The sequence below is a fragment of the Protopterus annectens genome, chromosome 11.part0 (assembly GCF_019279795.1).
Source record: "Protopterus annectens isolate FY-2018-M chromosome 11.part0, PAN1.0, whole genome shotgun sequence".
Lineage (NCBI taxonomy): Eukaryota > Metazoa > Chordata > Ceratodontiformes > Protopteridae > Protopterus > Protopterus annectens.
In genome coordinates this window covers 1436297484-1436369572 of record NC_056745.1, presented here as the reverse complement: position 1 = coordinate 1436369572, position 72089 = coordinate 1436297484, and positions in this window count along the sequence as shown.

Below are 72089 nucleotides of genomic sequence, written 5' to 3'. Positions count from 1 at the left end.
AATATAGCAATCATAAGATCAACCATTTCCTTCCTTCAGGAACTAATGTACAGGGCTATGGCACAAGTGCATAATGATAGCCTTGAAAGGCAACATTACCGTACAAGCTACAAATAACTAAGGAAATTTATGGACACCTTTGGCCCATTACATCCTGGTTATAATGACTTTAAAAAGAATTATGCATGCAAAATCCCACAAATATCTTTCTTTGGACACCTCTGGGTGTGGGATAGTGTCCAAGCATGGGTTGCTGGATGGATACACCCTATACAGTGGATTCAAGGTCCCCAAAAAGTAGGAGTACAATTATGTGATTGGTCTAAAGAGTTTAATCATCAACTCAAGAGCATTGTCTGAGAAATTAAAGAGCTGCTGTATCATCCTTCAAGGAATCAGAAAATCATCCTTCAGCAAGATGATTGGGTGATGCTGCACGTCATCCTGGAAGGCATCAGAAGATCATTCTTCAGAAGAATGATTGGGTGATGCTGTTTTACACCATCCAATAGCTAAGCTGTTCCACCACATGACCCATATTCAGATCATCTTTCAGCAAAATGATTGGGTAATGCGGCATTGCACCATCCAATAACTAGGCTCCTCCACTACATGACCCACATCCAGATGACCCTTCACCAAAATGATTGGCGGATGCTGCATTATACCATCCAATAGCTGGGCTACTCCACCATATAAAGAAAGGCACCACCTCAGGAAGCTGTAACCAAAAGAAATGCAGAACTGGTGGGAGAACACTTGGCCAAAACTAAGACCCCACTGTCTGTGTCTGATTTCACCTGAAAATTCAGGATGTTGTAACTCATACTGACTGAGGCCAAACATCAGCTCTCAATGAGCACTCTTGGCACTATCTATGTGGGACCTTGATATTTTATCATTGAAGTCCTTGAAATTTCTCTTATGGTCACAGTAGAGGTTATCAATATCCACAGAATCTGACTGGGTTGTCCACGTTTCAGTCTGTAACAGGATCAGACTTCAACTCTCAAACTGACATATTCATACCCAGTGTTGCTTCAGGTAAGGCACAAGCTTAGCTGGAGTTTTAACAGCCCTAGTACTAATAACCAGGGTAGGAATTTATTGTGGTAACTCATCTCCATAGAATGACCACACATCCATTTGCTGTTCATTGGCTGCACTCTCCCAGTTGTCGTGAATGTTCAACTTACTTCCCATCACCTCCAGAGAGATCCCGATGTGCTTCAGCTGCCTGCTGTTTACAACCAACACTTCCTCTGACAAACCACCTTTAAGAAGGTAGAATGGTATACTTTTTTAACCTGAGCTCCGATCTGTATTATTTTCATGTTGCCTCCTCAATTGACAGTCATCTTCTACAGATTTAAAAGCTAAACTATTCTGCACATTTCAGCTTTTTGTACTGAAATGCCTTTCATCTCAACAACATTTTCCATAATCCATATCTCTGGTTTATGTGATGAAACCACACACCACAGGTGTGAGGTTTATTGTCATTGACAGACTGTGATTCGCACTGTAAGCCCATTCCATGTTAACACCTAATTCAGGAGGTCAACCATGAACCTGAAACATCTTTTCTAGAAGCAAAATGTCATCATTCCCTTCTATACCATTAGTTAATCCAATAAAGTACAGACTGTCATAGTGTTTTCAGCATCTTCAGTACTCCTTAACACTCTGCCCATCTGCTCCTTCAGCTTGGCAATTTTTTCAAGAGGGCAATCAAGTTCCCTCTGATGATAGAAAAGCAATCCTTTTGTTGCTTTTCAGCCTTCTTTCAGGTCTTTTATTTATTGACTGACGCTACACAATGTGTTTTTCAGCTCAGGCATATCTGCTGCAATATCTTGGATCACAGACATTATTGTGTTGATTGCCTCATCAGATTTTAATACTATATCTGTTCCAAAACCTTAGCCACAATCCTAAATTGGGAATTATAAGCATTTCCCTTGCTATATTTGGACTCACTGTACACTGCAAAGGCAAAAATAAAAGTATCTCAATCGGGTGAATTTAATGATTTTGCACTTGCAATGCACAGTCCTAATCAGGACTGTACCGCCACTAAACTGCCATCTTGGTCACTGGTTCAATAGCATCTTCTCCTTCCAAAGAGAAGGCAAACTGCAGTGGGAAGAACCAAGTGTAGTTATTGCAGACCACAGCTATATGGAATGGAAAGTTCTAATTACTCTGAGAAATGCAATTGCTGGCCACAATCAAGCTTAGCAAAGTACACTTCACCATCACAAAAACTGCTCACCATCAATAAACTGCCGTCTCACACCTTGTGCTTAAATATCCTAACTCTGAGGTATCTACGTATGGTGACATTATGACATGGCTGCATTCAGTGTATATCACCCTTCTTCAGACTTTCAATGAATCATAAATCCTCTGTCAGTTAAATATTACATAATTCAGGTTTGATGAACTCTGATTTAACAGCATGTATGAATTCCTTTCCAAAAAACATTCTACATAGCCTTGTCCTAGAATCTTTCACATCACATCTTTTTTTTTTTCTCTTACTAAGAGTCCTCAGCAATGTTGATATGTTTTTTTCCAATTCTTACACAGTTCTGCTGTTGCAGTTATAGCAGACTTCACAGTCATGGAACAGTTTTCCTATGTGTCATCATATTCAAGAAAATAAACATCCTATTTGTAAGCTATCATATAAACACAGTCTGATCTCCTTAGTTTTCTGTTCAAGAGAACAAATTCACTTGAGCTAAAGTTTACAAAAAATCTGGCATTTTAGAGCAATTGCTGATTCATCTCACTGTATAGCGCAGTTTCTGGGATAATCTCTAACTCTGAAAATGACGAATTAGACAGGCGTCGAAGAAGTGAGAAGATAAGCAGAACCAACTCAATCCTTTTGAGAGAGCTAAAGATTTGTTTGTCCAGTACAACGACTTTATTCTACAGACAAAAGGCTCTAGCAAAAGCAACTGCCGCCTCTTTGAAAGAGAGGGTCGGGGGGGGGGGGGTAGTCAGCCATGTCAACATCATGCAAAAAGAGTGAGTAAATTTCTAAGACATCATAATATAGGTGCAGGACAATCAGGAGGATTTTTTAGATGAGGAAACGTCACCGGTTCTGTAACACTGAAGAAAGTTCTTTGTGCAACGTTACCATTCCTTCTAGGAATTAGCAAAAAACAACATGCACATTCTGCCCCCCCCCCATTTCTAAATACAGCTGTAGATGTAATTTTCTTTTTTGCTCTCATTCTCTTTCTTGACAGTCTGTCTGTCTGTCTCTCTCTCTTCTTTCTGTATGTCTCTTTTCTATATCATTCTCTTTCTTGACAGTCTGTCTGTCTGTCTCTCTTTTCTTTCTGTATGCCTCTTTCTCTATATCATTCTATTTCTTGACAGTCTGTCTGTCTCTCTCTCTCTCTCTTCTTTCTGTATGCCTCTTTCTCTATATCATTCTATTTCTTGACTGTCTGTCTGTCTGTCTCTCTCTCTTCTTTCCATGTACCTCTTTCTCTATATCATTCTATTTCTTGACAGTCTGTCTGTTTGTCTCTCTCTCTCTCTTCTTTCTGTATGCCTCTTTCTCTATATCATTCTATTTCTTGACTGTCTGTCTGTCTCTCTCTTCTTTCTGTATGCCTCTTTCTCTATATCATTCTATTTCTTGACTGTCTGTCTGTCTGTCTCTCTCTCTTCTTTCTGTATGCCTCTTTCTCTATATCATTCTATTTCTTGAGAAAAAGAAATGAGGGTGAAGAAAAACAGATTGCTGTAGACGCTTAGGCAAAAGTTAACAACATAAATAAAAATAGGTGTTTAGACTGTGGCTAGTTACTTTGGCTTTGGGCAATTAGATAGAGCAGTGAGTGGGCAGGCATCGACAGTGATAGAAAAGATGTGCAAATAATGTTCACCTTGTAGTGAGTTGAATTTTCCCAAAATAATGACCATTGCATTAACAAATTTAAGCAAAGGTAGCATGTCTTTCTATAACACAGATGATGCATATTAATCTGGCTGCCTTCACCTTTTAACACTCGTTCTATATAAATGTCATAATCTGTGACATTATATTTTATAATGCTGGGTTGAATACAAACTCTTCCAGACATTTCTAATGCCCTGAATACAACTGTACTTCATATAAGTGCAGACCAGAATTATAAAGTCAAACTCTGGGTTTGCACCAGCATTTTTGATCAGAAGTTACAATATCATTTTTGCATTTATTGATCGAGGAAGCTCTTATCTGCATTTTATTCTTCACAGCCCCTAAAGAGACATTTATTTTTTTCAGGCTTCTTTCTTATCCCTTTGTCCTTTCGGTCAGCTGTGTGATACTTCTCTGCTTGACAATATTTTGCTTGACACACACCCATTCTTCATGACCAGTAAACTACTGCTGCTGTTTACTTCACCCCTTGAGTACGGATAGTCTATTTTTTAACATGGCCTTCACAGTAGGTCTCTACATTAATGCTGATGTTGACTTGTTAATATCTTTGTTTCCTAACAAGAAGAATCTAGCTTCAGAGTTATTTACTTCTGACAAATATTTCATTCAGTTATGCTCACTCTGTTCACTGCAAATCTTTAAAAATGACCACTTTTATTGTTCCTTTATATGATCTTGTACTTTTAAAAGATAACATCATATCATGCATTTCACCTTTGATTTTTACTAGTTGCATATTGTTATACTATGCAGTTGCATTTCTGATAACTCTTACATTAATGCTTTTTTGCAAACCTTGGTTGCCAGTACACCCAGTGATCTTTTATTTATCTAAATAAATGAAAAAAGGGAAAAATAGATATCTGAGTTTATATCAGGCTAAATCTGGCTCTGAAAATAAACTGACTGAAAATAGTTATCTTAGCTGGATAAGTTTTAGCAGAGTTTCTAGTTATTGTAGGAATATTCTACAGCACTGAACAGACAAACGTGTAACCACTCTTCACTTTACTGCGAAATTCTAAGAAAATGAGCGTCCTTAATGTTTTCTTGAGCATTTTAATTCCTGATTGCATTAAAAGGGTGACAGGGAGTAAACTGACCAAGGGACTATATATCATTTAAATCCAATTTGAAGAGATCAGAATAATTACTGAAGAGTTGGTATGTTAATGTAGCATGCTAGCATTTGAACAAGGTAATGAAGGCATTGAAAAACAGTGAGTCGAAGAATTTCTACCCATTGCCTTAATTTCTCTACAGTAGCTTCATTTCTTTTCTCATCAAGTAACTTTGAAAGTGCACTTTATTCACACATCATTAACTTTTTTTGAGTTTATTTATGGTATTTTCATTTTGGTTTTATTTTACATAAACAACAGCAAGGCTGGTAGTTTATTATTTGCAAAGGATGAAAAATCACAGTAATTGGTTTGTTTTTATCCTCTTGTGAGAATCTAAAAGTCTTGCTTTTTAATTCAAGTAATTCTTATCTTTATCCAAAATAAAATTTAAATTGTTTTCAGACTATGTGTGGTTCTATCACAAGCATAACACTCACAGAATGTGGATTGCAAAGAACTCTCAGGAGAATGTTGAATATTAAAATGGGGATTGGTATTACTCTTATTTCTCTCTCTCTAGTAGAATAAAATTGTAATTATTATTTCATCAGCTCATGCATAGGCAATGCTGTCCATGTCAGAAATAAAAAAAATGTTTTTAGCTGTGATAGATTGAATCATTCTGTCAAATAAGATGCAAAGAGAGCAAAGGTTATCTTCAAAAATATCTTGCAAATCTAATACTGTAGTACAGAATAAAAAAGCTGAGGTGTTGGCATGGGAATATTTTTCAGGGGTTGTCACTGCATTTGAGTAGCAGCATCTACCAAGATAAGTAAACACATTCCAGCAATGGCAACGACTCCACTGCACCTGTCAGACAAGTCAGAAGAACAGGAAATTAATGGGCTCTGGCACAGTATGAAAAAGAAACAGGAAAATGCATAAACAGACAGCCTTGAGCAAATTTAGTAGGAGTCCACCCAGACTAAAACAGAAGATGAAACAAGTCTGTCTGAAGAAGCCATAGATGGTAACAGCATTTTTCCCAGTGGAAGTAATTAGGAAACTAAAAATTATTATCGAATGGCATTAGGATAACAATTTAAATGATGTGTATGTGAGTCGTTATAATATATACCCCCCTCATCAGTGCTGAATGCACATCTTTGAGGCTGTGCTCAATGTATGCACGCTATCAATTTTATTCTTATTGAAATATGCTGGTAACGTATGCACGTATTAATAATAGCATATTAATGTGATGTACGGTGTCAGAAGTGTGATTACTGCTGTCACAGAGTCTGTTAACATGCTGACATTAATTTACTAGGGGGTGACATTTGGAAATCAAAGTGTTTCATTGTGTATAGTATTTTCACTTAGGTTCAGAGGTTCATACATACTAGGCTAGCATGCAGGCCATTTCAAGCCTAGCCAGTTTCTCTTTTTGTGCTCAAATTAATCTATCCCATTTAGTTAGATATTGGCTTTGTCCATCCCATGGTTGATAATTATATAGTACCCCTAATGAGAATAATTGTAATCATACTATAGATAATTTGAGGGGGACTCATGCATGGGATAAAGCATTTAGTAATTGCCTCTGTCCATTAGTATTACAAGGGACAGTCCTGGGGTAAGTTTTCTGTTTCCTATCCATAGATATAAGCCGTGCTTGAATATGGACAGGATGGACTTTGTTTTATGCAGATGGGGAGTCTGTTCCACAGCAGTAGTATCCTCTGTGATATATACCTGCTTATCCAAACTGCTCTTTTGATGCTGTAGAAAATGTTTAAAGGACCACTACGGGCAAATGATGAAGAAAACATATATTTTTTATCTTGCCATGATTTACTACACCTCCCAAAGCTGCCTTCAGCAAAATAAGTACTCATTCCTAATTTTATTTTGTTTTTACTCTTGTCTGCCCGCATGGGGGCAGACATGGTGATTCCTTTGGAAAGCTAAATCTGTCCTATAATGCAGACTGTGAGGACAAATAGCCCTACCATTTGTTGTCAGACTAGACTTCCATTCACTTACAATGGAACTCCTGAAAAAAACTGCCAAGTTTGAGAGTCTGCAGCTCATGTGTCATTGACTGGTATGCGCTGAGTTTTACAAATGTTGTTCCTACGGATGTACTACACATTCACTGAAAGAAACTTGCAAAAGTATCAACAAATTACTGAGATAAAAAAGGCTTTTCACAAGGAGCAGTTTTGCAAGTTTCAGTTCCTGGCCAGGTTACTCCTCCCATCTCCCCTCCTTCAGTGGGCTACAGTCTCACATTTCCAGCTTTGCTAGATTCAACTATTTAGTCAGCTTTGCATGACAATAGAAATAAAAAAATAGCCTGGTGTGCCACTAAAACTGTTCCCTTGTATGTCTCTTCACTTCTGAATAGCAATTACCAAGAATAAAAAAAAAAAGCAAACTCATCAGTCCAGAGTTTAGGCTAGTCTACCCATTTTTTAAAATGTGCACAGTAAAATATTCAACTTGTAATGCATTTTGGCTGCTGACATGGTTATCTTTACATAGTTATTCTCTTTTAGTATAACCTGAACTTATGGTATTTAATGATAAATTTTACAACAATTCTCAGTTTCTTATCAATGACCTCCCAAGCCTCTGATGTGACCTAGTACTTTCTTACTATTGCTTTATGTAGTTTGTCTTAGTTGTATATTTGTAGTGTGTTTCTCATCCTCTCAGCAACAGACTCTTGGAGAAGCATATACTTGTATAGAAAGAGTACCAGCAGCTGTAGCAGTGATACCACCCTCCAAAACAATGCACTCAAACATAGTACTGACAAACACAAGGGAATGTATATGTCTGAATCAAGCAGTGATGAAATTGCTGGGGACTTCACTGAGCAAAATTTTACTCTTAATTTCTCCATTTCATAATGCATAACATTCACACCACACTTACAAAGGCACATCTCCACCTTCCACAAACACAACAACCCACACCCACACAACTGCTACGGTTTCTCCCTTCAGTTACTGCAAGCCAAGAACAACACTATTTAATAAGGATACCTACCAGACAAGTCTGCATAGCGCACTTGGTCTACCTGATACATTGCAGCTCCCCCCCCCCCCCCAGCAACTGCAACATTGCCAGATAAAACCACTGCTACAGTCCGGTTTCTCCCTACAGTTATTGCAAGCCAAGAATAACACTTTTTAATAAAGATACCTACCAGACAAGTTTGAATAGCACACTTGGTCTACCTGCATCATCGCAGCTCGCCCCCCCCCCCAGCAACTGCAACATTGCCAGATAAAACCACTGCTATGGTCCGGTTTCCCCCTACCATTATTGCAAGCCAAGAATAACACTTTTTAATAAGGATACCTAACAGACAAGTCTGCATAGCACACTTGGTCTACTTGCAACATCGCAGCTCGGTCTCCCCCCCCAGGGATAAACTTTGGTGCAGTGGTGCAGCAGTTGGGTTGTCACCTCACAGCAAGAGGTTCTCCGGTTTGACTCTCAGCTGGAGTGCCTTCTGTGTGGAGTCTGCATGCCCTCCCTGAGTTCGTGTGGGTTTCCTCTGAGTGCTCCGGTTTCCACCCACGTTACAAAGACATGCACCTGGAGTATTTCTCCCAGAGCCTCCACTGAAAATTGGCTTTGTTCCAAGTGCTGCTACTTTCAAAAACATTTACCCTCTCAAGTAACTGCTTAATGCTTTTCAGTGCAATTCTTTAAAATAGTAGTGATACTTCGATGGTCAGTGGAAAACTTAGTAACAAAGGGACAGAAATATTTGGAAAGAAAAACTGGCAGCTGTTCTGGAGTCATCCTGGTATTTTAGACCAGGTGCGAGACATGCCACAAATAGTGTTTAGGGAAGGTTCAAGCATTAAGCAGTTATTTGAGAGGGTAAATGTTTTTGAAAGTAGCAGCACTACTATTGGGACTAAAAAAATGTGGCTGTTGTTCTCAATTTTATTTGGTCATGAATTGTGACCAGATTAAGTTGAACCATACTACCATAAAACCTAATGGCAAATTTTCTTGCAACTCCAAAGGGGTTAGTTATGCTGTCCTGTGTCAGCACTGTAATATGCTCTATATTAGGAAAACTAAAACAAAGTTAAGGGACAGAATTTATGAGCATTATAAGGACATAAAAATGGTAATAAAAATAATCCCTTGTATAAGCTTATAGAAAAATATTCAACACGTTTTTTTATTTGCTGTTGTTGAAGGGGTCAAAGTAGATCCTAGAGGGGGTCCCTGAGAAGATTATTTAGAATTCAGGGAATTATGTTGGCAAATTAAGTTGAATGCCTGTGCCCCTCCAGGTCTTAATGACAACATCAATATTAGCAGCCTATTAAGGCTGCATTCTTATGTTATATAGTTTTTATTAGTTTTTACATGTTTGAGTTGTTTATTATGGTTTCTGTTTGTTGAAATGCTATCATAACATTTCTGTCAGTTTTTAGGTAACAATATTTTTTTGCTGTTTTACATTAGAATTTGTCCATGAATTTAAGTGTGATGTGTTAGATAGAGAAAGTCTGTGTATAATTAATGTTATGAGAAGTTTCATTGGCTTACTATGTCATGTGTTCTTACAGGTTTTAGTATATTTAACAAGAGTATATTATGTTTTGTTGTATTCTGATGAAGTCTTTGGTTACAACCTGATGAAAGTGCTCAATAAAAGGTTTTTGATTATCCTGGTGGAGTTCTTGTGACACTGTGTTCCTGGCTTGCTCATCATTTGGTGGTATTAGTCTTTTTTGTTTTGGTTCCTGATCCCTTTTTTAATTTCTCCAAATCCCTTGGGTTTCTAATACAATGACAGGAATGGATCCCATTCCTAAGTCAAAGTACGATTAAAGTTCATGAAATTAGTATTGTTTCAATCTTTGATGTCAGCCAAAAGTGCTCCTCGCAGCACCCGCAATGTGCCCAGTAATGACTCCTTCTGCAGTTAGTATGGAGTTACATGTATTGGTAGAGTATTTAAATAAGATTTTAAACTCTTTTTTATAACACCTACTACTATTGAACTATATTGGGTATCTTTCTTCCACCCTGCTCTCGTTTCTGTTTGCAGATCCTGATATTCTATAACTTTATGTCTCTCTGCCCGCAGGACACTGTAGTCACTGGGTGTGATGATTTCAATGATAAATGCTACTTTTGTCTTCTTTTCCTGGACCACTGTATCTATCTTTTGAATTGTTGGTAATGGATGATCCCATGTGATATAGGCTTCATCATTTTCTATGATGCTTTGTGGCTCATGTCTCCAGTGCTTTTCAGCCACTTCAAAACCATAAATTTTGCACAATCCCCAGGGCAACAGTCTCACCACATTATTGTGCCTTGCAGTATACAGTCCTTCTCCCATTAGTATGTCACAACCAGCAATGAGGTGTGTGACTGTTTCCAGTTTGGTTTTACAGAACATACATTTGTCTGTTTCCCCCACATGTTCAATGGAATTTGTAAACCAACGATTACATAGCCCACTATCTTGGGCCACTAATATTAACCTTTCATCTCTTGGTTTGAATTTGCCTCTCTTCAACCATTCCTGCATTCGTTCCTGATCAATATGAGGTTCTTCCAGAAGTTTTCTATACTTGCAACTATATTTATGCTTTCTCCCCATTTCTTGCCTTCTTATCGGGTCCTTCACCTTATATTCTTTCTTTTTATTTTTTGGCACATTCAGTTGCTGCCTGATTTTTATCTTCTTCTGGCAGGGGCAGCTCGTGGCATCGGGCTGCAGCCCTCTCAAAATAAAAAATAGAAAAAAAAATTATTTTTTAAATTTCACGGACTTCGCACATGCGCAGTAGTCCTGACTACTGTCGGTCTATGCACATGCTCCAGGCAGTCCCCATAGAGGGACACAAGGAGACGTCTGTGCACTTTTAAAGTGCACAGACATGCTGGGATTATGTGTCGCATCCGGACTGCAACAGCAGCAGTCAGGACAGTCTCATCATCAGGAAGGAGCTTTGGTTGGGATCTCGCGGGTCTTTGTATTGCACGGGCAGGATGTACGTTAGCTGGATATATTATTCAGGCAAGTGTATGGTGCTTTTTACTGTTATTTTACAATGTTTATACTGGATTGATGTGTGTATGGTGCTTTTTACTGGATTGACCTTCTGGTGTGTGTGTGTGTAAATGCCCCAGGTGCTCATGGTGGTGTGGTAGGGAATACCTCAGGCTTGAACCCTGTACCCTGTATGCAGGTGTTAAAGACTTGAGTTCCCTACCCACCACCATTTGTAAATAAATTGCAGATTTTTGCCTCATATTCGATCTGATCTGTTCCTCATAATATCTGTGGTTTGTAAATGTTGCAATGCTTGATATTTGATGGTGTAGTTGTAGCATTGTTGCCTCACAGCTGCAGGTTCTCAGGTTTGATTCTTGGCTGGGGTTCCTTCTTTGTGGGGTCTGTTATATTCTCCCTGTGTTTGTATGGGTTTGTTTTTATTTGATGGTGCACTGGTAGCATTGTTGCCTCCCAGCTGCAGGTTCTTGGGTTTGATTCTTGGCTGGAGTTCCTTCTTTGTGGGGTCTGTATCTTCTCCCTGTGTTTGTGTGGGTTTGCTTTTGTGTCCTCCCATGTTACAAAGACATGTCTGCATTATTTCTTCCTGGGCCTCTGCTAAAAATTGTTTTTTTGTTCCAAGTCAGACTGTCCTGATTAAAAAATGTTAAATAAAATTGACAGGCATTTGAATTTCAGACTTAAGGGTTTCTGAATGTTTAATTCCTTGCATATTTGATGGTGCAGTGGTAGTATTGTTGCCTCACAGCTGTAGGTTTTCTGGTTTGATTCTTGGTTGGGGTGGCTTCTGTGTGGAGTCTGCATCTCCTCCCAGTGTTTGTGTGGATTTACTCTGGTACCCTGCCATTTTACAAAGACGTGTCTGCAGTATTAATCCCTGCGTCTCTGCTGAAAATTGTTTTTGTTCTGTCAGCAGTAAAATTGACCGGCATTTGAATTTCATACTTCATGTTCTTCAGAATACATAGTAGCACAACCTTTTTTTCTAGCAATTTTCTATCTTTATAAGATGAATATTTTAAATTTGTCCCTATTTTTGGGACTGTATTCCCCCATTATTGGCTTCGTCCAGGTTTTTGTACTAAGGTTGACAGCTATGGCAAGAACTGAATTCACTGAATATGTTTGAGGGCTGTATTCCCTCATTACTGGGTTTGTCCAGGTGTTTTGTACTAAGAGGTTGACAGCTATGGTGAGAACTAAATTCACTAAATGATAGCCGTTTAAGTTTCAGTCTTCCTCTCTTTTACAAAGCAGCTGATGTGGCGTAGTGGTATGTTACTCTGACTGTTTTTTGCTCAGGGACCTTGGCAGTAAAATGTATGGTGGCAACACAACATTTTATTCTAGCAACTTTCCAAGATTATACAAGCAATGTTTAATGTGTCCCTGGTTTTTGGGCTTTTGACCCCCCCCCCAATACATTTTGGCTTTTTCCAGTTTTCTTGAGCTGCGAAATTGAGATGCAGTTGAGTATTGAGTAGATTTTACAAGGAGCTGAGAGCTGCAGGGGAATAGAAGTTTAGTGCTTTGCCTAGTTAATACTATAGCACAACAGGTTGTGTACTTGCTTTTGATGCAGAAGGCTGTGGGTTCTACTCCCACAAGGGGTGGATGCTGCCGTACTGAGAATGTTCTCCTTGGTGAAGATACTATGAGTCTGTTATCAGTTTGCCATCCATTTCCTCTTGCAATATTATTACTAGCTTATCATTTTTTAATGTAATATAGGCAATTTATTCCTGAGAGGCAACAGACACTTTATTTTTCGATGAAACCATGAAATATAAAGGTGGTTGTTAGCAGCAACCGCTTCATTAGTTACAGATTTCTTTAATGTGGAATTATTTAGATGACTTACTTCAGAGATTGTGCATATTTACTGATAATGGACTGTAGAATTGTGCATATTTACTGATAAAGGTGGACTGTAGAATTGTGCATATTTACTAATAATGGTGGACTGTGGAATTGTGCATATTTACTAATAATGGTGGACTGTAGAATTGTGTATATTTACTAATAATGGTGGACTGTGGAAGTCTGAGTAGACTTTTTTATGATAAATGTTCTCAACTGGGCAGTTTTGCCATTATGGGTGCATATGGTTTGTTTCATTGCTTACTGGAAAAATGTTCAAAACAAATTTAAAACACCCTGTAACAAGTGTACTGTATTGTACAAGGAATATAAGTTTAGTACAATGAGGAAGGTGTATCAAAGAGCACATGTATGTTTCATATGCAAGGGGCCTATGATTTGAAAACAGCCCAAAATTAATCTTTATCTGCCAGTGGCAAAATGTATTTTCTTTGAATGTGGGTTTCAATGCTGTTTCAATGAATGTGAGTTTCAAGGGCAGAGAAGTTTTAATGCTAAGTTTTCATTGTGAGACTGCATTGCTTTGTTTAACAGATTACTTGGTGTTTGTGCTGTAAAATACAAAATAAAACTTTCAAATGAAGTCCAACTCATCATAGAAGTAAAGCAGTATACACATTAGTGTTTATGGTAAATGGAGTGAAATAGCCAAGTAATGGTTCATTGGAATGGTTGCAGAGGCTCCATTCAACCATTATTTTGTCAGGGGGGGAAGGGCAGCAAACTCAGACAGGCCCAGCTGAACTATACCTCCCAACTGTCCAGATTTTCAAAGAATGAATAGATTTTGCTTCTTATTTTTGGTTTGTTCTTCATAAAATTTGTAGTTTTCTGGCAAATCATTTAGGAATTAAGTCACTAAATAATAAGTTTCAGACTTTATAACCTTCAGAAAAATGCATGTTAAAGTAAGAGCTGTTCTATCAACTGTCTCAATTTATACAAGAGCAATTTTTAGTACTGTTTATATGTGCCCCCAATATATTTGGCCTTGTTCAGATTTACTGTATTAACAGGTTGAGAGATACATGCAAATAAATTGCTTTATAGAATTAGGCATAGCCAACCTCTCAACTGTCCCCAGTTTTTGGCTCAAAATGTTGCTCTTCCCCCTAATAATCCCTCCACAAAATAGCAATTTTGGAAGAAAACATGGAGGGTTTACAATTAAGAAATAATCGTAATAATCAAAGTTAAGATTACTTGAAATGCATGTAGATTCTTTTATTTTGTCAGCTGCTCAAGGTAGCAGTACTAATATTAAAGTGTCCCTTCTTTGACAGGTAGCAGCTGTATTGTGTGTCTATTTTATATTTTTGCATCACATTTTTGGTCCATTTTTCATAAAATTGTGTTTTTTGGCAAATTAGTGACAAATCACTAAAGACTGAAGTTAGAAAATGACAGACATTTGAGTTTCAGATTTTATACCCTTCAGAAAATTCATACTAATGCACGACCTATTCTATTATCTTTCTAAGTTTATTGGAGCAATTTTTAAAAATTGTCCTTATTTTTGGGCCTTTGTCCCACTTCTGTGTATGGCTTTGTCCAGATTTCTTGCTCTTGAGGTTGAGAGGTATGACAAATGTGTCAGGGCCATCACAGTCAGCCAGAGAGATTTCAAATTGTGACATGCTTGTTGCACCCCACTCCCCCATGTAGTAACTCTGGATGTGTCCAAGCAAGGCAAGGAGTAGTTGTATCTACCTTGGATGGGGAGGACACACTGCATAAGTACTACAGTGGCTTTTCATCTGTCCTTGATTTTGCAGAATGGTCTGGTTTCTGTCATATTTTTGTACTGTTGATTTATGCTTATTACTCAAAGTGCCTGTTGCTCTGTGTTTTTTAAGTAGCAATGCTTTAATGACCATAAGGTAAGCTTGTCTGAGATCGTAAGATGCAAGTAAGCTTTAATAAGCATACTGTTAAAGAATTGCCAACATTGAAAGCCTTTCTGTTGTTGCCATGCAGAGAATACTTGACTAGATAATGTATAAGCCTTGGGTATTAAAGGACAGGATTCCATTATTTTAAAAAGCTCATTACACTTGTTGGAGACTTCCAGTCATCTCTACAGACTTTACCCGTAAACTAAACAGAATGCCAATCATGTGTGGTCCATAACCTGCACAGTAATCCTTTAAGCAATGTATCTTGAGCTTGTTTCTTGTTTGCTTTTCATTTTTTACTTTTATCATGTTTTCCCCATGAAACAAGTTGTCAGGCAGCAGGTCTTTTTTGGATAAGAAACATTTTTACAAGTGGGGGCATCACATATATTTCTTTCAGCATGTTACTTGGTACTTTAATAAAGCTGAATATATTATATATTAGAACTGCAGTGCAAGGAGAAGTGGTTTGAGTTGAGTGCTTCTGGTTTTTCTTATACTTGATTTTGACTGGCATTCCAGTAATGTATTTAAAAAGTAATTTATTTTTTCATGCCTCACAACCTTTTGTTTCCATCTAGATATTAAGTAAGCTGTCATGCAGCCAATGCATTGAAATATTTTTATTCTTCTACACTTATTTTTGTCTTGATTGGACTTTCATAATGATGGTTTGCCACCCAGGGCAGCGCATTTAATTAAAGTTAGTTTTTTGTGGTTTTGTGCATAGCTCCTCCCCTTTCTGGTTGACCACACCCCTTCCCCTTGACCCCACCCATTCAGCTGTCTCCTGCAGCCCCCCTGTGATTTGAAGTCACCAGCCACCACTGTCTTCTGGTCTGATTTCCATTCCTGCTTGACACCGATATGCTTCTGCTAGGTTAAGCAGGGAAATCATTTTAGATGTATTCCCTTTTTAATTTCTCCAAATCTTTTTGGGTTTCTAGTACCATGATGGGAATGGACCTCATTCCTAAGTCAAAGTATGATTAAAGTTAATGAAGTTAGTATAGTATCACTCTATGATGTCAGCCAAAACTGCTCTTCACAGCACCTGCTATGTGCCCAGTAATGACTCCTTCTATAATTCGTACAGAGTTACATATATTGGTAGCTTATTTAAATATGATGGTAGACTCTTTTTTATAAGACCCGTTGCTTCTACTACAGTTGGAACTATCTGGGTATCCTTCTTCCATGTTGCTCTCGATTCTGATTGCAGATCCTAATATTTTCTAACCTTGTGTCTCTCTGTACGCAGGACACTGTAATCACTGGGTGTGGTGATTTCAATGATCAATGCTGTTCTTGTCTTCTTTTCTTGGACTACTATATCTGGTTTTCTAGCATCAATCTTTTGAACTCTTGGTAATGGATGATCCCATGTGATGAAGACTTGATCATTTTCTACAATGCTTTGTGGCTCATGTTTCTAGTGCTTCTCAGCCACTTCAGAATCATAATGTTTGCACAATCCCCAGTGCAACAGTCTTGCCACACTATTGTGCCTTTCAGTGTACAGGCCCTCTGTCATTAGTATGTCACAACAAGCAATGAGGTGTGCGACTGTTTCCAGTTTGGTTTTACAAAACCTACATTTATCTGTTTCTCTCACATGTTCAATGGACTTTGTAAATCAGTGTGTATGTAAACCACTGCCTTGGGCTACCAATATTGACCTTTCATCTCTTGGTTTAAATTCAAGTCTCAACCATTCCTGCATTTGTTCCTGTTCAACATGAGGTTCTTCCAGACGTTTTCTATACTTGCCACTATATTTATGATTTTTTTCACATTTCTTGACTTTTCATCTGGTCCCTCACTTTATATTCTTTCTTTTGTTTTTTGGTACACTCAGTTGTTGCCTGATTTTTATCTACTTCTGGTTTGATTTCCATTCCTGCTTGACGGTGATATGCTTCTGCTAGGTTAAGCATAGAAGTCATCTTAGATTTGTTCTCCTCATGTTTCAAAGCTTTCACTACGTCTGGGTCTCTTGAAGTAGCAGATATGTGTGAAGTCCCACGATTGCAAATCTGTACATGTAATCAATTTCAAGGAGGCCCAGCCCTCTCTCGGAACGGGGAATATATAATCGTGGTATACACTGATTTTTATAGACCACCTGGTAAGCATGAAGCATCCTTCTTGTTTTAATATCTAATCTATCCAACACATTTTGGGGCCAATCAATTATTTCGAAACTGTAAGTTAGGACAAGCAGAGTAAATTGGTTTATAGCTTGGTTTTTGTTCCTGGACATCAATGCTATTTGCAGGATTAATTTAAGTCTTCTAAAGTACTCTTTGCAAAGTTTTATATGCATTTGTTCATGTTTTATTGCCAATCCTTCATCAATTCCCAAGTATTCATACACTCCCTCTTGCTCAAGTTCTTTTATGTCACATTCTTTTCCCAAACTAATGTTTTCCTGGTGCTGCAGTTTCCTTCTTTAAAGGTTGCTTTTGCATATTTATCAAGACGAAATGACATTCTAATATCATCTGAAAAGGTTTTAACAACCTGTAGCTGTGCTTTTAGTTCCTTGTCTGATAAGCTATACAGTTTTAAATCATCGACAAAGAGAAAATGAGAAGTCTTTAGACTTTGTTGTTTTCTAGTAGCCACATTATAGCCATGGTCTAAGCTGTTAAGTAGACAGCTTAATGGGTTAAGGGCAAGGCAGAATAGTAATGGTGACAGAGAGTCACCCTGGAATATCCCCCTTTGAATTTCTATGCCTGGGATAGTAATTTGTCCTTTATCATGATTTAATTGCAGAGTAGTTTGCCATTGTTTCATGGTCACTGTAACATAGTCTATCAGTGTAGGATGTATTTATACATTTTTAAGCACTCTTTTATCCATGAATGTGAGATACTATCAAATGCTTTTTTGTAGTCAATCCATGCCATACTTAGATTCTTCCCCTTTTTACAGTTCTCCATTATGACTTTATTTAACATTAGATGATCCTTTGTTCTATATGACTTTTTTTATTGTCCTTTTGTTCTACTGCCATAATTGAATTTTCTTCTAGATGACTATAAACTCTATTGGCATCAATTCCTGCCTATTGTTTATACTTCATCGGTAGGCAAGTTATTTTATTTATTTTACATTTGTTTACCGGGCTAGTCCAACTGGATACATGTCCATTTTCAGTGGAGGCCCGAGGAGAAAAGCTCCACTACAATACTACTAACGAGATTAAAGATTTTAGCAAAATATCAAAAATTCAAGATATTAGATTATACAAGAAATATGCAAAATAAAAATACACAGAACTGTAAGCCTATGTTCTACTACAATACTTCTAAACAGGTAAAAATATACAGAAAAAAACATAGAATTGTAACACTCCAACAGGATGTGAAGTCATTTGAATACAGAATAGTGTAGTACTGGAGAATATAGGAGTTATGAACATTGTTTACTCTAAAAGCAATTTCATTAGAGGTTAAGAAATTAAGATATATGTCATTTAGTAGAGGGAGTATCAGAATCAAGTGTGGTGATGAAAATCTAGTAGTCTAGATTTATTAAGTAAGAAGGAATGTTAATGAATCAAATAAATGAGAATAAAGGAAATGAAGATTAAGATGATTAGTCAGGCTTATTGATGAAGATGATTAGTCAGGGTTATTACACGAGCAGAGCCAGTGGTTGGATAGGAAGAGTTTTAGGTTAGTTTTAAATAGTGGGAGTGATGTTAGGGTTGTGAGGTGTTGAGGTAGTTGATTCCAAATTTTTCCAACTGAGTTGGAAAATCTCGAGTCCCCTGCCAAGTTATTAGATAAGGAGGTATGAATCAATACTTTGTTAGAGGAGCGTAGTTTCCTCAGATTGGTGTAAGGTTTTATGAGGGTAGAGAGCATTGGAGTGTTGTCAGGGTGATAAAGGGCATTGTGTGCAATAGTAAGTTGGTTAAGCTGAATAAGGTGGGGTAGTTCAAGCCAGCCTAGTTTTTTTTAGATTGTGACAGTGATGAGTCCTATATGGAGAGTTAGTGGCAAATCTGGCATTATTATTATATGATATTGCTAGTTTGTTCAGATTAAACTTAGAAAGATTAGTAAATATAGGGGAGGCATATAATAGGGTAGAAATTAAGTGGGTTCTAGCTATAGTAGTTCTGGCTTCAGGAGTTAAGAAGGATTTGATTCTATAGAGAGAGCCAAGTTTTCTATTAGTAGATTTTATTATAGCGTTAATGTGAGTGTCAAATTTTAGTTGATTATCAATTGTAATGCCTAAGAGTTTGGTATTCTGGTCTGGAGAGATAAGGGTACCATTACTAGATATAAGAGTAAAATTAGGGGAGGGAGACAAGTGAGCAGGTGTAAAAAGCAAGAGTTTTGTTTTTTTGGGGTTAAGGAGGAGGCAGTGATTTGCGAACCATTGTTCTATTGTCAAGAAGGTTTTTTGTGTGAGGGAATGAAGTTCCGACTGTGTTGAGGCTGAGCAAATGATAGAAGTGTCATCTGCATATTGAATACAAGTTGATAGAGAAGTGGTTAGATGAAGGTCATTTATAAAAATGGAGAACAGTAGAGGACCTAAGATAGAGCCTTGAGGGACACCTATAGAGGTGGGGAGGAGATCAGAGAGATGGTTGTGCCAAAGAACTGCCTGTTTTCGATTATCCAGATAGGATGTAAACCAGTTTAAGGTTGAATTGTCTAGGGAGAGGGACTTTAAACGATGGAGGAGTAGTTAGTGATTGACCATGTCAAAGGCTTTAGACAGGTCTACAAAGAATGCTGAGGAAAGAGTATTCTTATTGCGATTATTGTTAATAGAGTCAGTAAATGATAGTAAGGCTGTGGTTGTACTATGAAATGGCCGAAAACCATGTTGGCAATTAGCTAGGAGATTGTGGCTTAATAGGTGGTTAAGTAACTGTTTGTGGATGCATTTCTCCATTATTTTTGCAAGAGGAGATAGTAATGCTATGGGGCGGAAGTTAGAATATTCAGTAGAGTCACCTCCCTTGAAAAGAGGGATGATGTGTGAGATTTTCCAGATTGATGGAATTGTACTTTCTTTTAAGGTCCTGTTAATCAGTGTTGAGATGGGGTAGGCAATAGCTTTTGCACCTAGTTGGAGGTATTCTGCTGGTAGTTTGTCAGCTGAGGGGGTTTTGCGTTTTAATTTTTGAAGTAAGGACAGTATATAAGAGGTGGGTATGGGTTTGAGGTGAAATGGCGGAGGAATTGGGTTTGGGCTTGATAGTTTGGAGGTATCGGGGCTTTGTTGGTTTGCTAGCTTTAATATAGCGTTTATTGGTCTATAATTTTTCGGGTAGCTTGGAGGTTCATTGTTATGTAGGAGCATTGTTTTACCTGTTGTTAGCCAGGTTGTTGTCTGTTCGGGATGCGCATATAAATAGTTCTTACTCATGGCTAGGTCTTCATGCAAAGATGTTAATACTTTTAACCAGAAGTTAGGTACTGCATCTGTGCCTGGTGTTTTCCAATTAGAGGCTTTTTGTAACTTTGTTTCAATCTCTCTGGCTGTTACTTCACCCCATTTCATATCCTGAAACTTTAAACTTCGTAGTCTTTCTTTCACTTCTTTTATCCATTCAGCATCTTTGCTGTCTTCCACAGGATCTTCATAGCTACTTCTCCAAAATGCATCTATTTCTTCTTTTTTTTGGCAGTCTTTTAATTCTTTTTACGTTGTTCTCTATAAAACAATTTTTGGGTCATCACTAAATTGCTTATTTTGTACTTTTCCTTTATATTTATCTGTATATCTTCTAAGTTTTTCTGCCTGTATTGAAATTTTTAATTTGTTATTTACAATAGTGCATGACAGATCCTGGTCTGTTCTAATATTGCGCGCTGCTTTTATCACATCTATCTTTCTTAGTATTTTCATAGGTTCATAGGTAGGTACCAGGCTATTGGTCCTAGGGCCTATATAAGCCTAGCCAAAAAGGTACCCTAGAATTTTTGTTGAGCTATTCCTACTTCTATAGTCTTCTAACAGTGACACTTCCTGTCATAATTGCTTTATATTTTTCTCTGTTCGATACTTAGTTTATATTTTTCTCTATTCGATACTTAGTTTATATTTTTCTCTATTCGATACTTCGTTGATGGTAATTTCTCCCCCTTCCTTTGCCTCCCTACCCTGTGCTCTTGTGGAAAACTTTATCAGTTATTAATTTAGCTGTACAGTAACATATCCTGTTTACTTCTGTTATATCGCATGGATTTCTATGGACAGTCATAATTACTGTGTTCATTTGTTTTTTCAGACTTCTGACATTTGGGGTTTAATTGACCTTCTGCAATCTATTTCTTTCATTGATTTTAATATATCTATTTTAATATATCTATCTTTGTCCATTAAATCAAGCAACTCTTCCTTTAGTTCCTCTTCTTCCAAACTAGGGGCACATCCTTTGTTTTCCACTTCCTGTGGGCATTTTATAGAAAGTTCCCTGCAAGGACAAGGGAATGTTTCAGATTCTTCAGTTTTAATATAGGGTCCATCATGAATAAAATGACATTGCTTGCATCGACCATATTTTCTCATATAATTGTTTAACCTTCAAAGAAGTCTTATCATAGGTTGATAGGTAGGTACTAGGCTATCTGCCTGAGGGCATTTATAAGCCTAGCCAGAGTGTGTCGGCTTTCGCCACCCCATTGATTAATTAACTGATCCTCTGTCAAGCAGAGCCAATGAAGCGATCCCAGGGGTGTACTTTCTGTTACCCATCCACTCGTCAAGGTTTCTCTTGAAGAGTGTTAGTGAGGGGCACTGCCTGATGTAATTTTTAATTTTATTCCAAAGCATGGGGAGTCTCTGTGACAGGAATCTATCCCTCCAGCATGTTCTATTTATTGTTGTGGCGAGGTTTAGCTCACTAGAGTGCGTGGCTCACATTCAAACAATTTGTTATGTTTTTTCCTTAACTAAAAAGAACTTGTGGGGTTTCACCCAACTTAACCTTCAATTCATCAGAAAAAAACCTCAAATTCTGCTTCTCAGTCTCATTCGCTACTCTCACATACTTGTATGCATCAATAATAAAGGGCAAAATAAAAGGTAAATTGTATTGAATATTCATATAATTTCATTCTTGAGGAACAGTCAGAGGACTTCCCTAGTTGTTGGCCATTGCCCAGCAAGGGACAAAACTTTCAGTCATTCCATTCAACACTTCATCTTTAATATCCATCAATAAACTGTCTGTGTAACCCTGTGCATGAAACAATGTAACCAGATAATCAGTTTCTGACAAAAACATGGATTCTACACTAATAAGCCTGGACAAATGAACCATTTCACCTTTTACTATACCTTTCTTTTGAAAATAAGGGTGACAGCTGTCGAAGTGCAAGTAAAAGTTAGAAAAATATTTTTTCCTAAAAAGATTTGAAGGGTATCTATCTGTCACACTATCTTTACCAATGGTAATATCAAAATAATCAGTGTTGTCAAACCTCATCTGGTATGTAAAAGTAAAAAATTCAGTATGCTCTAGGTAGATTGGACACTCTAAATTGGCCCTAGGTGTGAGTGTGTGCATGTGTGTGCCTTCTGTGGAAGGTTGGGTTCCGGGCTGGCAACTTGACACTGTAAAACTCCACTGCCAATCATGAGTGAATAGGTGATCTGCTATGGCGACCCCTAACCGAGAAAAAGCCGAAAGAAGAAGAAGTGTTAAGTAATATTACTAATTGAGTGTGTTTTTTATTGGTCTTGCATTTCATGTGGACATTAACTAGTTAATTATTTTTTAATCAAATATTTTGATTGGTTCATTGTTTTTTTTTTTTTTAAGAGGGGGGGATTACTGTGAAGGATACTGTGATGTTCTGTTTTAAATGAAATCACTTAGTGAAATAAAGGATTGTTGAAGTTGGAGATCTCTGTCTGCTGTAGTTTTGACTGTGTAGTTTCTGGGGTTTGGCTTACAATTGTTCCTATAGGGTACAGCTGCATCTATGCTGCTGTTTACATGCTCGTATAGTGTGGCGGTGTACATTTCTGTGTATTCATTGGACTTAACTGGGTTTGGTGGGGATCTGAAGCTTGCCAATGTATCACTTAGGAGTAGGTAGTTTTTCTTAAAAAAAAATTCTAAAGGTACATTGAGTGGAAGGGGTCTCTAGTTTCAGTTTTATTTTGAAGAAGACTGCTTTATAATTAGACTTAACAAGTGGAAAAGACATGCAAAGGATGATGCAAAATGGTCCCATATAAGTAAGAACAAGATTCAAGGTGTTATTCCCTCTAATGAGTATTCTGACTAATGGTTCCAGGGCACTTGTATTGAATAAATCCAGGAATTTCTGTGGTTGTGCACCTTTGGTGGTGTAGTTTTCCCAGTATATTGTTGGCTAGTTTAGATCTTCTAGGAAAATGATATTGAGTTTAATACTAGCATTCTGGTTTTCCTTTTATATAGAGGGAGTTTCTTTAGCTAGTTAATATATAGTACAGGACCTTCAAAATGCATATTTGGACACATAGAAGCTGTAGTGCATCAGCATCATGCTGCTTTACCAGCCTTGAAGAGAGTCTTTTCTAGATGTAGAGCCCCCTCCCCCACACAGTAGCTGCTCTAAATGTGTGAAAGGCATCATAACCCTGCCCAGCTTGGGTGCTCTTCACTATTTTAAAACCATATATCAGTCACTGCACAGATGTCAATGTCATCCAGGGTGAGAAGGGCTTGTAGAAATTGATGTTTCTTGTTAGGCTCCTAGCACTGATGAGTAGCACCTTCCTGTTTTTCTTTGCTTGTTTCATTCTGCTGGTAGGTTTATCAAGTTGGCTTTGCCTAAAAGAGGCACTTTGGGGGTGGACAGTGTCTTTGCCAATCATTTAAACCCTAGGGGCATCATAGTCTGACGATCATATCCCTCCAAGCTGACAAATATTGGACCCCCTTTGAATGACACCAAAAATGAAGTAAATTATTGAAATCAACAGATAAGTTGAGTACTTAAAATGTTAAAACCTCCAATGGGAGCAACAGACAAAATCAACACCCACTCCATCTTCAAATCAGATCAATTCAATTATTTATTTGATAGGACTATACGGAGTGGGTGGTGATTTTGTTTGTTGCTCACACTGGAGGTTTTTAACTTTTTAAGTACTCAAATTTGCTGTTGATTTTAGATCTGAAGAAGCATTAAAACGTGAAAGTACTTATCTCTGCTTTTTATTGCTATTAAACTTTTTTATTTTATGTTTTTTCCATGGTAGCCAGCCTGTTATTTTCTTCTACAGTCGCATTTTATGCTCACAGCCAACTTTTAGTTGCTGCGATTTTAGTTTTGTTCTTTTCCATAGATTACTAAAGTCAATTATTTTTCACTCATATCGCAGCGTCATCCTTGGAGAAGGCAGAAGGCTGCTCACTGCTAAGCTCATTCCTGCCTTGGACACAATGTCTAAGAGCTCCATCATGTCTCTCTTCTTATAGTCCCGGGAAGTACACCTTATGTCATTGACATAGGCCTCAACTATGACAGAGTCATACAGATACTAGTTGTTCAAGGACCTGAGTGCATGCGTGATCTGACAGATCCCGGCACCAGACAAGCAACTAACCATCACTCTCTCCTTGCTCAGCCTAGTAAAAGGCACATCTGTATGTCTGACAATGCAGTCAGCTATAACAAGAATATTCAGTTGGGTCAATGCCTGCCTTATGACTCTGTATCTGTGACTTTGGGACTACTTGTGCTATGTAAGGAAGTAAGCTTAATTTGCTGAGTCTGCTTTGTGTCTGTTTTGTGTTGTGGAGGACTTTCAAGTTTAGGCAAGTTAATCTTTAAAACACCTCAACATATGATTGATTATAATGTATTGTGATAACCTTGGAGAGGTGTGATATGTGGTATGCTGTTGACGATTTTGGTGTCTCAGTTTACTGTATGCGAGATTTTTGCCTTCAAGGACATTATATATGCATATATACATATCTCGCACTCTTTGTTATGCTGTTTGAGTAATAGCTGATCATCAGACAGCTGGAGACATTTCCTACACTGTCTCAAGACACCTATGTTGGTCAGGATGGCTAGAGAAGTTGTGGAGAAGTGCTGGTCCATGATACCGAAAGGAATGACTCTGGGGGCAGGGGTAACTATAACTTCTTAAGTTTTGTTTCAGAATAATATTTGGGTGGACTTGCTGCAGAGTGTTTAAAGCTTAATACAAAACAACTAGCCTGGAAACCTTCTTTTGTCTCCAGCAAGAACCAGTAAACCAATTATAGTAACAAAACTCACTAATTTCATAATAAAATTACTGCAAACAGTATCAGTATACTCAATATTAAGCAAGTTTCTCAAAGGTCTTTTAGCTTGGTGAGTACTTTAAGGGGAGAGACTTTGCAAAATGATACGCATGTACCTGATGTTAACAACCACTAAATGGGAAGAGGGAAAGAATTATGTTGTCAAATTATCATAAGGGGAAGGCATCAACAGATGACACAACTACAACAGAGTAGGTAAAAGTGAAAAGAAATTAGACCCTTATCTCTGAGCTGACTGGCCTGAAGTGGCTTCAGTGCAAAGACAAGTCCTGTATAGCTTGACACACACTCAGTGCATAAGAATGAAACTAGGGCTTAATACCAACAGTTAGAGCAGTTTAACAGCAAAATACAGTGCAATTATGTACTGAAATTACTAACGTAATTTATTATTATTATTATTATTTATTTTACATTGTTGACCAGGAAAATCCAACTGGATGGATATAAGCTTAAAGATCTTAGCTAGAGCAGATATAGACTGGTTTAATGAATTTAAAAATTAAATCAAGAAATGAAAACACATCTTTCTTTCTTTATGCATGCTTATAATGAATATAATATATTATATATATATGTGTGTGTGTGTGTGTGTGTGTGTGTGTGTGTGTGTGTGTGTGTGTGTGTGTGTGTGTGTGTGTGTGTGTGTGTGTGTGTGTGTGTGTGTGTGTGTGTGTGTGTGTGTGTGTGTGTGTGTGTGTGTGTGTGTGTGTGTGTGTGTGTGTGTGTGTGTGTGTGTGTGTAAACTGCTTTACTCTCCTTTCTTAACTCTAACAACTCACATTGTCACAATAATCAACAATTCTTAGCAACTTTCCTGAACTATTCCAAAGTTTTGGATGTAGTGTCCTGCTCCCTACTGATCTAGACCCTCAAAGCCTTTCACTTTTCCAGGGACAACACTTTGCGGTTCAAAAGCTACCTTGGTGACAGAGGTCAGTGCATCTTTGAGCGTCTTTTCAGGCTTGTTGGCTGTTGGTGAAGCACCCTCCAAGAGGAAAAAACGCTGAGAGAAGAAGGGAGCCACTTTTGAGATTTTAAGTATTTTTTCTCTGTTTATTTGCTAAGTTTTTCTGCATAGCTGCCTAGCTTGAGCATTTTCTGGCTTGTTAAACTTGATTTCTGTATTAGTAGCTGTATTTAGAGCACAACCAAAAGCTGTTTGCTGAATTTCCTGTTTGCACTTAATTTTAAATCGCTTTTTTCTTAAAACTTGCATATTTTCTGTCCTTGACCTAGCACTCTTGTGTGGGGTCATTTACTGCACTGTTATAACTTGATATTACTTGTGAACCTCTGCTATCTCTGTAAAAAACAAAAACAAAAAAAATCTTGCTTTTTTCCCACTTTTCTGAGAGTTAAAAGTTCAGTTACAGGCTTGCTGTTCCTGAACTGTTTGAAAGTTTCTGTGAGGCCATTTTTGCTTGGGCTGAAGGAGGGTCTCTGTGTTTATCAGTGGCAGTGACTAACATTGAGCAGCTTCCCTGCCACCCCGGAGAGGTGGTTACTGACTTGAAACTGTAGTTTTATTGGCCACTAGGGGTCATTTCCATAACTCCTTCATCTTCCTCTCTTAAAACCTAGTTGCCTCGTGGTTTGAGCGTCTTTTCAGGCTTGTTGGCTGTTGGTGAAGCACCCTCCAAGAGGAAAAAACGCTGAGAGAAGAAGGGAGCCACTTTTGAGATTTTAAGTATTTTTTCTCTGTTTATTTGCTAAGTTTTTCTGCATAGCTGCCTAGCTTGAGCATTTTCTGGCTTGTTAAACTTGATTTCTGTATTAGTAGCTGTATTTAGAGCACAACCAAAAGCTGTTTGCTGAATTTCCTGTTTGCACTTAATTTTAAATCGTTTTTTTCTTAAAACTTGCATATTTTCTGTCCTTGACCTAGCACTCTTGTGTGGGGTTATTTACTGCACTGTTATAACTTGATATTACTTGTGAACCTCTGCTATCTCTGTAAAAAACAAAAACAAAAAAATCTTGCTTTTTCCCACTTTTCTGAGAGTTAAAAAAGTTCAGTTACAGGCTTGCTGTTCCTGAACTGTTTGAAAGTTTCTGTGAGGCCATTTTTGCTTGGGCTGAGGGAGGGTCTCTGTGTCTATCAGTGGCAGTGACTAACATTGAGCAGCTTCCCTGCCCCCCGGAGAGGTGGTTACTGACTTGAAACTGTAGTTTTATTGGCCACTAGGGGTCATTTCCATAACTCCTTCATCTTCCTCTCTTAAAACCTAGTTGCCTCGTGGTTTGAGCGTCTTTTCAGGCTTGTTGGCTGTTGGTGAAGCACCCTCCAAGAGGAAAAAACGCTGAGAGAAGAAGGGAGCCACTTTTGAGATTTTAAGTATTTTTCTCTGTTTATTTGCTAAGTTTTTCTGCATAGCTGCCTAGCTTGAGCATTTTCTGGCTTGTTAAACTTGATTTCTGTATTAGTAGCTGTATTTAGAGCACAACCAAAAGCTGTTTGCTGAATTTCCTGTTTGCACTTAATTTTAAATCGTTTTTTCTTAAAACTTGCATATTTTCTGTCCTTGACCTAGCACTCTTGTGTGGGGTCATTTACTGCACTGTTATAACTTGATATTACTTGTGAACCTCTGCTATCTCTGTAAAAACAAAACAAAAAAAAAATCTTGCTTTTTTCCCACTTTTCTGAGAGTTAAAAAGTTCAGTTACAGGCTTGCTGTTCCTGAACTGTTTGAAAGTTTCTGTGAGGCCATTTTGCTTGGGCTGAAGGAGGGTCTCTGTGTTTATCAGTGGCAGTGACTAACATTGAGCAGCTTCCCTGCCCCCGGAGAGGTGGTTACTGACTTGAAACTGTAGTTTTATTGGCCACTAGGGGTCATTTCCATAACTCCTTCATCTTCCTCTCTTAAAACCTAGTTGCCTCGTGGTTTGAGCGTCTTTTCAGGCTTGTTGGCTGTTGGTGAAGCACCCTCCAAGAGGAAAAAACGCTGAGAGAAGAAGGGAGCCACTTTTGAGATTTTAAGTATTTTTTCTCTGTTTATTTGCTAAGTTTTTCTGCATAGCTGCCTAGCTTGAGCATTTTCTGGCTTGTTAAACTTGATTTCTGTATTAGTAGCTGTATTTAGAGCACAACCAAAAGCTGTTTGCTGAATTTCCTGTTTGCACTTAATTTTAAATCGTTTTTTCTTAAAACTTGCATATTTTCTGTCCTTGACCTAGCACTCTTGTGTGGGGTCATTTACTGCACTGTTATAACTTGATATTACTTGTGAACCTCTGCTATCTCTGTAAAAACAAAAACAAAAAAAAATCTTGCTTTTTCCCACTTTTCTGAGAGTTAAAAAGTTCAGTTACAGGCTTGCTGTTCCTGAACTGTTTGAAAGTTTCTGTGAGGCCATTTTGCTTGGGCTGAAGGAGGGTCTCTGTGTTTATCAGTGGCAGTGACTAACATTGAGCAGCTTCCTGCCCCCTGAGAGGTGGTTACTGACTTGAAACTGTAGTTTTATTGGCCACTAGGGGTCATTTCCATAACTCCTTCATCTTCCTCTCTTAAAACCTAGTTGCCTCGTGGTTTGAGCGTCTTTTCAGGCTTGTTGGCTGTTGGTGAAGCACCTCCAAGAGGTAAAAACGCTGAGAGAAGAAGGAGCCACTTTTGAGATTTTAAGTATTTTTTTCTCTGTTTATTTGCTAAGTTTTTCTGCATAGCTGCCTAGCTTGAGCATTTTCTGGCTTGTTAAACTTGATTTCTGTATTAGTAGCTGTATTTAGAGCACAACCAAAAGCTGTTTGCTGAATTTCCTGTTTGCACTTAATTTTAAATCGTTTTTTCTTAAAACTTGCATATTTTCTGTCCTTGACCTAGCACTCTTGTGTGGGGTTATTTACTGCACTGTTATAACTTGATATTACTTGTGAACCTCTGCTATCTCTGTAAAACAAAACAAAAAAAAAAAAATCTTGCTTTTTTCCCACTTTTCTGAGAGTTAAAAGTTCAGTTACAGGCTTGCTGTTCCTGAACTGTTTGAAAGTTTCTGTGAGGCCATTTTGCTTGGGCTGAAGGAGGGTCTCTGTGTTTATCAGTGGCAGTGACTAACATTGAGCAGCTTCCCTGCCCCCGGAGAGGTGGTTACTGACTTGAAACTGTAGTTTTATTGGCCACTAGGGGTCATTTCCATAACTCCTTCATCTTCCTCTCTTAAAACCTAGTTGCCTCGTGGTTTGAGCGTCTTTTCAGGCTTGTTGGCTGTTGGTGAAGCACTGGCCAAGAGGAAGAAACGCTGAGAGAAGAAGGGAGCCACTTTTGAGATTTTAAGTATTTTTTCTCTGTTTATTTGCTAAGTTTTTCTGCATAGCTGCCTAGCTTGAGCATTTTCTGGCTTGTTAAACTTGATTTCTGTATTAGTAGCTGTATTTAGAGCACAACCAAAAGCTGTTTGCTGAATTTCCTGTTTGCACTTAATTTTAAATCGTTTTTTTCTAAAAAACTTGCATATTTTCTGTCCTTGACCTAGCACTCTTGTGTGGGGTCATTTACTGCACTGTTATAACTTGATATTACTTGTGAACCTCTGCTATCTCTGTAAAAACAAAAAAAAAAAATCTTGCTTTTTCCCACTTTTCTGAGAGTTAAAAGTTCAGTTACAGGCTTGCTGTTCCTGAACTGTTTGAAAGTTTCTGTGAGGCCATTTTTGCTTGGGCTGAAGGAGGGTTGCTGTGTTCATCAGTGGCAGTGACTAACATTGAGCAGCTTCTTCCTGCCCCGGAGAGGTGGTTACTGACTTGAAACTGTAGTTTTATTGGCCACTAGGGGTCATTTCCATAACTCCTTCATCTTCCTCTCTTAAAACCTAGTTGCCTCGTGGTTTGAGCGTCTTTTCAGGCTTGTTGGCTGTTGGTGAAGCACCCTCCAAGAGGAAAAACGCTGAGAGAAGAAGGAGCCACTTTTGAGATTTTAAGTATTTTTCTCTGTTTATTTGCTAAGTTTTTCTGCATAGCTGCCTAGCTTGAGCATTTTCTGGCTTGTTAAACTTGATTTCTGTATTAGTAGCTGTATTTAGAGCACAACCAAAAGCTGTTTGCTGAATTTCCTGTTTGCACTTAATTTTAAATCGTTTTTTTTCTTAAAACTTGCATATTTTCTGTCCTTGACCTAGCACTCTTGTGTGGGGTCATTTACTGCACTGTTATAACTTGATATTACTTGTGAACCTCTGCTATCTCTGTAAAAAACAAAAACAAAAAAAAAATCTTTTTTCCCACTTTTCTGAGAGTTAAAAAAGTTCAGTTACAGGCTTGCTGTTCCTGAACTGTTTGAAAGTTTCTGTGAGGCCATTTTTGCTTGGGCTGAAGGAGGGTCTCTGTGTTTATCAGTGGCAGTGACTAACATTGAGCAGCTTCCCTGCCCCCGGAGAGGTGGTTACTGACTTGAAACTGTAGTTTTATTGGCCACTAGGGGTCATTTCCATAACTCCTTCATCTTCCTCTCTTAAAACCTAGTTGCCTCGTGGTTTGAGCGTCTTTTCAGGCTTGTTGGCTGTTGGTGAAGCACCCTCCAAGAGGAAAACGCTGAGAGAAGAAGGAGCCACTTTTGAGATTTTAAGTATTTTTCTCTGTTTATTTGCTAAGTTTTTCTGCATAGCTGCCTAGCTTGAGCATTTTCTGGCTTGTTAAACTTGATTTCTGTATTAGTAGCTGTATTTAGAGCACAACCAAAAGCTGTTTGCTGAATTTCCTGTTTGCACTTAATTTTAAATCGTTTTTCTTAAAACTTGCATATTTTCTGTCCTTGACCTAGCACTCTTGTGTGGGGTCATTTACTGCACTGTTATAACTTGATATTACTTGTGAACCTCTGCTATCTCTGTAAAAAAAAAAAAAAAAATCTTGCTTTTTCCCACTTTTCTGAGAGTTAAAAGTTCAGTTACAGGCTTGCTGTTCCTGAACTGTTTGAAAGTTTCTGTGAGGCCATTTTGCTTGGGCTGAAGGAGGGTCTCTGTGTGTCTATCAGTGGCAGTGACTAAGATTGGGCAGCTTCCCTGCCCGCCGGAGAGGGGGCTACTGACTTGAAACTGTAGTTTTATTGGCCACTAGGGGTCATTTCCATAACTCCTTCATCTTCCCCTCTTAAAACCTAGTTGCCTCGTGGTTTGAGCGTCTTTTCAGGCTTGTTGGCTGTTGGTGAAGCACCCTCCAAGAGGAAAAAACGCTGAGAGAAGAAGGGAGCCACTTTTGAGATTTTAAGTATTTTTTCTCTGTTTATTTGCTAAGTTTTTCTGCATAGCTGCCTAGCTTGAGCATTTTCTGGCTTGTTAAACTTGATTTCTGTATTAGTAGCTGTATTTAGAGCACAACCAAAAGCTGTTTGCTGAATTTCCTGTTTGCACTTAATTTTAAATCGTTTTTTCTTAAAACTTGCATATTTTCTGTCCTTGACCTAGCACTCTTGTGTGGGGTCATTTACTGCACTGTTATAACTTGATATTACTTGTGAGCCTCTGCTATCTCTGTAAAAAACAAAAACAAAAAAAAATCTTGCTTGTTTCCCACTTGTCTGAGAGTTAAAAAGTTCAGTTACAGGCTTGCTGTTCCTGAACTGTTTGAAAGTTTCTGTGAGGCCATTTTGCTTGGGCTGAAGGAGGGTCTCTGTGTTTATCAGTGGCAGTGACTAACATTGAGCAGCTTCCCTGCACCCCGGAGAGGTGGTTACTGACTTGAAACTGTAGTTTTATTGGCCACTAGGGGTCATTTCCATAACTCCTTCATCTTCCTCTCTTAAAACCTAGTTGCCTCGTGGTTTGAGCGTCTTTTCAGGCTTGTTGGCTGTTGGTGAAGCACCCTCCAAGAGGAAAAACGCTGAGAGAAGAAGGAGCCACTTTTGAGATTTTAAGTATTTTTCTCTGTTTATTTGCTAAGTTTTTCTGCATAGCTGCCTAGCTTGAGCATTTTCTGGCTTGTTAAACTTGATTTCTGTATTAGTAGCTGTATTTAGAGCACAACCAAAAGCTGTTTGCTGAATTTCCTGTTTGCACTTAATTTTAAATCGTTTTTCTTAAAACTTGCATATTTTCTGTCCTTGACCTAGCACTCTTGTGTGGGGTCATTTACTGCACTGTTATAACTTGATATTACTTGTGAACCTCTGCTATCTCTGTAAAAACAAAAACAAAAAAAATCTTGCTTTTTCCCACTTTTCTGAGAGTTAAAAAGTTCAGTTACAGGCTTGCTGTTCCTGAACTGTTTGAAAGTTTCTGTGAGGCCATTTTGCTTGGGCTGAAGGAGGGTCTCTGTGTTTATCAGTGGCAGTGACTAACATTGAGCAGCTTCCCTGCCCCCCGGAGAGGTGGTTACTGACTTGAAACTGTAGTTTTATTGGCCACTAGGGGTCATTTCCATAACTCCTTCATCTTCCTCTCTTAAAACCTAGTTGCCTCGTGGTTTGAGCGTCTTTTCAGGCTTGTTGGCTGTTGGTGAAGCACCCTCCAAGAGGAAAAACGCTGAGAGAAGAAGGGAGCCACTTTTGAGATTTTAAGTATTTTTTCTCTGTTTATTTGCTAAGTTTTTCTGCATAGCTGCCTAGCTTGAGCATTTTCTGGCTTGTTAAACTTGATTTCTGTATTAGTAGCTGTATTTAGAGCACAACCAAAAGCTGTTTGCTGAATTTCCTGTTTGCACTTAATTTTAAATCTTTTTTTCTTAAAACTTGCATATTTTCTGTCCTTGACCTAGCACTCTTGTGTGGGGTTATTTACTGCACTGTTATAACTTGATATTACTTGTGAACCTCTGCTATCTCTGTAAAAACAAAAACAAAAAAAATCTTGCTTTTTTCCCACTTTTCTGAGAGTTAAAAGTTCAGTTACAGGCTTGCTGTTCCTGAACTGTTTGAAAGTTTCTGTGAGGCCATTTTGCTTGGGCTGAAGGAGGGTCTCTGTGTTTATCAGTGGCAGTGACTAACATTGAGCAGCTTCCTGCCTGCCCCGGAGAGGTGGTTACTGACTTGAAACTGTAGTTTTATTGGCCACTAGGGTCATTTCCATAACTCCTTCATCTTCCTCTCTTAAAACCTAGTTGCCTCGTGGTTTGAGCGTCTTTTCAGGCTTGTTGGCTGTTGGTGAAGCACCCTCCAAGAGGAAAAACGCTGAGAGAAGAAGGAGCCACTTTTGAGATTTTAAGTATTTTTCTCTGTTTATTTGCTAAGTTTTTCTGCATAGCTGCCTAGCTTGAGCATTTTCTGGCTTGTTAAACTTGATTTCTGTATTAGTAGCTGTATTTAGAGCACAACCAAAAGCTGTTTGCTGAATTTCCTGTTTGCACTTAATTTTAAATCGTTTTTTCTTAAAACTTGCATATTTTCTGTCCTTGACCTAGCACTCTTGTGTGGGGTCATTTACTGCACTGTTATAACTTGATATTACTTGTGAACCTCTGCTATCTCTGTAAAAACAAAAACAAAAAAATCTTGCTTTTTTCCCACTTTTCTGAGAGTTAAAAAGTTCAGTTACAGGCTTGCTGTTCCTGAACTGTTTGAAAGTTTCTGTGAGGCCATTTTTGCTTGGGCTGAAGGAGGGTCTCTGTGTTTATCAGTGGCAGTGACTAACATTGAGCAGCTTCCCTGCCCCCGGAGAGGTGGTTACTGACTTGAAACTGTAGTTTTATTGGCCACTAGGGGTCATTTCCATAACTCCTTCATCTTCCTCTCTTAAAACCTAGTTGCCTCGTGGTTTGAGCGTCTTTTCAGGCTTGTTGGCTGTTGGTGAAGCACCCTCCAAGAGGAAAAACGCTGAGAGAAGAAGGAGCCACTTTTGAGATTTTAAGTATTTTTCTCTGTTTATTTGCTAAGTTTTTCTGCATAGCTGCCTAGCTTGAGCATTTTCTGGCTTGTTAAACTTGATTTCTGTATTAGTAGCTGTATTTAGAGCACAACCAAAAGCTGTTTGCTGAATTTCCTGTTTGCACTTAATTTTAAATCGTTTTTTCTTAAAACTTGCATATTTTCTGTCCTTGACCTAGCACTCTTGTGTGGGGTCATTTACTGCACTGTTATAACTTGATATTACTTGTGAACCTCTGCTATCTCTGTAAAAACAAAACAAAAAAAAAAATCTTGCTTTTTTCCCACTTTTCTGAGAGTTAAAAGTTCAGTTACAGGCTTGCTGTTCCTGAACTGTTTGAAAGTTTCTGTGAGGCCATTTTTGCTTGGGCTGAAGGAGGGTCTCTGTGTTTATCAGTGGCAGTGACTAACATTGAGCAGCTTTCCTGCCCCCCGGAGAGGTGGTTACTGACTTGAAACTGTAGTTTTATTGGCCACTAGGGGTCATTTCCATAACTCCTTCATCTTCCTCTCTTAAAACCTAGTTGCCTCGTGGTTTGAGCGTCTTTTCAGGCTTGTTGGCTGTTGGTGAAGCACCCTCCAAGAGGAAAAAACGCTGAGAGAAGAAGGAGCCACTTTTGAGATTTTAAGTATTTTTCTCTGTTTATTTGCTAAGTTTTTCTGCATAGCTGCCTAGCTTGAGCATTTTCTGGCTTGTTAAACTTGATTTCTGTATTAGTAGCTGTATTTAGAGCACAACCAAAAGCTGTTTGCTGAATTTCCTGTTTGCACTTAATTTTAAATCGTTTTTTTCTTAAAACTTGCATATTTTCTGTCCTTGACCTAGCACTCTTGTGTGGGGTTATTTACTGCACTGTTATAACTTGATATTACTTGTGAACCTCTGCTATCTCTGTAAAAAACAAAAACAAAAAAAAATCTTGCTTTTTCCCACTTTTCTGAGAGTTAAAAAAGTTCAGTTACAGGCTTGCTGTTCCTGAACTGTTTGAAAGTTTCTGTGAGGCCATTTTTGCTTGGGCTGAAGGAGGGTCTCTGTGTCTATCAGTGGCAGTGACTAACATTGAGCAGCTTCCCTGCCCCCCGGAGAGGTGGTTACTGACTTGAAACTGTAGTTTTATTGGCCACTAGGGGTCATTTCCATAACTCCTTCATCTTCCTCTCTTAAAACCTAGTTGCCTCGTGGTTTGAGCGTCTTTTCAGGCTTGTTGGCTGTTGGTGAAGCACCCTCCAAGAGGAAAAAACGCTGAGAGAAGAAGCGAGACACTTTTGAGATTTTAAGTATTTTTCTCTGTTTATTTGCTAAGTTTTTCTGCATAGCTGCCTAGCTTGAGCATTTTCTGGCTTGTTAAACTTGATTTCTGTATTAGTAGCTGTATTTAGAGCACAACCAAAAGCTGTTTGCTGAATTTCCTGTTTGCACTTAATTTTAAATCGTTTTTTCTTAAAACTTGCATATTTTCTGTCCTTGACCTAGCACTCTTGTGTGGGGTCATTTACTGCACTGTTATAACTTGATATTACTTGTGAACCTCTGCTATCTCTGTAAAAAACAAAAAAAAAATCTTGCTTTTTTCCCACTTTTCTGAGAGTTAAAAAAGTTCAGTTACAGGCTTGCTGTTCCTGAACTGTTTGAAAGTTTCTGTGAGGCCATTTTTGCTTGGGCTGAAGGAGGGTCTCTGTGTTTATCAGTGGCAGTGACTAACATTGAGCAGCTTCCCTGCCCCCCGGAGAGGTGGTTACTGACTTGAAACTGTAGTTTTATTGGCCACTAGGGGTCATTTCCATAACTCCTTCATTTGTCCTCGGAGGAGTGGTTTAGGGCAGTGACTTGTGGTTTGTTGGCCAATTTGTGTCATTTCCTGTCTTTTCCAGCCCCCTGCTATAAAGCACGCTTTAGCGCGATGTAGCCCGATTTAGCTCGATTTAGCCCGATTTAGCGCGGAGTTGCTACTGTTGCACACTAGGGCAGCGCCGGTTAAGCAGGTTTAAACTATTCGGGCTACCTAAAGTCCACTCTTCAAATTTTCCCTTAAAACTACCTTCCTCGAACTATACTACTGATCTAATCAGCGTATCCTATAATTAAAAAGATCATCTCTACTTGACTCCAAGTAGACTATTCTCTATCTGTTAAACGTAGCACTTGCTCCTACAGTACTTATTACCTTGATACGGCACTCTTGTCATAGATAGTACCCCAAAAGGCAACCCCATTTCTCGGTCACCCACGTCCCCAGAATCTTTTTAAAGTTTTTTGTCTATTCCTTCTAGCATGTCGAGGGATCAGTTGCTAGTGTCCTCTCCTGCTCAGCTGGTGAACCTGGGAATATTGAGGCAATGTTACAATTGCCTCATGTACACAGACAACCCTCTCCTCCTCCCACAAAACACAAATACATGCGAGAGATGCAACTATACGGCCAAACTGGAGGCTGAGCTCTCTCAACATAGGACTGGCAAGACCAGTCAGGAGGAGAAGGTTACCACACACACTATAGACCCAGTCTCACATATTACCATTACAACCTCAAATCATACACATAAACACACAAAGACATACTGGAGGCTCTGATCAAAATCTACCAAAACAGCAGAGGCCACCAAAGCAGACACCCAAACAACCACCACCTCAGAACACAACACCTGCAACACATAGACCTCACAGTCAGAGTGTCAAACAGTCACAGCCCTTAAGGCCAAACACAATGCCAGACACACTAGTCATTGGTGACTCCATAGTCAGACACACTGACGTCCCGCTCACCAGACTGAGTAAGGAGAAGGTCACAGTAAGCTGCCTGTCGGGCGCTAGAATCCGCCACATAACGCAAGCACTCAGGTCTCTCAACAGCAGGTACAAATATGATTCAGTCATTGTCCACGCTGGTGTAAACGACCTGAGACGTACCTCCTTGGACTACATGAAAAGAGACATTGAGGAGCTCTCTGATTATGTAGCCCAGACAGGTATGACCCTGACCTTGAGCAGTATCCTACCTTCACCAAGAATGATGCCACAATACAGAGATAAGATGATCAGCTTTAACAATTGGCTTAAACACTGGTGTCATTCAAAGGGGATCCAGTGTCTGTCTGCCTGGGATGACATGCTGGACAAGCCACGCTGCTTCAAGGGACGGCTTGCACCTGTCACCCCTGGGATTCCGGATATTGGCAAAGGCTCTTGCCACCCCATAGTGCCTTTTTAGGCAAGGCTCAAATTCTAAACCTACCACCCTAGAACACAAAAAAAGGAAAAACTAAGGGTAATGCTGCTCAATGCCAGAAGTCTAAATCTCAAAATGCACGCACTCGAGGCCCTTCTCAGTATGGAGAACATCGATGTCTGTGCTGTGACAGAAACCTGGTTCAAGGCTCCTGAGAGCACCCCAGCGCTATCAGGTTTTACCTCATATCATGCGTTCGGCCCCAAAATCTGGACAATACCAAGAAAGGAGGGGGTATCCATATTCATCAAGGACACCCACACCTCAAGACTGGTGGCAACGCGATGCATCGGAGACCATCCAGGTGCAATTAACCATAGGCAAGACTGCTCTGCAAATTGTAGCATGTTACAGGCCACCCTCACAAACTCAGGAACCTCACATGGCCTTCCTGAAAACACTAGAGGGGATAAATGTATCACCAAACACCATCATACTAGGTGACTTCAATTACCCTAATATAGACTGGGAACACTACTCAAGCCCAAACACCCTAGCCCAAAAGTTCCTGGAATTCATAAACTCAAATGCCATGGAACAACTAGTCACCATCCCCACAAGAGGAGATAACATACTTGATCTCATCATCACGAACATGGGAGCACAATGTTCAACACCGGAGGTGTACCCTCACTGGTGAGATCAGACCACAAACTAATCTCGCTGGAGGTCCTCATCCCACCCCACCTGAAATAAAAAGACCACAGTAAAGAACTTCTCAAAAGCCGACTTCACACTTCTAAAGACTAGTGTGGTCTCCTTTAAGGCCCCGAGCTGGAAAACAGTACTCAAGCCGCTGAATCACTTACAAATGCCTTCTACCAGCACCTGCAGGACTGCATGGATAAGGCAATCCCAAGCAAAACAAAGACTCTTTGTACCAAAGGCAAGCGTCCAGTCTGGTGGACCCCAGCCATAAACAAACTCTACAACAAAAGGAGGAAGCTACTACAAGATAGAGCAAAATCCTTAAAAGGTAAGACACCCTTGATCACTATAAGTAAAAACTAAGAGCTCTCATAAAATCATCCAAAGCAAATTTCGAGAGAAAAATAGCTAAAGACTCAAAAGACAATCATAAGGCCTTCTTTAGCTATGTTAGAAACCTGGGAGGAAACTCCCAGATATGCTCAGAGCTAGTTCAAAATGATGTGAAGATTACTGATCCTACAGACATTGCCAACATACTGGCTGACAGGTTCAGTGCAAACTTCTCCCCTCCCCAAAGGAGAGATATCTATACCAAACGATTGCAGCCCCCAAACATCTCCAGCCCAAGTGAGAACTGCTCTCTCCAAAGCAAAAACACAGCATCCATGGGACCTGATGGTGTCCCCGGCTGTGTGCTCCATGAACTCAATGAGGAATTAAACCCACAGCTAGGACAGCTGTTTAATCAAAGTCTTACCTCTGGATACGCACCCAGGAGTGGCGCACTGCAACTGTGGTACCACTTCACAAAGGCGGTGCCTCCACCGACCCTGGAAATTACCGCCCATTAGCTTGACAAGCCTTATCTGCAAAGCCATGGAGAGGATCATAATGGACCTCATAAATAAAGACATAGGAATTTGCAGACTTTGGATCCAACCCAGTTTGGCTTTGTCAAAGGCAGATCATGCCTTTTAAACTTGGTTGACTTTTTCAAACAGTCACCAAAGCCATTGATGAGGAAAGGCAGTCCATACAGCCTACCTCGATCTGGCTAAGGCCTTCGATACAATACCCCATTCGGTATCATTGAAAAACTCATCAGCTTAAATGTCAACCCATACATCACAAGATGGGTTGCAAACTGGCTGAGTGACAGAACCCACAGGGTCAGAGCTGCTGGCGCCATGTCAGACTCAAAGCCTGTCACAAGTGGTGTCCCACAGGGCTCAGTCCTGGGCCCACTCTTGTTTGGCATCTACTTTTCCAGTACAAGCAAACACAGGAGGGTTATGGCTGACAAAGTTTGCAGATGACTGCAAACTGGGCCATAGTAGAAAACACATCTGACACAGATATCCTTCAGAAGGGTCTCACAGAAACGGATAACTGGTGCCAGAGCCACGGCCTAAAGTTAAATGCCAAAAATGCATAGTCATACCCTTCGGGAAAAACAAGGTTACCCCTAGCTACCAAATAGGTGGCAATCCACTGAGCACAGAAGAAGTTATCAGGGACCTGGGGACCCAGGTTGATAGTAGTCTGTCATTCGACACCCATGTAGCTAAAGTAGTTAGGAAGACCTTCTACATTGCCCACCTTATCATGAAGGGATTCTCATCTAGATCAAGGGAGGTCATAGTCTCCCTTTACTCATCACTCATCAGACCAATGATTGAGTACAATGCCCCATTCGGAATGTATCTGACCCGACACTTGCAGCAGCTGGAGGCCACAAAAGTTCCTCACCAAAAGGATAAAGGGTCTCAAAAATCTGTCCTATGCTGCCCGACTGAAAGAACTCCAGCTCTATTCAGTCGCTTACCGCTGCTCAGAGGTGACCTTTGCCTAACATACAAGGCCATGTCAAACCCAGATTTGATGAATATGCTTCACCTCAAAAAATCTAGATCCATCAGAGCCACAAGGGCGGGAGACTTAAACCTTGACATGGCTATTAATAGGACGTGCTGGAGGGATAGATTCATCACCCAAAGACTCCCTATGCTGTGGAACAAAATCCCGGTACATGTGAGGCAGAGCACCTCGCTGGCCTTGTTCAAGAGAAATCTTGACCAATGGATGGGAGATCGCAGATATACCCCAGGGATTACCTCAGTGTCACTGCTCGACAGAGGCACAGCAAAATAATGGGTATAGTTCCCCATACTAAAGGGGTGGCGTAAGCCACAAAACGATGGGCTAGGCTTGTAAATGCCCTCGGGCAGATAGCCTAGTATGAACCTATGAACCTATGAATAAATGGCAAGATACATACTCAGCCTTTCTCCCTTTGAACATAGGTGTTCCTCAGAGATGCATACTTAGATCTTTATTATTCAATGTATTCATTTATAACATACCCACTTATTCAGGCCCCTCTACCAGATTTCAGTACACTGAGGGTTCTGTGTGCATATCTTAAGCCCTTTTTTTAAATGAGCTTCAGTCAGTCACTTAGGCTTCATACTCTTCTACCGAGTATTGACCTCAGCAATCTAACCTAATGCAAGATGCTAAAAAGACTGAGGTTATGCTCTTCATGAGAAAAGCCTCATGTTCTGAGCCATCTAATTTTGCTGTATTACCTGCACAGAGTATAACACTAGACATGGTTTCAAATGCCAAGATACTAGGTGCTACTATCAGCAATACTTTTCAGCTTGGTCTCTTGACCTAGGTATCAGTAACATTATTAAAAAATAGTGCCCCTCTACAAAGCCAAATATTACCTGCACAGACATGCTAGAAAATTATCTGACACTGCCTACCTGCTTCCTAGTATGTTATATGCAACGCCATTAATCAACAATCTACTCTCCACTCGGCATAGACTGTCTGGTGTAAATTCAGGGTTATCAGCACAGTGACGATGCAAATTAGGTCTGAACTCATTACAACTGCTGAATCCCAATGCAGGGATGTAGACATAGTACAGGCACTACCTCAGTGTTTGTGTTTAATGGATGGCAGCTGTGAATGCTTCCATCAGGTGGTTGTGTCAGGTTATACCTACAAAGTGTTACATGTACGTCTGTCAAGGTTGGAAATGCAAGTACGCAGTGCACACTTCACAGGTTCTGTTTCATTAACATCCACCCTTCTCTTTATTTATTGGCAAATTGTGTTTTCTCTGTCAGTTTCTTATTATTATTTTTGGCCGTTGTTTGCACAATGTGGTGCTTAGCACAATCACAGGAAATGGAGGAATGAATGGAAGTTTTGGTTGTGCATAGCTTGCTTCTGTGGTGTTGTGCAATGGGCACAAAGGGAGACCTTAAGAATGATTAGTAAATCAGGGAATGTCATATAACTATTCCTTTAGCTGCATTGCTAAAGTATGACAGTTAGTAGTGAGTCTGTGGAATACACCAGCTGCTTAAATAACTCAGTGGCAGCAGGTGTTAATGCTGTGATATGTTCCCTTTTGGGGCCAGATAGTACTGGGTCTGAATATAAGGTGTACATCATACTTTGAAATACTTCTCATTACAGAGTGATAATGCAATGACATGAATTGTTTACACGAGATGAGTTGCTGTGTGTTGGCATAATGCAGCAGTGTTAAGCTGCATTGTTTGGGGGAAACCACTCCTGTTTTCACCCATTCAATGTTAGTACATGATACGTACCTCCGCACAAAAATGGAGCCCAAAAAGTGAAGGGATCCATTGCTTCTTCAGCATTGCTAAAGTCTGACAGTTAGTGCTAAGTCTCTGGAATACACCTGCTATACAACTGACTCTGTGGCAGCACATGTTAATGCAGGTAATGGAGTGATGTATTCCTTTTTGGGGTCAGTTGGTACTGGCTTTGAATACAACCATATGTAATACTTTTAACTACTTTCATATTACTGTTGCTGTGCATTGGTGCACAATGCACACCATTTCACAATAATACATTAAACAAAAGAAATACGGAAGATAGGACAGTGGTGAAAAGGGGAGCCAGCAGGGGGAAGAATAAATGGTAATCAAAACAGGACTGTCCAGGAGGGAGGTAGGAAAGAACCATAACTATCCATTTTTTCAACAGTAAAAACTGATATTTGCAGAATATTAGGTGAATTTGGGCAGTCACCACCAGAGAGGGGTGACCAAAACACAATCATGTTGTGTAGTCAACTCGACCAAATCAAGTGTGTCAAGAAGACATGTGTGAAAAATGGAGAGCTATGTATGAGATGATTTTTTTCTTTTTTTTTTTTGAAACAGATAGGAATGTCAGGGAAGGGCTGCAGAAATGTCTGGGTGAGGTATGTTGGGCAGATGAGGTAGGAATTGCAGACAGACAAGGCAAACAAGACAAGAGACAGGGACTGTGATGGACACAAGAGGTTGGAGGACACCATGGATGGGGAGAGGGCAAGGACATCCAGGACCCATGGTTGTCAAGCTGGGTGACAATGAAAATCGAGTCTTCACCCAGAGACTATCATCACTATCACCTCACTCTACCACTGGCTGGAGCACTTGACATCTCCTTCTTCTCCTACTGGTACTTCGTAAAATGACAGAGAGCAGTCTCTCCATCTGGTATAGGCATTCACCAACAGTGCAGCACACAACCCTACACACCATCCCTGGCAACTCAGTGTGGGTGATAAACTCACCACCTCTGCCACTGCTCCCCAAAGGAACCACTGGACTATCCTCCAAGGCAGAACTACCTGGGGGAGGTAGTACAGTGGCAGCAGAGGTGGTGCTGCCAGATTGGCTGCCAGATGTGCTGGGCAATGGTGCTATAGCCTGTGGAGTGGAGGCAGGCGGATCCTGTGGGGCAGGCCTACCCCAATGGGCTGTGTTGTATTTTGTGATATGGTACACATGGATGATATGGACAGATTTTGATGACACAATAAAACTAAATATAAAATTAAAACAAAATAAAATAAACAAAGAAAGATAAGGCTTGGGGTGAGAGAAAAAAAGAGATAAGATTAGTACCCTCATATGTGACATACAATGCATTAATACAATTAGTTGACTCTATTGTCTTAACCTTTACTCTTAAGACTACTGCCCCCTAACAGATAACTTTTAATTTTAAGACTATCAACTCCTAACAGATGCACACTATACTACCGACTGAAGCAAGTTCTCCTTTACATGTGCATATATTGCAGATATGCATGTTCCACTTGCACAGATTACAGTTTACAGCAGAGCATGTGCAGCATTGGTATAGAGCTCTTACTTTAAACCTTTAAGTTACACATAATTGAAGAATTGACACTGTTGTATATTTGGGAAGTGTGGTATTTGAACCCACAACCTCTGAGTAAAGTCTAATATTGTAATCTCGGTTTGTGCTACGCACTAATGCACGCACACTTGCTTTTACAGTTGAGATATGTATGCTCAATTTGATACAACAATATAAAATACCAAAAGGCTGTCCTTAACGTTTAATACTACAATAACTCTACTCATCTGCTGCATGCCTACTACATGCCTCACTCATCTTCACCAATCTGTTGCCATGGATCCTAATATTCACCTCCCTTTTTATGGCAGCTGTGGAAAAAAACAAAACAGAATACCATTATGAATACCATTCTTATCGATGGTCAGCTTTTCATCCTTACAAATAATCTCTGTAGTTGATACTTACACATCTGTGGGATGTCCTCTGTCCTATATTCCTCGATCAAAGCATCAAGGGTATCCCTCTTCCTGCGTTGTAGGTCACTAAAGTGTGCCTACATTTGTCACCAGTGCAGGGGATATGGGGTGGTACTGGTTATAGCCCAGGCCAAACTATCCCAAGTCTCTCACTTATACTGGGACCCAGAATATTCCCCCTGCAGTAGCCTGACGCTGTAGTCTTTCACTAAGAGTCCAACAAAAATCTTGGACTCCTGGACACCCCATCTCTGAGCCCAAAATCTCATACTGTCTTCATGAACACCTGCCATGTCTACCACAGATTGAGAACAATGGACAATGATGGTTTCCCACCAGTTCCAGTTATTACATTTACTGGGAGTGTGCACATTGTCTGAAAGTGTTGTGCACTGCTTACCAGTGGGCAAATACGTTGCTCAACAATGGGCACCCCTGAGCCTGGCATTTATGAGATAGTAAGCACAACAGTGGAAAGCTGTGAAAAATTGCACAGGCAGTTATGTATGTGTGTTAGGCAAATTTGAAAGCCATGCCAATCCAGATAGCAGAAATATACTTACAGGAGCATAGTACACAGTATACCCACAGTCATACATTTGATAATAAATGTGATAATACATTGATAAATAAATAACTGAGACAATATTAGTGCCTCAGCCCTCAAACATATAATTAATATAAAATTGCAAAAACAGATAAAGGAGGCACCAGACCACGGCTGTATGAAGCATAAAATGTTTTAGTAAAACAAATCAAACACCAGGTGAGCACATCCATGGCCCAAGCCACTTCAGACTGATGAAGTGGCTTGGGCCACGGAAGCGCTCACCTGGTGTTTGATTTGTTTTATTAAAACATTTTATGCTTCGTACAGCTGTGGTCTGGTGCCTCCTTTATCTGTTTTTGCAATTTGACTTTTTTCTGGAGGCACTGTTTGTCAACAACACTTATTTTTTGCTTATTGATATAATTAATATCCACACTATGTCAAGTATTATAAGTGAGAGTGACTGTAATGGGAAGTGGAACAATAGTAAAAGTGCATGGAATATGCTATATTTAAACCTAAGACCATGTGTATGGCAGTCCTGGACTTTCAGATGTTGCCCCAAGAGAGTTGAATTGACAGCTGTTCATGTTTCAGTTTATTGCTATAAACTTCAATGTCACAACAGTGAAAAAAGGTTACACACCATGTACTAGAACCCAGGCCTGTCTGTACTCCAGCCCTGTACTTATACCAGCTGCCACAGGAATAGCATTGATGGAATGTATGCAGTTTCTATTTTTCGCTGTCTACTTTCTGGGTGGTCCACTTATGCAGTTTGTGCACTGCCATGCTTCATGCAAACAAGATAACAACAGCCAAGCATGGCATTTTTTTCCCATGTTTGCACTAAGTGGTGCATTGTGCAAACAGTGGCCAAAAAAAAAGAACAAAAAGTATTTGAAATGCGGAAAAGCAATCTGTGACATTCACAGTAGAAAATGTTAGCACACATGAAATATTTCTACATAAGTCTGGATGTCGACTCTCACTCCAATGCACTTTCAGAAAATAGGATGGATGCCGTATTCCTCTTTGTCACACAAACAGTTTTGCAGCAAAGAACTGAAGTCATTCTTCACACAAACAACTGCAACAGAATGTACCCTGATATCAAACCATACACTTATTTCTACATTTGTTATATTTGGACATAGCACACTTAGTGGTCACACACACTGTTATGATTATTGCAAATATATAGGTGTCATACCTTTCTGTGTTTTGTGGTCATTCGTCCATTATTTTACCTGTAGAGTGTGTAAGCCATTCTATATCATTGTCCTTAAAATAGGTGAGGATATTAAGTGGAAATAATATGATATGCAGTTGCCAACAACTGAAGGGCAGGTTGGATGACACAAACAAACATAGACTGCACTTTTAGGGAATGCAAAGGTGAGTTACTGTTATGGCACATACAAGGGCACACTGTTTTTTGAGAGGAGGAAACAAAATTGAGTTACTGTTATAGCGCAAACAAACATAGAGTGTTCTTTTGGGGTGAGAAAAGGTGAGTTACTGTTATGGCACAAACATGAATGGACTGTTCTTTTGGGGGGGTGAGTTACTGTTAGGGCACAAACAAGGACATGTTGCTCTTTTTACTCTCTTTGTTTTGCATCCTGTCTGTTGTTTGATCACGTCAGGGCTGTGAAGTCAGAAACTTGTATCATTACTTTCTAACTTCTCTCTTTAATGATTTTCCAGTACAAATGTACGGGGCTAAACTGAGGGCATGCAGTGATCATCAGTACTTTTGAGAGGCATGACTGCATGAATCTTTGATGTCTGCTGCCTACTACTTAGTAATGGCCACATGTAAGTCAAATAAGTCCCTGCTGTCACATGTTAAGGTAATTTATGCACAAATCTCCCACCTTTTACTTGCTTACTATACCAAGTGATGAAATACAAGGATATGCCATAATATTATTAAACAATACACTCCAGGTTCAGGACTTACCCTGTAAATGCAGCAGGTATACTCCAATTTTATCACCTACATACTGCATATGCTGGAATGTATTTAAGAATAACGTGAAGTAAAGGCTTTTACACTTTTCTCTATATGCATTAGCTAGAAGTGTACTGATGGCATGAGCATGTTTGCCAAACCATTTCAGAATGACACGATTGCCAATACATGCAAATGGAAAGCTGGGTGAGAAAAATGTACACAGATCTGAAAGATAGGTCCTTTGATAGGACTTTTAGCATTTCAAAGATGTTTTGTTAGCAAAATGGGTCATTTCCTGTTCTTTTGTGGAGGGGGGGCAAAGTTGAGTTACTGTTATGGCACAAACAAGAATTAATTGTTCTTTGGGGGGGGGGGCAAAGGTGTGTTGCTGTTATGGCACAAACAAGGATATGTTGCTGTTTTTACTATCCTTGTTTTGCATCCTGCCTGTTGTTAGTATTTCACATCTCTAGACTGTTTTATATATCTCCAGTGGATAATACGGACTGGCTACCTTTTCCGTTTTATCTGGAAAAAGTTATTTTGTAGTTTTGTGATACTTCTGTGTATTATACTTCTGTTGTCTTTTAGGACACCTACAAGAATGCCACTTAGGCATTTCAATTCACAGAGAGTGCCCTTCTCCAATGCCAAAAATCAAGTTATTGTGGATGAATTTCGACAACACGGTGCTTTTCTCCTGGAAAGAGGATGGGGAGATATGGCATGCAGGATGCGAATATGGCAGCAGATTGACCCAGAATGTTAATGCCGTGGGTGATCATGGTAGAACATACAAGCAGCTACAGTGCGGGGCCAGTAACATGATCTCAAATGCACGGAGGTGAGCAGCTGCAGTCGGCCATGACCAAATGGCTACCAGTGGAGGGCCTGCTAGGAAATCACCACTAACCCCAATGAACAGTTCCTGGCCAATATCAAAAATACAGACAGCTCCCAGGAGAGTGCAAGACAGCATGTACTGGATGTGGTTACAACACTTTCAGAGACAGCAATCAGGTCCCAGGAGAAGCTTCCAGGTCAGATTTGTTATCTGAACAGTTGAATACCATTGTATAGTAAAACAATTGAAATAAGTTATTTCCATGTCACATGTCTTTTCTTGGGGGTAGGATTGAAGCTTGCTACAGTTATAAACTTAGGTTGGAGTTGTCAGCCATTTTCTTGTTGAAAGTAGACTTAATGCACATATAAAGAGGTAAATGTATTGCCCCCTGTGTTACTGTTAGTTGTGTTTATGTTGCCCTTACCTTTTGCCTAACTTCATCCATCTTGACTACAGTGCAGTTTGCCTTCTGCATATGGTAAGCCAAATATTTTTATGTCAGTACTGTTGATCAATTTAAACAAATATTGTAGTGTATGATTTTGATCTCAAGCATGTTGTGTGTATTGTTGCACTGTTTGTAATAGTGGCTCCACTGTTAGTTTGTTAGCATATAATGCACTATAGTAGTGGAAGTGTTAATGTATTCCTGTGTTTCTTGTTTTTTTATCACAAGTGATCCTGACAGTGGGACTGGGGGCCCTGTGCCACCTAATGTCAATGTACCAGCAGACACTGATGATTATGATGGCCAAACTGAGGCACAGTCTGGGGGTGCAGAGGATAGCCCCCACCCCATGATTCAAAGCATCACCCTGCACAACAAATTCTTTGCTGTAATCTGGACTGGCTAACACAGGGGGTCCTCCCAAAGTCACTTTAAGCTTTTGGAATGTCTGCTCACAGGCAGGGATCCACACTACCTTATCTGGCCTGTTTTTCCTTGTCAGGTCTATGATTACCAGATCCCCCTCAGACTCCTCCTGCCATCCACTGCAAATACTGAGCACCAGGGCCTCCCTATCATGGGAAGGCTTCATTGTGTTAAAGTAGTGCAATTTGTGCCCCTGCCTCCTGTCTAGCAGGTTTGTCACGTAATTAACATCACTGACCTTCCTTACCACTTAGAGTGGTCCCTCCCAAGCTTCTTGCAACTTATTGCATCTGACAGGAATGAGCACCAGAAACTGTTGTCCCACAGTATATTCTTGGGCTCAAGCATTCCTGTCATACCAGACCTATTTCTGCTGTTGGGTTCCTGCCAGGTTCTCCTGGGCCAAGCCCATGAGCTCTTTAAGTCTTGTCTTGAACTTTAGGACATATGCCATAATAGACTCCTTGTAGGATTCAATCACCCTCCCACTCATCACAAATCACATCTAAAGGCACCTCACCTTATGCCCATACAACAACTCAAAGGTGAAAAACCTGTGGATTCCTGGAGTACCTCCATGTATGCAAACAGCAGTTGAGGCAAATATTTGTCCCACCCTTTCTTAATCTGGTCTGCAAATGCCCATAACATGGTCTTTAGTGTAGAGTTTAACATCTTCACAAGACCATTAGTTTGGGGGAGGTAGGGGGTATTGTTTAGGTGCTTTACCCCACAGGGCTTCCACAGACAAGCCAGCAGGTTTGACATAAACTTGGCACCTCTGTCAGTCAGTATTTCTCTTGGGAAACCTACCCTACTGAAAATCTCTAACAAAGCATTTGCCACATTATCTGTCTCAATAGAGGACAGAGCCACCACCTCAGGGTATCTAGTAGCATAATCTCCTACCACCAGGAGATACTTCTTCCCTGTGGAACTTGAGGTACTTGGAGGCCCCAACATATCCTTAGCTACCCTTTGAAATGGCTTCTCAGTCACAGGCAAAGGCATCAAAGAAACCTTGCCCTTGTCTCTTGCCTTGCCTACCTTTTGGTACTGCTCACAGGTACTGCAGTACCCTGTTACATTCCTTGCAATAACAGGCCAATAAAAGTTCTGCATAATACTTCTGTTGGCATGCTTTATGCACATATGACCTGCTAAAGGAATATCATGGCCTATGGTTAGAAGTGCCAGATGGTAGGCTCTGGGCATTACCAACTGCTGTATTACCTCACCTTCTAGCCCTCCCTCAGGGGTCCACTCTCTGTACAATAACCCTTTGTTGCTGTATAGACTTTCCCCTTTTCCCTTGGAATCAGGTGCCACCTTAGATACCTTCCTCAAGCCTCATAATTTAGGGTCCAGAAGCTGAGCCTGTCTCATTTCTTCCTTCTTGACCTTTCTCAGCTCCCTCTCCACTGGAAACCTGGTATCTTTGACAGCGGTGCCCTACTGTCAGCCTAGGTACTACCACTCCCCTCTGTCCTTGCAGTCACCCTGTCCACAGGAACACCAGTACCTACCAGCATCTGTGGTTCATTGCTACAGGGTAGCTCTCTCCCTGAAACAGCCACCTCACCAGCCCCAGCTTTAGGTGTGGGGTCGATCTGGGTCTCCCCCATGCTACCTAACCCACATGCCTGTCTCCAAGCCTGAGTGAGTGTAACTACATGCACACAAGGTACCGCATTATCCAAATTAATTCCTATCAAGGCATCTGCAGGGATAACCTTAAACGCATCTACCTGATTGCTTCCATTTCTGCCCTACCAGTCAAGGTGAACCCTGGCCAAAGGTATTTGGAATGGGGTCCCTCCTAAAGCTCTGACTGGTGTGGACTGCCCATGCAAGTACTGCTCCTCTTAAGCCACTACAAGCTTCACAGTGGTTATGCCAGAGGCAGTGTCTCTCTTAGCAGTGACCTGTCTTCCATCCACTAAGATAGGATACAAACTTTGGTGATAATTTAGTACCCCTATTGTCTCCAGACAATGTACCACTGGCATGCTGAATTTCCACTTGCTGACTCCTTCACCTTTTATTCCACACCTTGCCTCAGTGGACATCTGTATGCAACATGGCCCCTCTGGTTACATTTAAAACATCTAACACTTGGTGCTTGCCATGTATCTGAGCTAGTGGCTTCCCCTGTTACTGGTGTACTCTGTTGGAGTGGTTTAGGCTGCCTACTACGGGTTCCCCTATAACCATGTGCAGCTCTGGGTATCCCCTTCTTGTGCAGTGATGCCCTGCTTGCTAAGTAGAGATCCTCTTTTCTCCCCAGCTCATCCGCAGAGTTACACTTCCAGTCTGCCAACCAGATTCTCATATCCTCAGGCAAAGTGCTAAGGGTTTGTTCCCTCACCAAAAAGTCTTCCAGCCTTCAAAGATAGTGACCTGACACCCACTCAGCCACCTATGAAAATAAGTGCTTAATTCAGCAATATAATCACATACAATTTCATCTGCCTTGTGTCTATGGTCACAGAACTTTTTTTTTTCTGTAAGCTTTAGGTGTTAAGTTAAAACATTCCAGTAAGCACGGTTTGACTTTATCATAGTTTAAATAATCAGTATCAGATAATTTAGAAACAGCAGTTACAAATTTACCATGGAGAAAGGGGTCAGGAACCGTATCCAGAGCTCTTGGTCAACATTATACTGTTTACATTCTCTTTCAAATAGATGAATAAAACTAAAAATTATCACCATCTGTAAACTCTAGAAATATTTACTGACCGTTATTGCTCCTGGTTCAGTTATTCCCTTTCCTATTACCTCCATGACCCCGATGAACAGTCAGCATCTTCCTCTCATGCTGGCGCTGTTTCTCTTTTTTTCAGCCTCCAAATGCCACAGTTTCTCATTCTCTTTGACCTTCACATGTGACAGTCTCTCTGCTGATTCTAATTCCATCAGCTTCTCCAATCATTTGGCCTGCAGTTCAAGTCTGTTTAACTCACCCTGGATTTTTAAGTCCTCTGAGGAAAAGGTGAACTGTCCTGTTTCTAAAGACTGCACATCCCCATCCCCAGACTGGTTGTCTTCCAGGTTGCTGATCTTTGCTGCAGCTGTAACCAAGGCTGAAATCATTTCCTCTTTAGTAAGGTTGACATTTACCAGTCCTTTGACTTCACACACCTTGGCCAACTGGTTCTTTCTCAGCTTTCTATATTCCTCTGCTGACAATATTGCCTGCTTTCCTTGACTAAACTAGACTAACAAAAATAAATAAAACTGTTGTGAAAATGAAACTCTGTATGTTTACCTTGTGGCTGCTGAGAGTACACACGCTTTCAATGACAACTGCCCACCGGCTACTAAGTTCATTTACTAATCCCACCCAGCTGCCACCAAAATGTGACAGGTCCCTACTCCAGGCCAGCAATCAAGAAGACTCAATCATCACCACTGACTCTGGTGATGGACAATCACTAAGAGCAAAGATGGATTCACACAGTATTTTCAGATGTAGCTCCCTGCACCAAGCACAATTCCCCTTAAGAGCACATAGGAGCATGCTCCAGACCTGGGGTCGGACTCTGTGTCTCTCTCCAGGCCCACACAAACCTCCACACTGGCCACTTTGGACCTCCCAGAAGCTGACACATACACTTGGATATTTGAGTTTCACACACACACACATACACACCTGGGAAAAGCTGGTACAGATTTACTAGCTGTGCCCTTTTCTGCCCAGACTCTGAGGTAATCATGCTGCCACCAGGCAGCTATCCTAAGGCTGTTACAAAGGGTACCCAATTATACTGTGTAAAATTAATACTAATACAAATGGTAGGGTGTGACCAAAGCAGCAATGCAATCAGGATCAACCACAGTGTCACTAAAACAAGCATAAGTACTCTCAAGCTGTTAAAAGTATTCTCTAAAGGACCTACCACAATGAAAGGTATTAAAATATTTAACAATAAATAATAAAACAGGAAACAGGAGAATAGTGAGTACAATAAACAACATAATTTCAACCACAGAGATATGAAAAATAATACAGTTGGCTATTTTCTCACAGATGCAGGAGAATAATACTAAACTATTGTCACTAAATGTCCCTGACTGATTAAAGAACTACTGTTCCCTGACCACTTACTAAAGCAAGGTAAGCTGATGTGTGCTTAGTGTCTTACCACAGCAAAAGCCAGATTATGTCTGTCTCTGTCTGTGTGGATGTGTGAGATATATATCCTGTCAGAAATCTGTCCTGTCAGGTTCTAAAGTGCTGCTGCAAGAGTTCCAAAGAAATCAGATGCTGGTTAGAGGATGACATCACCTCTGGTCTCCTGACTCTGGTATAATGCACACACAGAACTTTGCTAATATCTGTGGCAGCATCTGAAAGCTATAACATGATTTCAAACGTTCTACCCTTACAGGGTTCTCTGATAAACATACACATTTGATCAGTTACAAGAAATAAACCTAATATGCATTCAGCGTATGTGGGGTTATGTGTCATGCACTTGGTTTGTTGAGGAGGTGAAGTGTGTGTGTGTGCTGACAACCTGTTTGATATCTAGTTTGTTGACTGAGAGAGATAGAGCATTTATTCAAGATTCATTCAATAGTTGCATCTGTCACATATTGTATTTGTAAAATTTGTGTAAACCATTTTGGGATATATCTGTCTCCTCAGCATGTTCTGTTTATGTCACAGGCTAGGCTGATAAAACTGGTGCAAATTATATTTGTTCCATTTGAATTGCAGATGTCCACCATTTCCAAAAGGGCAGGGTCTGAGATTGTACTGCAGGGATAGGCTACCTCTCAGCAGTCTTCATGATACCCAGTACAGTGACAGGTATGTCAGTCTTTCCATGTATGTCATGTTTGGAGGCCTTGGAATCTCCAAGACACAACCCTGTGTTCTATCCAATTACTGCAGGTGTCTAGTGAGCTACAGACATGTGGGAAATTGAGAGCTATGTATGAGATGTTTTTTTTTTGTGGGACTGCCCATTTATTTTGTCTTTTGAGAGAGAGAGGACTGTTGGGGAAGGGACGTAGTAATGTCTGGGTCTGATAAGTTGTGAAAATCAATAATGTAGAGCTGCCAAAGGTACCACACAAGAAGAAACAAATGCTGAAAAAACTTTGGTAACCACAATGGAAAAATAACTGTTAAAATCTTCTCTTTAATAAACCTAAATAAAACTAAATAAAATGAATTCTGATAAGCGCTTTTGGCAAAAATGCCTTCTTCAGATCATAGAATTCATAAGATAAAAATCAGAATTTAAAAGCCTATTGTCCAATCAAATTACATTTCAATAAATTCATGGGCCAATCAACATACTTCAATTACCTTTGCATAAGGCCAATCAAGATATCATTACATATTCTCCCACATAGGCCAAGTATATTATTATTAGCCAATCACAGTTAGGCCCCTCAAGTTCAGTACCAAGTAAATATGCATTAAAATGAACCAATAATAGAAGGAAGAAAAAATGGTCCACCAATCTCTATGGATTCCAGATGACTTTTCCGTATTGAGGCCAAGAGCCCTGTCTTTATAGCAGGTAACAAACGATCAAACCTCTCATGTCATATCCAATGCCAATAAACATAAACTTAGTGCAGTAACAAATAAATCACTAAGCATAATAATATATTGAATATACGGCATGGAAGATTCTATCCTGGTACACCCATTTTTATCATATGTCATTAGAAAATGTTGTTATTTCAGTAAAAAACTATGACATCTTTATAGTAAGGGCACAGCGTACATAGATGTAAAATTGTTCATAGACATATGCTATACATTGCTTCCTTTTACGTAGCAAAATCCAAAGTTTTTTTGAGAAAAATAATATTTTCGTACAGAAAAACCATATGGCAAGTCAAATCGCATGGGATAAGGAAACTATGTCAAACCTATATACTTTAACCAATCAAAGCTAATATCACGGTATGTAAACCAATTGACAGATGGAAAAAAGTTCTTCATTACATTGGTTGAACATGATGGTAAATCACCAGTCACGTCTTACAATATGTTGTTCCTATCCAGGATCAGCTTCTCATGACTACACCACTTAAAAACCATCAGTAAAATGGTAAAAATCTTTCCTACGTCCATTTCTATCGCAAGAAAACCATACTGCAAGTCAAATCACATGAGACAAGAAGGCTAAGACAAGCTCATATACCTTAGCCAATAAGAACCAGTATAACGATGTAAAAATCAATTGACGGATGGTAACAAATGCTTCATTTCATTGGTTAAGCATGTAGGTAGATCACCAGTCATGTCTCACAATATGATAATCCTATCCAGATTCAGCGTTTCATGTCTACACCACTCAGAAGCCATCTGTGAAATGGATATCCAATCAGAATATTGCAATAAATCCAGTTATATGAGGCGAAAGTCACCTTTTTCCAAATATTTCCCTTCGTAAATTGGCATCCAATTATTTATCTATTGCATGTTTTTTCTATAACAATTAAAACAAAATTGCTAAAACACAAAGTACTATAGCCTCAGCAATATGAGTGCAATGTGCACAGCTATAAAACTGTGTATCTTCTTTTGCAGGAATTACTCTTTAGCAGATATAAAAGAAGAAATATATTATATCTGGACTGCTGAGAAAGGGACCGATGCTTGACCTACAGAGAAGTCTCAGACCCTGTCCTACTGGACATACTGGAAATACTGGACATCTGCAAATCAAATGGGACAGGAATAACTTGGCCTAGAGTGTTCAGCCTAACCTGTGACATAAACAAAACCTGCTGGGGAGACATATATATCTCCCAGTGACTCAGACTCCTTTGTAATAGGCTTCCACTGTGTGTGAAGCAGTGATCCTCAATTACACTCCTCTGTAATATGCTCCCACTGCATGTGAAGTAGTGTTCCTCAATAACCCTGTTCACGTGCAACCTTGACTACTGGTTGTGTGATTGTAAAGTCACCTCTGGGTGGGCACCTATGTCCCTCATGGACAGAGCCAGTTGGTGCTGCTCACAAACACGATCTGTAAAAAACAACCATCCAACTATGCTTAATAAGGGTACTTGTGTTTTTACACAGCTAGGATTCTAAACACCCTAGTGCTATTAGGCTAGTAGCTTCATATGAACCTATGAAACTATGCACCTCTGCAGGCCTCACAACCTGTTGACCCCCACATGGCCTGCTGATATCATCTACTATAAGTTCACCTGCACTAGTGTATAAATCATTATTGGGCCATGGCTCTTGTGTAAAGTATTGTGTTCTGTAGTCTGTGTACTTAGATAGGGAAAGGATCTGTTCTCACTGCAGTCAAGTGTGTGTGTGTTTATGTGTGTGTGTGTGTGTGTGTGTGTGTGTGTGTGTGTGTGTGTGTGTGTGTGTGTGTGTGTGTGTGTGTGTATAGACAGCAGAGCAGACGTGTGTATCCTATAGTTGGATCTCCAATTACAGGACATGCCAGTATGTTTATACTTCATCATGCCTACATATCCATTTCATACAGGGCTCCACAACTCTTGTCTCCCACATGGCTTGCTGATGTCATCTATTATAAGTTCACCTGCTCTCTAGTATAAAGGAGACTTGTGCCGTGGTGTTTGCGTTAAGCATTGTGTTCTGTAATCTATGTAATTAGATATGTAGGGGTTCTGTTGTCATTGTAGTCAGCTGATTGTATGTGTGACTAGACAGTAGAGCAGATATGCATATCCTACAGTTACTTCTCTAATTACATGAATTGCCAGTATTTTAATACTTGCTCATGTCTACATATCCATTTCATATAGCACTCCTAACCCCTTGTCTCCCATGTAGCCTGCTGATGTCATCTATTATAAGTTCACCTGTGCTCTTACATGGCTAATATTTGTGCCATGGTGTTTGTGTTAAGCATTGTGCTCTGTAGTCTATGTACTTAGGCAGGGGTTCTGTTCTCACTGTTATCAACTGTTTGTGTGTGTCTAGACAGCAGATCAGGTGAGTATATCCTACAGTTCCTTCTCCATTTACATGGATTGCCAATATTTTGATACTTACTCATGCCTACATATCCATTTCATAAAGGCCTCCCAACCTTTTGTCTCCCAAATGGCCTGCTGATGTCATCTACTATAAGTTCAGCTGCACTGTTTTCTAACTCAAGCTTGAGCTGAGGTGCTTGTGTTAAGTTCTCCAGTCTGGTAAGTAGAGCACTATGGTGCTATTTTCACTGCAGTCAACTGTGTTGTGAGTGAGCTGTCACTTGCCATTACAGAGATCATTTTACACCAGCATGTGGGACACTGTCATCTTCTCCTCAACAGACACTGCAGATGTCATCAGCTATAAAGTGTTATCTGACACACTCCTATTTGGGCTTGAGTTGTGGCACTTGCATTTCTGTAGTCTGTGTACCTTACATAGGCAGGGGTTCTATTCTCACTCCAGTCAACTGAGTGTGTGAGAGATGTTGTGTGACATTATAGAGAGCATTTCACACCAGCATGTGGGACACTTATCTTCTCCTCAGCAGACACTGCTGATGCCATCAGCTATAAAGTGCTGTGTGACACACTCCAAGTTGAAATTGAGCTGATGCTCTTGCATTAAATACTATGTTGTGTAGTTGGTGTGCTCAGAGAGAGTGTTCTGTTTTCACTGTGGTCAACTGTGTGTGTCTGAGCATCTTCTTCTCAGCAGACACCGCTGATGTCATCAGCTATATCACATTTTTGGATATGCAGTACTCCCACCCGAGAGGGGTCAGAAACTGGCCTGGGGACCAGGCAAAAGTCACCTCATCCTATACAATAAAATTTACAGTGACATAGCTTTTAATCTATCCACATACATCATGACATAGTGTGTAAGCCCTGAGTTATCTTGCTGAGATAGCCCTGTGGTCTCTCCAACTGCTACATGTTTCTGGTGCGGTACATGTAAAAATGTGCATTATACTCTATTAGTGCTGCAATGAGGTTTGACTACAGTGCTGTCATACAATCCTAAGATCTCAATATGATGGCATGACTTATTATCTGCACAATATAGGCTTTTAATAGCAGTGTGGACACTTGGTGATCAAAGTTCAGAATGGCTATCTAAATGTGTTCCCACTGTTTGCATCACTGGGTTTTTGCATAGCAGGACTGTTGTTCATAGGTTCATAGGTTCATAGGTTGGTACTAGGTTATCAGCCCTAGGGCCTATACAAGCCTAGCCATAACAATTCCCTGGCTATTTCTTCCCACACTATTTACTTCCCTGGACCCCTGTCTAGCAGAGCGACTGACGTGATCCCCAGGGTGAATTTCCTTTCTCCCATCAATCGTCAAGGTTCCTTTTGAAAAGGGCCAAAGAGATGCTCTGCTTGACATGTATGGGCAATCTATTCCAGAGTCTGGGGAGTCTCTGGGTCAGGAACCTATCCCTCCAGCATGTTTTGTTTATTGTGATGACAAGGTTTAGATCCCTGGAGCATGTGGCTCTGAGGGATTGGGATTTCTTTAAGTGTAGCATGTCCAACAGCTCTGGGTTTGACATGGCCTTGTATGTTAAGCAGAGATCGCCTTTGAGTAGATGATATGTGATAGAATATAGCTGGAGTTTTTTAAGGCAGTTAGTGTAGGGCATCTGCTTTAGGCCTGTGATTCTTTTAGTAAGATATTTCTGCGGCCTTTCCAGTTGTTGCAGATGTCTTGAGAGGTACATACCAAATGGGGCATTGTATTCTATAATGGGTCTAATGTGGGATGAGTACAGTGAGGCAATGACCTCCTTTTTCCTGGATGAAAAGCCCTTAGTGATGAGGTGTGCCACATAAAAGGATTTCCTGACTGTTGTGGCAATGTGGTTATCGAAGGTGAGACCACTGTCCACCTGTGTCCCTAAGTCTCTTATCACACTTTTGGTGTTTAGTGTACTGCCACCTATATGGTAATTCATGGGTACATGTTTTTTCCTAAAGGGGATAACTATACATTACTTGGCATTGAGCTTGAGCACATGGCTCTGGCACCAACCATCTGTTTCTGTAAGGCCCTTTTGTAGAGTATCCACATCATTTGGGGATTCAATAATGGCTCCCAGTTTGCAGTCATCTGCGAACTTTGTTAGCCAGAGTCCCTTAGTGTTGGCCTGTACGTCAGAGAAGTAGATGCCAAACAAGAGCGGTCCCAGGACTGAACCCTGAGGTACTCCACTTGTCACTTGTCTGGAGCTGGATTTGGAGTCAGCTACTTTTACAGTGTGGGTTCTATCAGTAAGCCAGTTAGCAGCCCATTGGGTGACAGAGGGATTAATGCCCAGTTTAGTAAGTTTATCTATGATTCCAGAGTGGGTGATGGCGTCAAAGGCCTTGGCAAGGTCTAGATAGACTGTGTAGACCACCTTACCTTGGTCCATTGCTCTGGAGACTGATTCGAAGAAGTCAATCAGGTTCAGGAGGCAAGATCGGCCCTTCATGAACCTAAACTGGGTGGGGTCCAGCGTTTGAAGGTTGTCAATGTCTTTGTTTATAAGTTCCATGATAATACGCTCCACAGCCTTGCAGATAAGGCTCATCAGACTGATGGGATGGTAGTTTCTGGGATCCAAGGTGGATCCCCCCTTGTGGAGTGGTATAACTGTAGCTCTGCGCCACTCAGTGGGCACGAAACCTGAGATGAGGTTGTGATTAAACATGACACTTAGGTGAGATGCCAGTTCATATTGTAGTTCATATAGTACACAGCCCGGGATGTCATCTGGTCCCATGGATGCTGTATTCTTAGCTTTGGAGAGTGCATTTTTTAACTGTGTGGCCGTTATTACCAGAATTTGGCAATCTTCCGGTATTGAGATGGCCATTTAGGGGGTGAGAGGGGGGTGAAGTTGGCACTGAATCGATCTGCCAGAATATTGGCAATATCCTTGGGATCAGTATATTTAATGCCATTCTGTTTTAGCTCAGAGCAGATCTGAGCATTGCCATTTAGATTCTTGACATAGTTATCGAATGCCTTGTGGTTGTCTTTGGAATCTTTGGCAATTTTATTTTCGTAACTAGATTTGGAGGATTTTATGAGGGATCTAAGTTTCTTACTGAGGCTGTTAAGAGAGTTTTTTGCATCCTGAGATTTTCCTCTTTTTTCTTCCTTTTGTTGTAAAGTTTGTTTATGGCAGGGGACCACCAGATTGGCTTCCTTTTTTTGGATGAGAGCATCTTGGTTCTATTTGGGATGGCACGATTCATGCATGAGTAGATGTGCTCATACAGTGCCTTAGTGTAGGATTCAGCAGTCGAACTTTCAGTTCCCGTCTGCATGGGTGTCATGATGTTTGTCACTTCTGACTTGAGTAGTATGAAGTTGGCTTTGGAGAAGTTTTTTATGGAGGTTTCCTTACTGGGGGGTGGGGGTAGGATGTGCATGTTAAGGGTGATTAGCTTATGGTCAGATCTGACTAGCAAGGGGGTGACCATAGGTGTGGAGCATAGATTTCCCATGCTGGTAATGACGAGGTCTAGGATATTGGAGCCCCTGGTGGGACTATGGATTAGTTGATCCAGGGCATTGGAATTTATGAATTCCAAGAACCATTGGGCAAAGGTGTTGGTACATGAGTAGTTTTCCCAGTCAATGACAGGGTAGTTAAAATCACCCAGTATTAGGGTGTTTGGTTCTATCTTAATATTTTCCAGTATGTTTAGAAAGGTGTAGTGAGAATCTTGGGGTATGGTGGGGGATCTGTAGCAAGCTACAATTTGGATTGCAGTCTTACCAAGTGTTAGTTGCACCTGGAGAATTTCAGATGCATTGTGTTAGGCAACTAGCCTGGTGGTGTGAATATCCTTGGTGAATATTGACACTCCTCCACCTTTAGTGTTTTGGTCCTGGTTTGGTGGCCGTAAAGTGTGGTAAGAGTTGTAGCCTGGTATTGCAGGGGTGCTCTCTGGAGCCTTTAACCAGGTCTCAGTTACTGCACAGATACCGATGTTCTCCATTTTTAGGAGTGCCTCAAGAGAGTGCATTTTGAGGTTTAGACTTCTAGCATTGAGTAGCATTACCTTCAGATTTTGCATGCTTGTACCTGTTACAGTGGTGGTTTTGTCCTTTGAACTTTGCCTAAAAAAGGCACTATAGGGGTGGCAAGAGCCTTAGCCAGTAACCTGAATCCCAGGGGAGACAGGTGCAGACCATCTCTGGAAAAGCATTGTGATCTGTCGATCATGTCATCCCTGGCAGACAGATACTGGATCACCTTTGAATGACACCAGAAGCTTAGCCAATTGTTGAAGTCAATCATTTTGTCCTTATATTGTGGTATCATTCTGGGCGAAGGCAGGATGCTACTCAGGGCTAGGGTCATACCTGCCTGGGCCACATGATCTGAGAGCTCTTCCATGTCTCTTTTCATGTAGTCCAGGGAGGTACATCTCAAGTCATTCACTCCAACATGAACAATGAGAGTCATATTTGTACTTGTTGTGGAGTGTCTTGAGTGCATGCGTTATGTGGCAGATCCTGGCACCCGACAGGCAGTTGACTGTAATTTTCTCCTTGTTCAACCTGGTGTGTGGGACATCAGTGTGCCAGACTATAGAGTCACCTATGACTAAAGTGTTAGGTACATTGCCTTGCCTTAGGGGCTGTTGCTGGGTGGCACACTGGTATTGTGAACTATGTGACACTTTGGTTGTGATTGGTGTTTGTTTGCGTTTCAACTTCAGAGGTCCTTGTTGCATGGGCAGGTTACAGTTAAGGGCCTCTGCATATGTGGATTTAGTGTTGCTATATGTGGGTGTTGGTGGTGTGAGGTTAGAAGGGCTATGTGTTGCTTGAGGTGTAGTGTGGGTGTTAACCTTCTCCTCTTCACTGTCTAGCACAATCTTGGCTGGAGAGTGCTTTGCTTCCATTTTAGCTATGTAAGTGCATCTCTCACAGTTTGTAGTGTTGGGTGGTAGGAGGAGAGGGTTGTCTGTGTATGTGAGGCAATTGCTGAATTGCCCCAGTATGCCCAGATTCACCAGGTGGACAGGAGAAATCACTGGAAGCTGATCCTTGGACATGCCTGGTTTGGTGCTTTTTTTTTTTTCGTAAAGTACAGGAGCTGTTTTCCGTTACCTTAGCAAGGTACTTTGCAATTATAGGCTTAGTGCCTACAATAATTGGCTTCCTAGTAATAGGTAATAGAGCAAATGCTAGTCACAGGGATGCTTAAAGGTAAGATGAAAAAAAATGCACACTGCAATGTGCACTAGAGAAGTTAGATGTGAAAGTAGGTAACTTAAGTTTTACCTGTTTAAAAAGTTAAGGTTTAGTGGAGAGTTACTATTTTTAAAACAGCAAGATGGACTGAAAGTGGTGGTCACTTTTGTATTCTGGTACTATGGAATACAGTAGGATGGCCAATAAATTTAAATAGTTGAAGGGGAGGGATTTCAAAAACTCAATTCTGTGATTAACATGGAACTCCACTTTTCAGACGGACAACATTACAAACACACATTTTTGCATTTATTTGTACATTGTGTGCCTCTGTCATCATTCAGTTGTGTGTGTGTTAGATCCTGCTGTGCTATGCTATCACCCTTGGTGGACTCAGTGATTGCATGCAATATGAAAGAATCAGCCAGCATGGTAAGGCAAAGCCCTATACTTTAGCCTGAACTGTCAAGAAATACAGTTCAAACAGTGAAGAGTCAAGCACAGATTGCTGGGGTTTGCCAACGGTGACAACTCTACTGATACAGGTTGATTCACCAGCTTTCACATGATATGTTCTGTCAGTGAGCCAATTGCTTAACCATCTACTGGCGTAAGGTTTAATCCCCAGCTTAGGTGTTTCATGAATGATGCATGCATGTGGGACTGTGTCAATACCCTAGGCCAGATCATAGTAGGCAATATGCACTGTCTTACCTTTATCCAGGCCTATCCCACAGAATCCATGTACTGTGACAACATCAGCAATCACCAATGGCTTGACCCAGCACATACACCTTCCTGATATGATTGGATACACAGTTCAACACACCCTCCACATGGCCTATGTTCCCATACAAGGGTGTACATCAACATGTATCCACCTGACCTGGGGGAGCAGCACCAGATGCATGCATATATAGAGGCATTTTGACTCTCCTCAACTGTGAAGTAGACGAACATATCATCATGGACCTCTTCTAAATTGACACTAGTAATATTCCAGGTGTTTGCAACAGACCTTTGTGTGTTGTTACTGCTATAGCAGGTCCATTACAGCTGAAAAATGTTCCCAAAGAAGTCATCAAGGGCATGCATGATGACAACAGTATCATCTTGTGGAACTTGAACATGTCAATGCATTTGACAAAAATCCAAACTGAGGTATTCAATCAACACTGTCATATGTGGCCATAAACAATTATATCACCAAATGGGTAGACCAGTGTATGGCATACGTGGCATCTCACTATGTTGAAATGTGTGAAGTGACATATATCTCAGGCCCAGTGATCAGATTGGTACATCAGGGATGTCTGCTAGGCCCTTTCCTGCCTATTAGTTCAGTGATGGATATCACAGATGACATACACATGCTGTGTCCAAACAGCTGCCTTAAGGACTATAGCTTGTGAGCAATCATTGACTCCAACTGTGATATTAGTATAATACAGACAGTATCAGCACATATCAGAGACTGCTGCCACAGACATAACAACACCTGCATTGATGAGACACATGGTGGGATTTGTTGAACCAGGAAACAGGCACACCACCCAAGTATAATGTAGAAATCACACCCTATAAACAGACCTATACATATGTGACCAGTGTCCTATACATGTGTGACCAGTGTCCTATACATGTGTGACCAGTGTCCTATACATGTGTGACCTGTGTCCTGAGGTAGAGGGAAAGTGGTACATCGACCAGCATGTGGTCACAGTGTGACTACTCCCTTGTATGTAACACCAGTACTGAGTGTGTGAAGGACATCCATATCGCAGGCCATATTCATCACACCAATAACTAAGTACATTGCACCCTTCTTCATGTGCCTTCCTGCACATCTACCAGTGATGTGTAACTGAAGCATACCACCTTCATTACAGTGCACTGTCACACAGCTTATTAGCCATACCCAGGTGTTTTTTCTGGGGAATATATATATAACTGTCTGATTTATTTTTTTTATTTATTTTACAGATGTTTACTAGGATAGTCCATTGGGCCAAGAAGAGCCCATTTTCAATGGAGTCCCAGGAAGAAAAGCTCCATGAGCAACAATATAATATGAAGACAATGCATTTACATTTATGTAATAAAGACACAAACAAACAAATTGAAGAATGATGGTATTACACAACATGACAAAAAATCCAGGATAGCAGTGAAAATATAGTCAAAAAGGCAAAAGGTAAAATTACACACACAAACACACACACACACACACACACACACACACACACACACACACACACACACACACACACACACACACACACACACACACACACACACACACACACACACACACACACACACACACATATACAAATAAATAAGTCAATTCAAATAAGAAAAAGCCATTGGTGCATATTTCTGTTTGTTACAATGTGAAATAACACACAGGGTTGGCATTACAGTTTTACATGAAATCTTAGCAGAGTTAAAGTAGGATAGGGGATAAGAGGTGTTAACTGTTGAATCTAAGACGAGTGGGGCAATAAGAAAAAAAGTAGAGCAACAGTAGGAGTAAATGAGAAAAGTGAAGATGGTGGTAGTCAGAGAATCACAGTATGATGAAGAGAAGAGAGAAGTAAAGGAGTGTGAGAAATGGGAAAAAAAGAGGTGAATCATGTGGGATGAAAGCAGGGAAATTCCCAGAGGGTTGTGAGATGGGAATGAAGCAGGGTCTTAAAGGTAGAGTGGTTGTCTGAAGTACAAATAAGAGGTGGCAGGGAGTTCCAGAGGTAAACTAGGGAAAAAGGATAGTAGGTGTTTGCCTGGAGGATTAACAGGCTTGTGCAGTTCAAGCAAATTCTGGTTATTGGATCTTAGAAGTCTGTTGGGTAGGTGCATTTTGAAGGAGGAGGCAAGGGAGGGGCAGATGGAGGGATTAAAGATGAGTTTATGGGCATAAGTAAGTTGAATGTAGGTAAGATGATTGTGAAGTTCGAGCCAATTTAGTTTGTGAAGAGCATTGCAGTGGTGGGAGGAGGATTTTGCCAGTAGCAAACTTAGAAATTTTGTTATAACAGGAGGATATATTTGTTTTTAGAGAAGATTGAAGGTTGGTAAGAAGTGGGGAAGCATATAGGAGAGAAGGAATGAGGAAGGTGTCAGAGAGTACAAGTTTAGTAGTAGGAGTGCTATAACGGTTATGGTGGTAGAGCATGCCTAGTTTCTTGTGCGTTTTATTTATATTGATTAGTAGACGGGTATCAAATTTTAACTGTTTATCAATAAGGACTCCTAGAAGCTTTGCATGGGATGCTACCTCAAGAGAGGTACTGTTTTGACTAGTAATGGAGAATGAGTTCTTGTCTATAATGGTACTTTTTGAAGGGGAAAATAACATAATTCTAGTTTTTGATGCGTTGAGTGATAGGTGGTTGTCTATAATCCAATGCTCGGTATAAGAGAAAGCATCCTGTGTTCATTTTAAGAGAGTGGAGGTAGAAGTGGTGGAGCAGATGATCATAGAGTCATCTGTGTATTGAATCAGTTTAGCACTAGGAATGTTTTGGTGGAAGTCATTTATGAAAATATTGAACATTAGGGGACCCAATATGGAACCCTGAATACACCTGTAGGTGTATTAAGGAAGGAAGAGGTGGCTTTTTTCCATTTGACAGCTTATTATCTGTCGGAGATGTAACTAGAAAACCAGTTGACAGAAGAGTGGGATAGGTTTAGATTAGACAGTTTAGATAGCAGAAGGTTATGGGAGATAGTGTCAAAGGCCTTGGATAAGTCCAGAAGCAGGGTAGACACTAGACAGCCGGAATCATGGGCTTTGTTGATGGGATGGTGCCGATGGTGCAGAATACCAATAGGTTCATAAGTGTTTACTAGACTAATGACCAAAAGGGGCTTTTTAAGCCTAGCCATGCATCCCAAATCTCTGACAAGTTCTATTCCTTTTGATAAGTTTAAGCAGGGGCATGGGACATGAAACATTTGCAAGCAGGTGCCTGGGAGATGAACCATTTACAGGTTGCCTGTGTCCATTAGAGATATAGGTACCAAACCAGGAATTGTCCAAGTTGCACTTGAATTGGGTTAGGGATAAACTCTACTTCACATGGATGGGGAGCTTTTTCCAGAGACAGGGTAGTCTCTGGGATACATACCTGTCTCTCCAGCCAGTACTATTTTTATTGCAAGCAAGATTTAAGTTTTTAGAATGGGTAATTCTGGTACTAGAAGCTTTGCATGGGATGCTATTTTTATTGCAAGCAAGATTTAAGTTTTTAGAATGGGTAATTCTGGTACTAGAAGCTTTGCATGGGATGCTACCTCAAGAGAGGTACTGTTTTGACTAGTAATGGAGAATGAGTTCTTGTCTATAATGGTACTTTTTGAAGGGGAAAATAACATAATTCTAGTTTTTGATGCGTTGAGTGATAGGTGGTTGTCTATAATCCAATGCTCGGTATAAGAGAAAGCATCCTGTGTTCATTTTAAGAGAGTGGAGGTGGAAGTGGTGGAGCAGATGATCATAGAGTCATCTGTGTATTGAATCAGTTTAGCACTAGGAATGTTTTGGTGGAAGTCATTTATGAAAATATTGAACATTAGGGGACCCAATATGGAACCCTGAATACACCTGTAGGTGTATTAAGGAAGGAAGAGGTGGCTTTTTTCCATTTGACAGCTTATTATCTGTCGGAGATGTAACTAGAAAACCAGTTGACAGAAGAGTGGGATAGGTTTAGATTAGACAGTTTAGATAGCAGAAGGTTATGGGAGATAGTGTCAAAGGCCTTGGATAAGTCCAGAAGCAGGGTAGACACTAGACAGCCGGAATCATGGGCTTTGTTGATGGGATGGTGCCGATGGTGCAGAATACCAATAGGTTCATAAGTGTTTACTAGACTAATGACCAAAAGGGGCTTTTTAAGCCTAGCCATGCATCCCAAATCTCTGACAAGTTCTATTCCTTTTGATAAGTTTAAGCAGGGGCATGGGACATGAAACATTTGCAAGCAGGTGCCTGGGAGATGAACCATTTACAGGTTGCCTGTGTCCATTAGAGATATAGGTACCAAACCAGGAATTGTCCAAGTTGCACTTGAATTGGGTTAGGGATAAACTCTACTTCACATGGATGGGGAGCTTTTTCCAGAGACAGGGTAGTCTCTGGGATACATACCTGTCTCTCCAGCCAGTACTATTTTTATTGCAAGCAAGATTTAAGTTTTTAGAATGGGTAATTCTGGTACTGTTTGTTTTCTGGATATGCAGGAAGTCCATCAAAGTAGATTCTGACAATGCCTTGTATGCCAGGCATTGATATCCCCTCAAAAGCCTGTAGGAGACAGAATACAGGGGCAGGGCATTGAGGCTGTCTGCATAGGACACTTTATGTATACCCCATATTCTTTTAGTGAGGAACCTCTATGGGCCTTCAAGTTGTTTGATATGCCTGGTTAGGTACATACCAAAGGAGGCATTGCATTCAATGATAAGTCTGATGAATGTTGAATACAATAGAACAATGACTTCCTTGGACTTAGATGCCATACCTTTGTTTATAAGTTGCTCAGCATAGAATGATTTCCTTACTACAATAGACACATTATGGTGAAATGCTAAATTACTGTCTGTGTATGTGCTCCTAAATCCCTGACTACTGGGTCAACTCTAAGAGGTGTGTTGTCAATATGATAGTTAACAGGGGTGGATGACTTCCCAAAGGATACTATTATGCATTTCTTGGAATTTAGATTTAGTCCGTGGCTCTGACACCAGCTGTTTGTCTGCATCAGTCCCTCCTGGAGAACACTTGTGTAAGTGTGGTATTCAATGGCAGCTCCTAATTTCCAATCATCTACACATTTAGTCAGCCAGAGGCCATTGACATTGGCCTTGACTGCAGAGAAGTAAATGCCAAAACGGAGTGGTCCAAGGGCTGATCCTTGAGGTACTCCACTTGTGACTGTCCTCTTTGTAAAGGTGAACTACGCAATTCTAATTTCCTGGGTCCTGTCTGAGAGCCAGTTGGCTATCCACTGAGTGACATTTGGGTTTGTACCTAACCTCTTGAGTTTGTCAACAATGCCTGAGCTGGGTATTGTTTCAAATGCCTTGGCCATGTCATCGTAGGCAGTGTGAACCATTTTATTCTCATCCATCCCTTTGTTGACCTTCTCAAAGAAGTCCACCAGGTTGAGCATGCATTACTTGCCCTTGACAAAACCAAGCTGGGTTGGGTCCAATGTCTGCAGATTTACTATATCACTATTGATCATTTCCATAATAATTCTTTCCATGGCTTTACATGTAAGACTAGTGAGACTTATGGTCCTGTCGTTTCCAGGGCCTTTAGATGACCCACCTTTGTGCAGAGGGATGACTTTTGCTATTCTCCATTTATGAGGCACAAAGCATATTTGGAGGCTGCAGTTAAATGGCAATTCCAGAGGTGCTGATAGGTCATGTTTCATGCTATTTAGAAGGCATCCTGGGATAATGACTGGGCCTATTGATGTAGTGTTCTTGGCCTTAGAGAGGTATTACACCAGATGCATGTGTGCTACCTGTTCAACTTATGCGCACACTGCATATATAGGTGTTTGACAACATTAATGGCATGTATATCATTTGTGACAGTGTGGATTGTGCCATAGATATATGGCATGTACACAAGGCATCTAGCATGTGTTGCCCATACTGTCACATACAGGTACAGCAGTGTCCCTCCTAACATACAGTACCAGGACAGTGTGTGTGGTTACCCTCATAGAGCGTGTGTGTATCATAATATTTGTCAAGTGTGTGTGTGTGTGTGTGTGTGTATATGTATGTGTGTGTGTGGGGGGGGGGGTGCAGGCTCACCTGTTATCACTCCATATTACATATATTATGTCACAAACATGGGATTACTGGTGGCATTATCCTGATATTGTCCATGATTGTGGTTGGTTCTTGTAATGTTTGTCATGATCTTTTACCTATGGCCACCTTGCTGGAGATCTCTGCTGACAGTACACTCATATTCATGTATAACAGTTAGCACAGCTTCCCAATATGCACCCTACCCCAATTGCATGTCAGATCCCTGATAGATCTGCAACTTCCTAAGTCTGGTAGTGCAATATTAAATATCTGTCTCTATGTCTGGCCATTTGTCCCCTGCATTTTTATGACTTTGTCCACATTTCTCACTCTTAAGTGGTTGAAAGTGTTGCATGCTAACACATTCCTATGTGATATCTATGTCAAATATGTCCCTATTACTGGTTATTTGCCATAGTCCCGCGGTAGTGGTGCTGCAGTAGCGTTGTCGCCTCACAGCAAGACGTTGTCACATTCGATTTGCAGCTAGAGTGTCTTCTGTGTCGAGGCATGCGTGAATGGGCATGCCTTCGTTAAAGGTTGTGCGTCAGGGCTGGTAACTCGGCACGTAAAAATCCACTACCAAATATTAGCGGACCGGAGTTCCACTGTGGTGACCCCTAACTGGGATAAGCCAAAAGACACACACACTGGTTATTTGCCATCTCATTAGGTTGGCCGATGCGCAGATGTGTTGTACTAACACAATGACAGCTATTTGTAAAGCCCTGATGATCATTGTGCATTCCACACAAATCGCTGCACTGTAGATGCTCTTCCTTACACAGAATTGATATCCGCTTTTGCTTACATGGTTTTGCAGCCAGCAACACAGTTGTGAGCCATGAAAACTAGCTTAAGAGTGCTGTGCCTCATTATTATGTATTGCATGCTGCCGAGCGCTGAGCACCATCGTGCTAACACGTAAATTCTGTGTAGGCTCTCTGCGAAGCCTACATTGAGTTTATTGAATCCCCCGGAGTGACTATTAGGAGACAGTAAGAAAAGAAAGGGGGAGAGCACTAGGATAATTCCCAGCATGCTCCTCTTCCTTAGTACAGGATTCCCAGAAAGAGACAAAAAAGATTAAGAATAAAAAGGAATCTAACAGATGGTGTTAAGTTTAATAAGCCTGACAGAGATGCTGACATATTTATTATAGGAGAGTCAGCATTGCCAGGAATTAAACATGTGCCCCAGAATAAACACAAAAATGATTATGGTGTATAGCCTCAGTGAAAGCAAATTGAGTGATATTAAGAAAGCTCTATAAATCTGGTTTGCAAAGTCCATAATATTTGACACTGTAATCATAGAATGGGGTATAAATGATGTGGGTAAAACTATGGAGGCTTTAAAAGTGATGTAAAAGGCATACTTGCTTTGATTAAAAAACATGGTTCAATCTTTGTTGTAAGCCTTTACAAATGCCAGCCTTTCAAAATTTTTCATTCAACATTGCTTGGCATTTTACTAACTGTATCGGGTTGGGAAATACATACAATCATCAGCTGAGAGTAGTCTTTTGTGGGAAGGAATATTGATCCAGTTAAACATATTTGGAAATAGCAGATTTCCCTTAAATTACTACAGGGAGACATTTTAGACTTACTAAAATAGTCAAAGAGTTTTTTTAGGAAAGTGAGGGAAAATGTAAATAAGATGGAGGGAAGGAAGAGCATACATTTTTTAAGTGTAATGCAAGAAGTCTGAACAATATGTTCACAGCTGTGAAAGCAACAGCAATCACTGAGGATGATAAAATCATGTAATAACTGAAACCCATTTTTAACTGTTAATATGCTTATGGTGTTGCCTGGATAAACTGGTTACCATACCACTGGTAGGTGTGACAATATATGTTACTTCCAGGAACATTTCTGTGTTACCACATAAAAGTGATGAGCAACAGATAATAGCAGTAAAAATTAAAATCAAAGGATTAAGGCATAACTGAAGGTAGCTCTGTTTTACAGACCAAAAATTAAAGCCAAGGACAAACAGGGCTACTTCATTTCAGTCCTGACAGTATACTTTATGGATGATTTTGACATTGTAGCTGGGGACCGGAATATTCCAAAAGGGAATGGGACATTAGTGATGAAGAAAAGAGTAAGTGATGAATTTTATAGGAATTAATATTTATACATGAAAGATGGTGAACTATGGCCTTGGCAGGGTGAAGCCAGAGGAAACTCTGGTGGAGATCTGTAGTGGTCCTGATGTGCAAATCAGTTGTCCAACCTGTATATAGGGGCAAAAGACTAATCTAACCATCTACTAGCTGGTTCCTTCCGATGTTTCCATCAGGATAGCTGGCGCTCAGCGGATGCAATTTTATCTGGTAAAGTGAATGATTAGAGGTCTTCGGGCCAAAATGATCTCAACCTTTTTTCAAACTTTAAATGGGTAAAAAGCCTGACTCACTGACTTCAAGGCAGAGGTGGAATGTGAACGCTCAGTGGGTTACTTTTGGTAAGCAGAACTGGCATTGAGGGATGAGCTGAATGCCAGGTTAAGATGCCTACACTCATCAGACCCCAGAAAAGGTGTTAGTTGATATAGACAGCAGGATGGTGGCCATGGAAATCAGAATCTGCTAAAGAGTGTGTAACAACTCATCTGCCAAATCAACTAGCCCTGAAAATGGATGGCACTGGAGCATTGGGACAATACTTGGCCATCACTGGCATTGGGAGCCAAGGGGGCTATGCTGCAATGAGTAGGAGGGCTGCCTTGGTGGCACTGAAGCCCAGGGTTAGGGCCTGGGTGGAGCTGCACTGGGTGCAGATCTTGGTGATAGTAGCAAATATTCAAATGAGAGCTTTGAAGGTCAAAGTGGAGAAAGGTTCCATGTGAACACCAGTTGAACATGGGTCAGTCAGTCCTGGGAGAAAGGCAAGCACTGTTCTGAAGGAATGGGTGATGGCCTCCATCATCCTCAGCCGATCAAAAGGGAATCAGGTTCAGATCCCCAAATCCTGAGCAGAGGAGATGGGCACTTTGTTATGTCCAGTGAGGTGATGCAAATGATCCCAGAGAAGCTGGCAGGGCCCATGGGAGAGTTCTCTTTTCTTTGTAAAGGGCAGGGCACCCTGGAATGGGTTCTCCCTGAGAGAGGGGTCTGCTCACTGGAAAGCTTCTCGGTTCCGGCTGCAACAGATGAGATCTAGCCAGCCCTAGAAAATCCAGAGGAGATGGTGTAAGTCTCATGCTGGGCCATATCCATATCTGCAGCATATCTCCAAGGTGAACAGCCTCTGGCATGTTAGAACAATCTAGGTAAGGGAAGTCGGTAAACCAGATCCATAACTTCAGGATAAGGACTGGTTCTAAGGGCTGGGTTGATCGGTCTTGGGCGTGAAGCAAGACTGGGCATGCGCAATGGCTGGATGAGGCATTGCCCTGTCACCATGACCCCCCTCCTGCATGGTCTGAGGGGACAGCTCTGGTGAGTCTGGATGCACACCGGGCCCTTCCTGTGGATCATCCTGGCTGTGGCGGGCGCCTGTCCCAACTTGTGTCCTGCATCATCTGGCAACTAGCAGCTGACTTAGAACTGGTGCTTATCAGGTTAATCCTACTGTTTAATTACAATCAAGCATCACGAAGGCCCAAGATGGGTATTGATGCAATGTGATTTCTGCCCAGTGCTCTGAATGTCAAAGTGATGAAATTCAATGAAGCGCGAGTAAATGGTGGAAGTAACTATGACTCTCTTAAGGTAGCCAGATGCCTGGTCATCTAATTAGTGATGTGCATGAATAGATGAATGAGATTTGCACTGTCCCTACTTACTATCTAGCAAAACCACACGCAAAGGAATGGGCTTGGCAGAATCACCAGGTTAAGAAGACCTCGTTGAGCTTGACTCTAGTCATGACAGGTGTAGAAAGTGGGAGGCCTCAACTGCTGATGAAATACAACTATTCTTATTGTTATTTCTCTTACCAAGTGAGGCAGGAGGGTTAGCCCCCACTGGGGCTCTCGCTTCTTGCTCCAAGCACCCAGCCATCTGGGTGTGACCCGCTCTGGGGACAGTGTCAGGTGGGGAGTTTGACTGGGGAGGTATACCTGTCAAAGAGTGACGCAAGTGCCCTAAATCTGTCTTGAATAAAACTAACACAATATTGTCTTCAAATAAAAAACTTAGAAACAATGCCCAAAACTGTCCAGAGGTAATATCTATGGGCAACCTATCTGCGGATAAATTCAGCAGTACATTCACCCCCCCACCTACATTCCAAGATTTCATACCCACATCAATACCTCCAGCTCAAATTTCCCATGAAAGTTCTCAATGTAATATTCAAGGACAAGAATTTTGTGTCTATGGAGCTGCTTTTTGTCCAGTCTGAAAAAGAACCTATCAGACAAGCTACTGAAGCTATTCAATGTCAGCCTC